A 72,089-nucleotide genomic window follows, 5' to 3' on the forward strand; every position below is an offset into this window, starting at 1 on the left:
AGAGAGAATAACTGCAACCAATTTCTAAGCTCCAACCTTTTCATAGCACATTCCAAGATATCCCTTTCTTAATGCGGATTCGCTAGGAAGATCTGCACACTTTTTAAAGAATTTTTTTTAAAAACAGAGTTCTGCACTTTGGCAAGTGGAATGTTGGCAGCTAAAAATGTTGGCCAGAGCTAAACATGAAAAACTCATCCTTATGTTTGGAAGGTTCTCCTACCGATACCACGTAGATTTTTGTCAGAACTTGCGTGTTTTTCTTGTCTTTTTCGTTTGGCATTTTTGTCGTAAACAATTGCTTTGTCCTGCTGCTTAAGCTGATGCATGCTACAAGAAATCTGTACAAGTGGTCAAATAAATTATTTAGCGTAACTCGAAACGGAATATCGATACTAAGGTCGCACAGTTTGCTTACCTTTTTCTCGTTTGTTTGGCAAAATACTACTATATTTTTTTCGATAGGTTGTCTACAGTACATACCTTTGTCGAAAGATTTTATCTATTCTCTTAATTTAGCAAAAATGATTTCGGTTTTTTTAGCATTTTGAAAGAAATAGGAGCAAACTGCAAAATCTCCCTGTTACACAAGCTGTTAATAAAATGCTAAGAAATTCGTATTGAAACCCGTTACACTGAAAAGTAACTAATTGAAATTCCTAATTAACTGTAAAAAATAATAACTACAGATTATCTGAAAAGTAATTTAATTAAATTATAAATCATTTGTTTAAAAAGTACTTTAATTAATACTTCAATTAATTGTACAACTTTTACCATCATTTTTCGTTTTGTTTGTAAATTGTTGTCGTTTTTATTTCTCCAAAAGTACTAGTCCAGATGAAAGCTTATTTTTGTCTCTCGCCTCTGTAAAATTACGTATAAATTCGAAGAAATAGTAAGGGAAACATTTCTACAATACTAATAATGTATCATAAAAAACTTCACCCGAAAAGTAAGATACTAAAAAATAAAAGAACAATATCTATATTGTTTTCAAGATCATCCTCAGTTGATTACATTTCTAAAAGTCATAGCATAAAATTTAAAATTTTGGAACGATTTAATCTTTAAACTCAAATTTGAAACTTTCCAGTCAATGAAATGCATATTTTTAAACTTCCACGCGTAAATTGCGTGGAAAATCCAACAAAATTATTTTAAAATTTTTAAGTTGGATATTTAAAAATTATTTTAAAATTTTTAAATTAACGTCCTTCTGTTATGTACTGAACGTAAATGTAATTTTAAAAGGAAAAAGCATATGAGCATATAGCGTGTAATTACATAAAAATTCGAGGATTACTGATTGTACGTTCAGTATCTACTGTATAACAGTTGTTCAAACAGCTTATAAATGTTAAGTTGATAGCTAATTCTTCGTACTGTACTGAAACTTATCTTGTAAACTGAGCTGAAAAAGAGTAATGAGCATATATAAACAAAGAAATTTTCTATATGATGATAGGTTTATAAAATAAAATGAAAGATGAAATTATGCTTTAATAATGAAGGTTAGTGCATTATAAATATATAAATAATATTTACAAGAATAATGCAGCTCTGTATAAAAATGCTATTTTATTATATATTTTTACGAATTAATCAACATGTAGAAAAATTTTTATTACTTTGAGATTTTTAGGTGATAGTCGAAGTTACGTGCTTCTATAAATCTTGAGTTAAATAGCTGAATTAAGAAATAGAGCACAATTTTAGTTTCAGTTAATTTTACTAGCAACATAATTAGTACTTTAATACCCCTCATTTTGTGATTTTGTCAATTTGATCATTTTGAAAGTCGATAGTTTGATATTTAAATTACAGAAAGCAAGTTAGAAACTGGAAATAAACTGCTAAAATAGGTAAATACAGATTTTTAACACGGGCCAATGAAAAGGAAAAGAAATTACACGACAGTTTTACATAAGAATCAAACTTTAAAAATTGACTTTATTATTATTTTTTTCAATTAAATCTACAGCGATATTAAATTAATATTGTTAATTTTGCTTAAGTATCAATTTCTCTTGAAAATTTTCTTTTTTTCAATAGATTAATTGATTTAACTTCACAGTTATTTTAATTGTAGTTATTTCGTCTGTACCGCATTTCATCAGAGACAAAGACTATTGGGTTTTATTCACATTATTCTTTATTTCACTATGCATTTCGGGTGCAATCTTTTCCGTTTATTTTGCGCCCCTCATCAGGTGTTACATTTCTACAATTGGTAGAGAATACATTTTGTTACATTAATTATTGTAGATGGGTTTCTTAATATATACAAGTTATAAAAGATTATTACAGTTTTTTTGGACTAGTCATAAAGAGTTATTACAATTATTATAATTATTACAATATTTAGATTGATTTAACACAAATTAATGTAAGGGATTATTTCAAATTTTATTATTGTTAGTATTATTCGGTACTAACCTTTTTTAAGACCATTCCGTTATGAGGTGTTTATGTCACCGTCCCCCGAGGCATTTCTAACTGTCCTTCGTTTAGTTTATTTGCGTTTCTTAAGCCCCTCCCCATTTCCTCCCACACTTCGTCTACCTCCATGCCGTTGTTTAGGTTTATTGTCTAATACTTATAGAAGATAATTGTTAATTTTTTTTTAACTTGAAGAATTTTAATTCACTGCATATAATCATTTGTTTTAAAAATGATTGAATCGTTAAAGTACAAAATTTAAAACGACAATGAAAGATAATTCTTTAAAAATAATGCATTCTACATCTTTATGCTACATAATAAAACATTTAAATATAATGTATTTTTCAAAGATGATGAAAAATAGTTTCAGCATTTGTCAAGGCACCAACAATCTATTTTTATCGTCGTTTTATCTTTTTAATTCTTTGTTTAAATGTTCCTTTGCAATTTACCGAATGCTTTAAAAAATAATAAGCTTTTAAACTTATAATTAAATTTTTTAAAACATTTCGATGAGATTGAAACTAAAACTAATTTTTTTTTAAATTTTCCAAAATTATATTTTTTAAAGGTCTGTTTCCATTTCTAAAAATATAAATATTTCTAGTTAAAAAATTCTATGAAAAAAAAACTTTCTTATGTGTTAGCTATAACACATAAATTATTAAAATATAAAATTTTTATATTTTAATAATTTAATAAAAAAGAATCTTTATTGCTCTATTAAATTCGAAAAAAGGAATGAAAAAATACATTAAGTATAATTAAAGTATAACAAACTTAAATTTAATAAGAGATGCTGCGATTATATAAATAGATTAGCACCATTATCAAACAAACCACGATTAAATTTCTAATTTAAAAAATTTTTCTACATTTTTATCGTCTTTATAAACTACATTCTTACACAGTTTAAATTTAAACTGATAATATATTTTAATTTTCTGTAAGATATTTTTCTGTTACTAGAATTAAGAATCGGCATGAAAATTTATTTTATACTTACAAAACAAGGGAGAAAACGTTAAACATTTAAATTATATTAATATTTCTATCCGAGTAGACTATAGAATACAGCTGTTCCTACATATAAACTAATCTATAAAAGAAAATGTCTAAAAAACAACAACAGAATTCATCTCTGAAATAAATATTTCTCGTGTTTTCAACCGTTATAAATAATATTTATGAATGGCTTTTGATAAATAATTAAAATTCTGATTGCAAATTAAAACTTAAATATTTATTTGCAAGAATGCACAATTATAAGATCTATTGAAGTTTGCTGCGATCCGGCGAGTGGCTTTATAAAACTCTAATCGTGTTAATCTATATATTTCGAAGCAATTAATATCGAATACATTCATAATTAAAGAAAATGTCCGATATTATTCTATCTGTAGTTGAGATATCGGATAAAATTATTAAACAACCATTAATGATTTATAGGATGAAATTTATCAATGAGAAAATAATTTTGTTGTAAACTCTTCACAGATAGGAGTTAACAGATAAATAACGAAATTATCATAACAAATTGCTAATGACATTTATTTTTTTTTAATATTTAATGCCCAATTTCAACTCTCAATTCTGTTAGAATAAGTACAACTCTTTCAGTAATTGCATGGGCAATAATTTAATAGACTTACTCTTAAAAGCAGAAATTTTTAAACGAAAATTATTATTATTTTTATTTACCTATTAGTTTATTGTACGAATAGAGTACAAGAAAAGCAATATTTCTATTAGGTACTGTACATTCAGATTTTTCATATTAATAAAATTGGTTTTTAATTTTCCAATTCTTTTATAATTATTCTCTTCTTTACCACAGCTTTTGTATTTTTATTAATATTGAGTTCTTTGAATCTTTCTATGACGTAATGATAAGAAGATTATAGTTATGGCAACGACGGAAAACATGTATATGTGCACGCATATATCAGTCTACGTTCCAAATTTTGTTCGTATTTATTTCGGATTTTTGGTTATGTATTAATATAAAAATTAAAATATAATTATCATTTGAAATGAATAATCATGTATCACCGTGAGCTCTTTTCTTCGTTGTATAATTGTTTTGTATGTGTGTATGATTATTTTCTTGTACGTGCAGTACGTATGTATGTGTGACTATTTTAATATTTAAATATGGAGCATATGTAGCTATGAAAATTACATTTATGAAGTCCATATTAGTAAATGATTTCATAATAATTTCACAGGATCCATTATTTATCAAAGATCTTTTTTTTAATTTTCTGTTATTATACTGTCTAAATTCCTTTTTTACTTTATATCTGTTATTTGATTAGCATTATGATTTATGTTATAATGGTCATAAAAACTGATTAAAATACACAATAAGAGGTATATTATTGGTGTTTAAACAATTCAATAGTAGGTTAGGAAAGTTATAAAAGCGCTTCTATTTTATAATTTATTACATATGTAACTAATTTAAGAAATTTAAATATATAGACTACCATTAGATTTTCTAATAAAAGACATTTATTTATTTATTTATTCTTAACTATAAATATTAAGTGTATATCTAAATCCTGAAACATCGTCTTATAGATTAAACGGTATTTCAAGTTTCACAGAATGTATATTATAATTTTAAATAAATAAATAAAAAGTTAAAATGTCTTTTATATACTTTAATGACTTATCTTCACCAGAACAAATAGGAGCACCAGACTCAAATCAATAACGAAGCAATTATAAATTTCTGCATGAACATGGCCAATTAATTAGCCAGTTTCTTCTTAATCAAATGAAACGGATTATGTACCTGACGATGCTTCTTTACTGAACAATTGAAATTCCTTTTGATCACACAACTTTGTAAAGATTTTCTTCGGTTTTTTGGTGCAGTTTGTATAAACTTATACTTAAAAAAAGAATTTAGAATAGCATTGTGCTGTATTATATTTTAATTAGCTTAAAGCTACAGACTTTTTGAAGTTAATTTTAAAGAATATTTTATAATTCAGTTTGAAAAACATGTCATTCAGTGAACAGTGCTGAGGACTCTAGTGTTTAGAGCTTAAGATTACTACCGTATGTGAAAAAACCCACTAACCAGGCAAATTTTAAAATTGTGTGTGGTGCTATTGTTATGATATTTTATTTTAAAACTTTTTATATTATTAATTATTGTAAAATGGTAAAAAGCTTAATTTTGAGGGTAGAGACTGGTTTTACTAATAACGAGTAAAATCTTTGGAATAAAGCACAAAATTGCTGTGTAGAACTTTTTGATGAACACAGAAACACTTTTCGATGAATAATGTAGACTTAAATTTTTATTTTTTACAAAAGGAAATGTATTTTTATCCATTTGCCCATCGTCACAAGTTCAACAATGCAATTTTGTGCTTTATTCCAAAGAACAAAAGAGAGAACAAGAAGCAATCAAGTACTAGAGTAAAATCTTCATTAAGTCTGACCTCACTCGAGATATGATAAGTGACCTCCCATCTATCTTCCCATCCCCTCGACCTTTAAACACCAAAATTTAATAATAGCAACAATCCCCTAACACACAAACCTCCTGCAAAATTTAAGAAATTTTCGATAAAATGCACAAAAGTTATTAAGCTTCAAAATGGGTGAAAAAATTATGCTCCCACACACACACACGCACTAATATCTATACATACAGAAAGCCTACTATACCAGATAACAGAAAAATCCACTACGTTTTTGCATTTTAAGGTCCCGAGTCCAAAAATTTAAAAATCTTAGGGGAGTCATTTTTTGACCGATCACTATAGGCCTACTTTCCCTCTGTTACATACTATATAACAGCCGAGAAAGTAAAAACTGAATCATACGTCATAAATAAACGGTATTATTATAACATACATGGTTTATTTTTTATGCAGCAAGGAATTAATCTTCGAATCTTCGACAATAAAATTACATATGTGCTATAGCCTACGTCCATTAAAATATTAATTGTATAAACATCAACTTATGTTTTAGAAATAATTCCTTCAAATCCGCAATGATAAATATTGAAATTCTATGTGTAGTTAATCTCGACTTTATTACAATTCTCTGAATCGACATATCTCAGCTATTTGTTTAGATATCACCGGTGGGATTGGCATATAATGTAGGTGGTACACTGAATTGTCAGTAATCATTTTCAAAAGAAATATGAGTAATTGAAAGCCATAAAAGTAAAAATTCGGTTTACGTCTAAAATACTTTTTTTCTTTTCTTAAAATATTAATAAGTATAACAACAACACCAGTGAATGTAAACAGCATATGTGTGCACTTATTAGAATTATTAATATAGTTTTATATAGTTACTGAAATCGAAGTTTTTTTGACCTATCTAAGTTAAAAATAATAGAGATTGGAGAGGTCATATATTCTATTACCGTAATAGATTTATGATAATTTTGTTTAACATTGACTGTTTTATGTGTTTTATTATAAATAAATACAGTTAATAAACAAGCGTTCAAGTGTTTTGGTTCCGGTAACCCATGTTATTCTGACTTTTTAGGACATTACATTTAAATACCAGGGATTTGAGCTCCCACTCATTTTTCAGTCTGGATTTTGGTTTCTTTCTTTGGGTGGATGTGTAGTTTATACTTTTGGGTGGTAGTTAATTTGAAATTTCGATCATTCATCTAATACACGAAAGTATACGTCTACTTTGTTTATAATTATTATAATCTTTAGTACAATTACTCTTATAGAAAAGCGCCACTATTATTCTACTGTATGGTATGTTAGAGTAAAAACAAAATCTAGTCTTTACTAGAGGTTAAAAATTATATTGATTGAGTTGATCGTATCAGGTGAAACATGTTGAATCGATTATCTATAAATCATCACCTGCCTGTAAAAAGAAAAAAATACAATTTCATTCAATTTTCTCTGAAAAATACTTGTTTTGTTTGTCACATAATAGGCATTATTTTCTACTCGTAATTGTTTATTTAATAGGTTTTGAAAATATTTTTAATAAATTATTTACCTTAACATAAAAGAATCGAATATATTGCAGTATAATAGCAACAATGTCAATGATTTTTATTTATTAAAATAAATACATATTTAAGTTATTACCAACCTAAATTATAAATAGAGCTATAAAATTAAACTCTATATTATCAAGAACTTGTTTTTCTATATCTGGATTTTAATGATCTCTTTTAAAGCTAACTTGTAAGATACAATTTTTATACAGAATATGTTTTTCAAGTCTATTGTCGATTAATATATACTTATTCGGAAAATATATTTTTGCTGAATTTAAATGTCAACTTAATTTCCCTTAAGAAAAAAGAAGACAACTTAGACATTTTCATGCATACCTGCATAAATTATTGATCGGCATCATTTATATCCAACTTTTTTATATAGAGAACGATAACCGCTCAAAACTACAATCGATATATTAAAAAAGTGAATAAAGCAATTTCTTGAAAAAATTATATTTGGTTGAAACATATTAAAAACGGTTATAAATGAAATTAAAGAAAATCGCTTAGTTTATTTATCGATAAATAATTAAACTGTCAATTAATTTAATATTTTAAAAATATTAGGCTTTATTTAAATCTTGTTATGCTCACAGATGTGTCTTGAAGAGTTAAAGGGCTTCAAGATTTCTATTTAAATTAAAACTAGTTTTAAATGTAGTATAGCCCACGTGTCCTTAATCTTCGGAGAATGACTCAACCTGCTATAACCCACTAGTTTGGTTCAACTCCCACATTACTTCTTTCAAGGTGAATCCGTATTTATCATTCTTATATGGTTATAAAATTTTTTTACAACCATTAATATTGCATGTTTAGTTACCACTTTATTAACTACAGATATTTTTAAAACCTTTTATTGTGTATATTTAAGACTTGACTTATTTCCTTTATTAACTACAAAATTCAATGTTTTCCATCATCATCATCTTCAAACTTTGTATTAGTTTTAGAATTAAACTGCAACTTAACACCCCAATGAATCCGAATACAGAAGAGGTCATTGTCCCCTAGTAGTTAGCCTGCTAGACAATGTCACCTGGAATCATATAGCCCTTAACCCGGAAAAAAACCGCATTCTTGTCTTATAACCCAACCACATGCTTCCTTTTGTTGATGAAGCGAAAACATTTCCAAAACAGACAAAACTCTTTTCTGTTATATCAAGTTCTGCATCGTTAATTTAACATCTGCCGAAAACTTGGATTGCTTCCCATGATTGTGATTTGATATGGACAGTTAACGTCCTCTAGTAAAAATATTTGTCTGGAATAATGAGTTATGTAACTTATTTAATGAAAGTAACTTTATAACAAGTTTTGTAGCAGTTAATTCGTGTTGAATTTTGATTAGATTACTGCTTCGGGTGAAGAAAACTCTTGTGAAATAGTGCGATGGATTCATCCTATTGTTAGTTCTGTGTTACAGTAGGTGTAATGAGAAAATGAAGTCACGAAGCATATTTTTTCTCATGCATACACTAACCATAGTCAGAGGCAGTTACATTGATCAAAGTAATTATTATTCATATAGACTTGTATATATTTTTCGATTAAAAGACCTGATAATATATAGATATATAAAGCTTTTATATATATATAATTATATATTATATATTTTCTAAAAGATGTAATGTAATCAATATTATGAAATCTTATCTAATTACAATTATTAATATTTAAGGGTTAAGTCAATATTCAGATTAGTCTATAATTAAATTTACATATCTATTAATGCTAACAGATTGTTACCTGAAACTACTTAAAGTTAAAATAAATTACAAAATATTACAGGTATAGACAACAGAGCTAATAACATCGATATATAATTACTTTTTACAGTAAGTAAAGTTAGAGAATTAAAGAATTTCCTAAACCAATGTAATTGAATATAAGGAGATTCTTAAAGCAAGAAAAATTTTAATAAAACCTGATAAATTTAATCATTATAATATATATAGATTATAATAATTAATTTCTTTATTATCTTTCATTAAAATTAAATTTAAATTTGCTAAGGTAAGGCGTATATAGTTGTATAACTTAGCAAATTTATTATACATTATACTACAAAATAAATGAAAATTATAGTTTTAATAGTCTAAAAATTGTTTTATTACGTAGTGTATAAAAAGGATCGAAATATTATTAAGTAACTTATGAATATCAGAAAAAAATTAGGATATTCTACAGTGGATTACATTCTCTAACTCTTAAATCTGAGAAGTTATCATTATCAATGGATATCAATACTACACCACAGTTGTAAACTTAAATTTATTGCTTATTATTTTTATTAATGTCTTTTATTATGTTGTTACTTAAAAATTCTTTATGGTTCATACTTTAAAAGTTCGAATAAATAAAAAATATAATAATAACAATTAATTGCATTGCTATATATCAGAAGCAGTGATAAATTGAGAATATTTAACTTAAAGTATTTCTAGCATCCAGATATTTCAGTCGATATTATCACACAGGAATTTCTCCCGGTTTAATGTTTGGAGGCTGAGTGTGACGATGCATAGAGTTTTTAGAAAATAAAAATAATAATATATTATATCATAACAAATAAAATAATGCAATAGAAAAACAAAAAACCAGTAGCGGAAAAATTCGGGACAAGAGCTACGATTGCCTAACCAGTCCATGATTCAATATCTGCCACACAAGATTTAAGTAGACTGCAATATAAAGATGTTTTTTTCTTACTCTTTAAAATTTTTTAGTGAACAGCAGAAGAAAACACTTTAAGAAGTAGTCAAGCTTGATTAGTAATTAAAAGTCACGTGATACTCAAATAATGCAAAGTCAATAACGAGATGTAAATATAAATTGCAGTACGTCGTGCTTATCCAAGTGCAATGTTTGGAGGGACAGGAAACATGGATAATGATTTTGTGTGTTATCATTTTATTTATATTTTAACGGAAGTTTTATGATTCTAATATTATCATTATAATGCAAGAATCTAATCAGTTTATTTTATTTTATCTCAATTTAGAGTGTTTTAAATTATTTGCGACTTTAATCGTGAATAATGCTAACATTAGTATAAATAATTTGTAAATTATCCTTTATAAAAGCTATTACAATTACTTTAATTAGACTAATGTTAATCAAAATATTTTTTTACGCTTAATTATACTGTATTACTAAAGTTCTTAAACTAAAAACTCCAATCCAAATTCTAATACCAGTTCCTAATCCAAAATTCGGAAAAGTCTACCATAAAAATTCAAGTATTTTATAAAAATTTAAGTCCTTTTAGAGAAAGGAATAAGAAGTTGACACAGCATAACCTATGTTTTCGAATGACAAAACAGTACATGTTCTAATGATCACATAGGCTTATTAAAAAAAAAAAAAAAAAAAAAAACAATTTCAATGATTCATAAGTAATTTTGATAATTACTTTTCTGCATTTCTATGCTTGTGTACTTCTGTTACAATGTTGAATATTTTATAAAATTAGGCTTTTACATTTATTAGAAATGTCTCCAAATTTGCTATAATCAAATTTAAAACAATTTATTGTTAATTTCAAAAGAAAATCGGAAGATTTTTATTTAATAATTTACACAACAAAATACTGCAAAGACAATGAAATATCAATTTCATACCCATAAAGACCGTACAGTTCATAAGCTAACTGGAACATAACTTCCTCGTATTCGATTTTTCGAGATGAGGTCAGTCTGGTGCGTGACTGTTAAGTGTAACCATCTGGCAGCTAGCCCGATCACACTCCCTAGCTGCATCTCATGACACTTTGGTGAGAAGTTTATAGCATAGACTATGTGATTTTCCATTCAATACCCGCATATCATTTTAAAATATTAAATCAAAGTATGAATTACCTAAACTGAATTAGTTAATGGCTTTATAAACATATCAATAAATATATATATTTTTTTAATTAGGAAACACTAATATCTTTAAATAACAATACACTTTTTTTTTCTAATAATTTAATGGATAATTTAACCTTCAGTTTATAATATACTTTTTTCTTATTAAGCAACCCACGATGGCGCCATTGAATTCAGGCTGAATTACTTCTTTTATAAGTAGGGCACAGGTTACATATGGAAATTCATAATTAAAGGTTATTATTAAAATCAACTATTTAATTTTCAATTTATTAGTACTAAAAAAATTAAATTAAAAATGCAGTAAGTATATCTGAAGTACAGATAACAAATTTCATAAATAGAAAAACTAACATGCACAATACACCTTTTATGTGTGTGTGTGTGTGTGTGTGTGTGTGCAATATTTAATTTAAATGAAACAATTAAGTGGTATAAAACATATTGATTGAAATATCTTAGATGTCCAATCAATGTGCAGACTTGAAATGGTGGTAAAACAACTTCAGTATTTATAGAAATGCTTAAATTAAATATATAAATAATTTAATTGTTTTTAATAATGTATATTTGGTTTTCTATTAAAAGGTAATTTGAATATAAAACCAAAAATATATTACATATACATTATTTAAATATTTAAAAAGCAAATATGATTACAGTAGTCTTATTTTCAAAAACTAAAATAATAGAAATTTATATTTATAGTTTAATATTTAATCTTATACCGAAATAAAAAATAAAAAAAAATAGAATAAAACCTAATATGAATTTTTGATAAGTGTAAGGAAATCTAATGAGAATCTTATAATATTTACAAATATATTATGCAATATATTTAAAACATCTACTCAAAGCTTTTATATATTTACTATAAAATAACTCATCACAGAATGCCAATAATCAATAATAATATTAAGATAAGTACTCATATCGATAAATGTCTATGTAATACAGCGTACAAACAGTAGTTTTACTCCCGTATATAATTAATTATTTTGCATTAGTTCAAAATATAGAATATAAAAAAAAGGAATAAATTTTTGTTTTATTGGTTTCTTTAAAAAAATCAAATAGTTTCACTAACTAAATCTTGGATAGACATTTCATTCAGATGTTTATACTGTGAATAACGTTTACGAAACATTTGGTTATAATGATTGAAGAACTTGACACAAACCCGATTAAATATATTTTTTCCTCAACATAATAAAGTGACCCCTTTTTTTTGTATTGTTAAGTGTTTACCTGTCTTCCTTAAAGACCACATTTGGACATGTTAACAATTAGGCGTGGTTATGTTGGAGTTGGTTCAGCTGCACTGCAGGATTAGACCATAATAAATTTCATCTGTTCGGATTAAAAAATTCGATTGCGGTCTAAAATTACGAATTTATTAAATCCTAGAAAACTGTCAGACTAAACGTACGTACGTAATAAAATAATTACAAAATCGATCAAGTTTGTAATATTATGTCCATGACGTCACACCCGCAACACGAAAGCAGGTGTCGACGACCGCGCATGCGTCTAGGGACGATGTCGCCCGATAGTCTGAAGGCTGGCTGAGTCGATATTTAGAATTCCAGTCTAGTCATAAAAATTAATCAATTTTAATTTAATTTAATTTGATAACGTTTAGTCACAAGAACACTCTGGTCAACTATTTTAAACGCAAATTCTTCTAAAAATAAGAGGAAATAAATACAATAAGTATAAAACGAACGAAGCCATTGGCTTAACGAGATTTCTAAAAGAGAGAGAAAGAAAAAAAAATGTCGCTCATCTTGTGATGCTTGCAGGATTTTACCCCGAGTGAGATTTTCGACAACTGGAATATTGATTACAGCTGAAGTTGAGTGCTTTATGGGAAGAGCCAGCGTCTCCTTGTCCGGATAGGTTCCACTTTTTAGGGGGAGATGGATTATTTGCTTAAAATTTACCATCCATCATTATTAAAGGTCGATATAACATTCAATAGCTGGTCATTCGCCTTTTAAGATAATGACTGAATTCATATATACATTATTACATTAATACGAAATATACGAAAGCCAGAGAATGAGTCATATCGACTCAAGGTTACATCACTTTTTGATAAGGCAGAGCGAAGTCTGGAAATATTTTTTTCGATTTATAACTTTCTTCGAATAATATAACCTTCAAATTTTATTAAAATTTTCTTTGGTGAATTTTTATATCACAGACGATATAAATGAGAATGATTTGTTTATAATAATCTTGGAAACGCTGAGTAATTAAACAATCAAAACATTAGCTGCAATTGTTGTTATAAATGGTCGTTTTTAAATGGTAAAATTTTCAATCTAGATAATAGATGCTGTCTGGAGTTAGCTACCTTGCTTCTGCTATATTGATTTGTAAGCATCGCCATAGCAACAGAGAACTGTGTCGAATATCTAGATTTTACGTTGATCAAAGCGCAAAAATAAAAATCCTCATACGTACTGTACAGTCGAATTGGAAAATATGAAAATTCCTTTTCTAACAGATTTCCTGTATTGAAAATATACATAAAAATATTTTTTATATATATTTATTTCTGTCCTTTCATGCTTTTTAGAATAGCTCTATTGCATACTAAAATGTTGCAAGTCTTGCAACATCAACTAGATTTAACACCTACTCAGTTGACTAGGTTAGAGATTTCATCAAGGAAACCCACATCCATCTAATAGATCATAGGGATTTTTTTTTCTCTACATAAATATCTGATATTTGCCGGTATTGTTTACAATAATATCTTTAAATAGGATCCTTTTTATTATGAAAACAATTAATAACCTGACCTCAATCACCACGTGTGAATCTCGACCTCTTACTTAACTACATACAATAGAGGGTTTAAGAGCGCATGTATTAATCGGGGTTGGCATGACTCATTTGGTGTTTGTCATCAATGATAATTTATTAAATATTAAAATTTGATGGCTGATGTTAAACATATTATCGATGCCTTTTAAATTTAGCCATTAATAATTCTTCACATCTTTTCCAAATGTTGGTGTGTCTACTGGGTGGAGGTTGACACGTAGAATCGGCCATTGTCCGTAAAAGGATGTTCTGTGCACAGAAACCGCAGCGTACGAAAAATCGACCAATAGGGATGGTAAAATTTGACGTCACGTCAGGGCGGACGTTACAGTACATGCGTATTGAAGACAACCGCATTCGCCTCCTTTAAAACCGAGCGTTTGCCGGCGTCGAGGAGATTTCAAAACTGGGTGTGGAGGAACAAAGGACGTTGCATTTAACTACTAGAAATATCCGAAAATGAGAGAGATCGTACATATTCAAGCTGGCCAATGTGGTAACCAAATCGGTGCCAAGGTAAGTTGCTTAATTTTTAATTTTAAATAGTGTAAGAATTTGAATTAGTATTATTAAATCTAATACGTATAATACGAACGTTTAAAGTAGTCTTTTAGTGTTTGCCTTCTCGTTCTAAATAACATCTTTAAGGACTTCGAGTCGATTCGTTTAGTTTCTTTGTTTAGTTCTAGGACCGGTCTACATATCTCATTTAATTCGTACGTACGCAGTTAATACGAACTATGATTTTAAACAGAGTAAATCTCACTTTAAAAGTGTATATTTTAATTTTTAATTTAACTAATCGTGACGTCGAGAAGGGAACTTTGATGATTTAGGTCTTTGTTCTCCACCCGCCAACTTGGCATTTCGACAAGCGCCAAGTCTCGCTTTGTTGGTTCGCCATATTTTCGGATGAACGTTTCATCTGAAATTCTATAAAAATGTAAATTCTATTGATCTCTATGACCTGAATATATGAAATTTTTTGGGTAAGACTAATTAGCAATATTTTTTAAGCTTATGATCTTCGGAATCGTAAAAAAAAAATTTTGATGGGGAGGGTGTGACAATACTTTCCGTTGATAATTTAAAACAGCGAATCATTTCTCTCCTTTCGCTTATCTATACTATTCAAGAATGTTCAAAATATGAAAAATCGGATGTTCGTTACTCTATCCGGATGTTAGAAAACAATTCTTTTTTAGATTTTTCGCTTTCAGTTATTTTTTTATCAAGACTTCTCCTTCCTGAAATATATCACGAATCCGGTTTTTTTCCTGTCTACCCTTGGTAGAATAATTGTTTGGTTTTATAACCAGGAAATGTAAATTGGCCGCCACGTCCTGTCTTCTTAACGTCTGATCCTCTACGCTATGACGTCATGAGTTTGAAATTTCAAATTGTGTCGCGTTGAAGCTGCCGTATCGATTTTGTTCTCTTGTTTATTTTCAAACAATTCGTTACTAAGGAAACGAACACTTTGAAATTGCATATTCGTGTTATTAGATTAAATTTTATATATATGTGTGTATATATTTTTTATTTATAGTTCTGGGAGGTGATCTCAGACGAGCACGGAATTGACCCAACAGGCACTTACCATGGCGACTCAGACTTACAACTTGAAAGAATCAACGTTTATTACAATGAAGCTTCTGGTAATTATATTTAATGATTTTCATAATATTCAACATTTTATCCTCTTTCACCTTGGACTAACTACTGGTGTTGGCATAGTTAAGAATTTGAACAATTATTTGCAAATGAGGTCAGTCTTCAGATATATAAAGCGACAATGGAACTCCTATATATGGTTGCCCTACTTATTTCATAAGGATTAAACTCATTGACTTAAAACTTTTAATTAAAAAAATAATGGAAAAAGGGTTGATTATTATTAAGGGCTTTGCTTTTCTAATAATGTTAATGGCTTTAGCACAACTAAAGTAATTTGTTTTATATAAATTTCAAGTTTGACACTAAAGTCTCCTTTTTATTTTACAGGTGGCAAGTATGTTCCCCGTGCTATTTTACTTGACTTGGAACCAGGGACCATGGACTCCGTTCGCTCTGGACCATTTGGGCAGTTATTCAGGCCAGATAACTTCATCTTTGGCCAAAGTGGTGCAGGAAATAACTGGGCCAAGGGTCACTACACAGAAGGAGCAGAATTAGTAGATACAGTTCTAGATGTAGTTAGGAAAGAATCTGAAAGCTGTGATTGTCTCCAAGGTTTCCAATTAGCACATTCCCTTGGTGGAGGTACCGGTTCTGGTATGGGCACATTACTCATCTCTAAAATCAGAGAAGAATATCCAGACAGAATCATGAATACTTTCAGTGTCATGCCTTCTCCTAAGGTTAGCTTATAACATGCAGTTTACATTTTAGTTTTATTACATAAATATATTTTTTAAGAAAGATGTACCTTTTTTTTTTTATTTTAGGTATCTGATACTGTTGTTGAACCATACAATGCCACTTTATCTGTACATCAATTGGTTGAAAACACTGACGAAACTTACTGCATTGACAATGAAGCTTTGTACGATATCTGTTTCAGAACCCTTAAGCTCACAACTCCAACTTATGGCGATCTCAATCATCTTGTATCTGTTACCATGTCCGGTGTCACAACATGTCTTAGATTCCCCGGTCAGCTGAATGCAGATTTAAGAAAACTTGCAGTCAACATGGTTCCATTCCCTCGTCTTCACTTCTTCATGCCCGGCTTTGCTCCACTCACATCTCGCGGAAGCCAACAATACCGTGCCCTTACAGTACCAGAACTTACCCAACAAATGTTCGACGCCAAGAACATGATGGCAGCATGTGATCCAAGACACGGTCGTTACCTTACAGTTGCAACAATTTTCAGAGGACGTATGAGTATGAAGGAAGTAGACGAACAAATGTTGAATGTCCAAAACAAAAACAGCAGCTACTTTGTGGAATGGATACCTAATAACGTGAAGACCGCTGTTTGTGATATTCCTCCACGTGGTTTGAAAATGTCTGCTACATTCATCGGTAACAGCACAGCTATCCAAGAATTATTCAAGAGAATTTCCGAACAGTTTACCGGTAAGTGGTTTTTACTTTCTAGTTAAAATAATTCCATTTCTTCTCTAACATATTACCGTTTTACAGCTATGTTCCGTAGAAAGGCTTTCTTGCATTGGTACACCGGAGAAGGTATGGATGAAATGGAATTTACTGAAGCAGAATCAAACATGAATGATTTGGTATCAGAATACCAACAATACCAAGAAGCTACAGCCGACGACGAGGGAGAATTTGACGAAGAGGAGCAACCTCTTGCAGAGGCATAATCTGTCAGATCAACTTTTGTTTTTGGTTTACTTTTTTTTAAAGCATTGTAAAAATTCAGAATTTGTACTAGTAATGTTTTGTGAAACAGTCTAACCTTTCCACATTCCTAGTGTTGTAGGTTTCTTCTGTCAAAAAAAAAACCCCTAATGTTCAGTAAATTGTCTTCCTATGTTGGCTCCATACAGAATGTGAAAGGTCACTTTCCCAACCTCTGCTTGATGTTTTAGGAAGAACTGTTTTTGTATGGAGATTCTGTAACTTGTTTATGCAACTCCCCAAATAAAAGAGGCAAACTGTCTTGCATATAGTTCTGTTTATATAAAAACTTTCTTTTGACAAGAATGTGTCAGATGAATGTTTAAGCCGAATTCAGCTTGGGGGGTCTGAATTTCATAAAATTTCGTTTTAATTATCGGAATATTTACTCTGCAGTTTCATATAGAGGGGAAACTATATAATGGTAACTATTTTACTGATAAATATTTAAGGTGAAATATAAATATTATAGGTGTTGATACAAATTACCAAAATTGCTGAATTAGGATTACATAAATTACCAAACCTTACTTTAAGATTTAAGCTGTATAGACGTAATTTCCATTAGAGTAATAATGAGTGCCTTTAAGAAGACAGGCTAATTCTTTAATCGCCTCCAAACACTCCAAAAGACTTAAGATTAAATCAATCCAGACGATCGAAAAACTAGGAATTTTTCGTAGATTTAAGTTCCGGATATGTCTGATCCTGTCCCCTCGCTTACATTCTGGGCTTAGCCCAACACGATGGCTATGGAAAAATAGCACTTTAATTAAAAAAAATGCATCACAATAGCCTCGATAATCTGCTTTTGTAACTAGCATAAATTTCGGTCTTAACTAATCGGTTATAATGTGACTCAGTTAAAATGAATGAATTCCATTGGCATCAAGTAATAAACAGTATCTGTTGTGTAAATGTATGGAGATTTTGTTTGTTTCATAGTTTTGCTAGAACGAAATTAATGTTTACGTTCTTAATTGATATAAATTTAGCTACGTGGGTTGCCTGCGCATTTTTGTGTGTCCCGCACTCTGACAGATTTAAGCGTTTACATTTTGCACAGGGCTCTGCAAAATATAGAAGCGGTTCTGGCGACAGAGCATGATTATGATATAGTTTGTGTTGAAATATTCATACTTTGTTTAAATTTAATTACACAGAACGATGTCTTCTATGCATTTTTACTTTCCCGGATTATATATAACAGGAAAGTATGGCAAAAATGACCCCCCACGATTTCTACATTTTTGGAATCGGGACCTTGAAACGTCGATAAAAGCAATGCATGGATGTTAGTGTGTGGGGGCCACGACTTTGTTCACCCTCTTTAAAATTTAATAACTTGCTTTTTGTCAAAAAGTTTGAAATTTTGCAGGGAGGTTATTAGGAAAATTAATGCTGTTCAATTTTGATGGTTAAAGGTCGAGGAGATAAAGGGAAGGTGTGTCGTATTTCGAATGGGGTCGGACTTAATGACGGTTTTACTCGTTATTAGCATTTATATTTTTATGAAACCCACCTCTACCCACAAAAAGCTTTTTACCATTTTATAATAATTAAAAATTGTTAATAAAATATAACAGGTGGCGCCACACGCAGTTTTAAACCAGAGTTTTTGTATCTATCGACTCTGGTGAAACATTGAAGGGAAAGTTAAGCAACTCGTTGCATGATTATTTTTAAAATAAGCTTGTCATCTCGAAAAGTTGATTCCGGGATTTTATTCTTCTAAGAGTAAAAAATTCCCTTCCTCGTCCTAATGAATTTTTGTGGCCAGACCCCCCCCCTAAATACACGGTCCATAAGTTCTAAGGAGCAGGGCCAGCCGGTGCGACCTCACAAGGCGTCCCAATCCTGTATGATCCAACTCTTGCGAAATTTAAAAATTGATCGTTAACTTAGCGAATAATCTATTTGACGGATAGTATGTATAACTTTAAAATATTATTTTGTTGTTCGAAACTGCTATTTTTTTTATTCAAAGGCCCAGTACGACAACCTTGCACCGGGTCCCGCTATTTCTCGGGCCGGCCCTGCTAAGGAGTATGACTGACTTTTTACGGCCCTACTAGTGGCGCTATGTAGTCAGTTTCTTCTGAACTATGTTCTCCTAACCATTGTCAAAGTGTACGAATAATTTGAATTGTCAATATTTTTTATCTGATCTCAAATATGCTACTGTTTTGTGAAACGTGAGTTTTCAGTGTATATGGATTCGAAAGTAACGTACTATGGTCAAATTTTATTTTAAAGCCGGTTATTTACTGCAGAAACTTTGGAAATGGCGGAAAAAGCTTATAACAAAGAGGCCCTAAGTCGAGCGAACACTTTTCATGGTATACCAGATTTCGTGATGAGACAGAATCCGTAAGTATGGTGATGCAGTGGTCGCCACAAAGTCGAATAGACAACGCCGCCGCAGAATTGGTTTTAAAAAAAATGTCCGACGAATCGCTTCTCGTATGAAAGCAAAAGAATTGAAAATATCAAAAATTATGGTTTTTCTCATCTTAAATGAGAATTTAAACAATTGTGGTCAATTGTACAGCAACTTTTGACTTTAAAACTGGACATAACATTAGATCATCAAGACTACTCACCTGGCTTGTCGTCCAGACTACTGTACTTTTTTATTTCCAAAATTAAAACTGCAGTTAAAAGACGAAAGATTCGACATTTCCGAAATTGATACCATTGTGATTAACCGAAAGTTTATTACAAAAGAAGCGTTTTCAATAGTAAAGTAACAATTGCAAAAGACAACTCAACAGTAATTATATGGAGCTTCTTTAATTAAAAAAAAAATTAAATTAAATTATTATTCTAGCGAATTTCTTGTTTTATACAAATCTCAAAACTTATCGACGAGAGCTGTGTACTTTTATTTATTTTGAAATTTAAACACAAGGTGGGAGAATAACGAAAGCTGTATGTAACTCCCCTGAACAAACAATGCTACTGCCATCCTTTATATCTATATAACACCTTTTCAACATAGCCTATAGTAGTCTATATTGCAAATCCGAGTAAATTCTTAAGAGGCTAGGCTACATGACCAGATCCAGACTCCACCTCCCACTATAGTAGTTAATCCGCGCACTAATCCTGATACGGTCGCGTAAACTGAGACGTTGTTGAAAGTGAGTTTACAGTATTTCGCTGGTCTTTTATATCGGCAATTAAAATGAGTGAGCTAGCGTAGAATTAACTTAGAAGCGCGAAGTTTGAGAATGCTATTCGTGAGGTAGGAATGGTCAAACGCGATGTTAATGAAACTACGCTTAGCGATCTCTGTAATAAAGGGCGTGTTTCTATTCTTTGCTGACAAATATCGTCGGAATGGAAAATCATGCGATGGACTTAATGGGGCGCGATGCCTATCTCACCACAGCAGTGGCGTGCCGTGACATTTGATGATAGGGAAGCTGTGTTTCTGTAAGAAGCCGACTTACAGGGGCAATCGATTAATTGCGCGTCAGGGCCCGTTCGTATTCGTTTGTTCGATAAGCCAGTAAAAACCGTATACTTCTTTAAATGTATTTTTAATAGATTATCTGACGTACTTAATAAATAAAAAAGTTCAATATAATTACCTCCGTTATTAGATTCAATAAATTCCCTATGGCCCCTAAATGCCAATTCTTGCTTTGAGAAAAAACATATAACATCTATTAATTTAGATATATCTATTAATCGTAATTATCTTGTTATAATTTTCAATATTTATTTTATATTGTCTACCAATGTTAAATTTTATTCCGCTTTGATTTCCAAATTGCTTCAGTTTTACGAAAGAATCGTCATTCGTCATAAATTTTATCGTCAAAATGTCGAAATTTTTTTGTCGAGGTATTTATATTTAATTTAGGCATTGGTCTTTCTCTTTTAATAATATTTTCTTTTTCATTACATGGTCTCGAGCCAAAACTTTTTTAAAATAAATTTTTGAGTCACTAGCCACGATATAAGGGCTAAAATTAAAATTATCAGAAAAACTTACTTGGTAAAACAAAATGTGTGATGAATATACATGCCTAGTACAAAAAATTCTTCAATTGTACGAATATACTTTTAAAGAAACTTATAATTAAATATAACTTTGTGAAAAAACGTACATAAAAATAACAAAATATTCTTTACTTTTTAAATCTTAAAAACAATCCACTTACAAGTTAGTGAAATAGCTCCCTACGAGTGGCTAATGAATGGAATCAGAGACGTCCTGGTAGGTGTGCGGCGCGTGCATGCACGCGGTTGCCAAATCCCGAGGGTGCCGATACCGGTCAATGTCAAATGCCTCTTTTGTCGCATCACTAGTATATATCAAACGGGGTTGTTGTAGATTTTAAACGTTTCTCACCATAGCTGTAAAAATCTAAATATGTTAAACTTAACAGATTGCCGGTCGTTCGTTTTCTACCTAATTCGTTTTAGGACCAAGTGTTCACGGAAATTTCCAAAATTTACAACTTCTCTGTCACTCTCGTTGAACTGGAAAAATTTCTGTCTTTATTACGTCTAATATTTACGAAGAGATCAGACCCCACTGTACTCGGCAAGAGATTGGTTCGGTTAAGCTTCTGTTTAAGTAAAATTTCGGCTCTTTCATCAGGGTTTTATTTATGTTTATAATTCCTAATCGCTTAACTATTTAACTACTACTTAAGTAGAAATAAGTTGAAACCGGTTACTTTGTACTCGAATATCTGTAGTCTTGGGAAAGAAGTGGAAAGAAATTTTTATGACAACCGATACATAAATCGTAAATTTAAGGAAAATAAATTCTAGAGCTTTTTTTCGTACCATTGTACGTCTCGTTCATTAAATTTGGTTGTAAATGATGCTGTCAAAGTAACAGTTAATTTTTTAACACTGTACTAGAATTGTACACGTTTTTTCTGCATCCCCTTACAGATGGGACATACTATAATCGTAATATCACTGGTTTAACATTGAAATCCGTAAGTAATATAAGATGGGAGAGCAGAATAAACGCAGAATAAATATATTAAATATTTTAATAAATTTTTTTTTAAAACTCCTGTCAACTATACAGAACTATCATAAAAACATGCCAGTAAACTCCTATCGGTTGGGTTAAGTTATAAATCTAGTCCAAGGGTGGCAACCTTTTTTATAACACGGGCCAGAATAAATTTTACGTTTTTACCGCGGGCCGTAGTAGTTAATTGACGCCTTCTTGTGGTTTGTAATTTTTTTAGTCTGCAAATACGAAATAAATAAATAAAAAGTTAATTACTACATTTATTTCTCTTATCGTTTTCGAAAATTACAAAGAATTGGAAAAATAACTATTAATTAGTTATTTTTCCAATTTAATAACCTATTAAAGATCTCGCGGGCCGGATAGAAACTTTTCGCGAGCCGTAGCTGGCCCGCGGGCCGGGGGTTGCCCACTGTTGATCTAGTCTACTCATGATTCACATAATCGGGCGAAGGCGGCCGAATATCTAGCAGGCAGGCGGCTAACAGCCAACAACCGGTCCGGGATATAAAATTAGAAGCTTTACGTGTGAAGCATCCACCAGCTACACCGGGTGATGTTGGTGCTCTGTAAAGCGCATGCGCTAATGCCTATAATCTGGCTGCTTGGAAGTTGACAGGCAGGCGGCTAACAGCTCAGAACCGGTCCGGGATATAAAATTAGATGCTTTATGCGTGTGTTGCTTCTGTGAGTTTGCCGACAGGGTGCCGACTATGTCAAGAAGGTCGAGCGGTCGCGAAGGGTCGTATGTGGGCGATCGGCACTGAGACAGACTCTACGGTTACAAGAAACCGTTTATTTGACACGAAAGAAGCTTACAAGATTTCCGCGATCTTGGAAGTTCTAGGTCGGCAGCAGCCTCTGGGTCTTCCTCTCCTTTCGAATATAGTCTCATTTTGAAGGAGGGTCTCTAGGTCGCGAATGGCCAGTTCCCTCGACGACTCCGCGACTTCAGGACGATGCGGTCGACTTCCGTTGATGGAAAGATGTCGATCCGAGGTCGGGAGACGGAAACGAAGATGGGCACCAGACACACACATAACAATAGATCCGTCACTTGGAACTTTCGGGAGAAGAAGCCCTCGCGTCCTTGAATTCTCAGGTTTTATCTGTTTTCCTCCGATTCCGCTTTCCGATTGGTCTCTTCTCGTCACCTGGTGACAATTCGAAACCTTTCGGGGGCGCGGGAGAGGTCAAAATCGAAGTTTAATTCGATTCCCACTCGGAGATAGACGATCTACGTTTCCCCATTGTTCTATTGTTTAAAAGTTCGCGTCGTTTTCTTTAAGAAAAACTATTTCTACCTTCTATTTTTTTTTCCTCTAAAAAAAATAATTTTTTTCTAAAAATAAATGATTTTAACGCGAATTTCAGTGAGGTTCGGACCTATCCAGAGCCTCACACTTCTACCAGCTAAACCGGGTGAGGTTTTTTTTTTTTTTTTAACTCTTTCCGCCCTGTGGGCACTAAGAGGGCCTCTTTTAGTAGGCCCATTATGGGTTCGGCCAGGCCCACAATGGGGCGACCGGGTGGTGAGGGAAGGGGCCCGACATATCCGAACAGACCACCCCCCGAAAAATTCCTGGGGATTATTCGACCCGTTCGGATTCGATCCCGGGTCCCCCAGAGCGGTAGGCTGCCACCTTTACCGCTCGGCCATCCGGCCGTCAACCGGGTGAGGTTGGTGCTCTGTAAACCGCATGTGCCAATGCCTATATAATCTGGCTGACTAAGCGGCCGGATGGCCGAGCGGTCAAGGTTAGCAGCCTGCCGCCCTGGGGGACCCGGGATCGAATCCGGACGGGTCGAAAAATCCCCAGGAATTTTTCGGGGGGTGGTCCGTCCAGATATGTCGGTCCCCGTCCCTCACCACCTGGCCGCCCCATTGTGGGCCTGGCCGAACCCATAATGGGCTTGCTATAAAAGGCCCTCTTAGTGCCCACTGGGCGGAAAGAGTTACAAAAAAAAAAAAAAAAATCTGGCTGATTGGAAACTGACCCGGTTTCGACATTCCTTCCGCCACTGAATTATTCGAATATACAATAGCAATCTTCTATACTACATGTGAAAAAAACGATAAATGTGTAAAAGATACATAATGCAGTTATAATAAAATATTAATTTTAATTAATGCAAAGTACGTTAAAATATGAAAATTTATATTTTATAAAATACAGGGGAAGGTCATTGGAAGGTGGAATCGGCGCTTCCATCGCTTCCAATGACGGCACGCCACTGCACCACAGAAGTACTCGATGCGATCGTATTTCTCGTGTCCTACGAGCTTTCGGTCATTAATGGATAAATGGAAAATAGGTAATTTTTAGCATTGCTTTGAGAAATAGTTAAAACATTAGAAGATACATTCACGCAAAATTTCGCACAATGCTCGCCAACATGCTGAAGCGCCAATTTACATGGAAAACGCGGGGTAAAGATGGCAATTTAAAACGTGTTCACGTATAGTTTATTGTAAACCTGAATATATAATGATAAATAGTTTAATTTAATTCATAAATATTAGTTGAATATACTATAATAAACATTGAAATAATTACTTGGTTGTTTTAAGTAAAATAAAAATAGAATGTTCTTAATGTAATATGGTTGCTGTTTATTCAATTTCTATATATAACGTCCCTTTAATCCAAAAACTTGTTTGGTAGACGGTCTTACAGCTATTTCTTACACAACAAACACAAATGTAGAAATAGAATTTTTAATTTCTGTTCTTATATATGATATGTATCTTGCATAGATATACAAACAATCCACTAAATTATATAAAAAATATAAATTATTAAAAAATTTAATGGTATAAAGCATATTAAATTCCATCTAAGAACTTCCTAAGAAACATTTATCCAGTATTTATGTACTGTATATATTTCCATTTTTACAATTAAAGTGGGCGGGCATCAGTTCTTCCAAGTGAAGTACCGTATAAGTGTTTTATATATAATAACAAATTGTAATTTGAAAATATTAAATTAGCAATTAAATTCTTAACATCAATAACTTATAATAAAAAAACAACATACCAACAAATGATGTTTTCCAGTATAAAAGCAATTTATCTAAAACAGTACAACAAATCTTAGACTGTGCTATTATTACAATGTTCAACGTGTTAAGGCGCCCTCTATTAATCTGTACAATCTGGAAGGTCGATTAACATGCCCTCTGAAATATTAACTAAATTATCTTTTGGACGTTATTTATATTTCTATATGTTCTTTTGTATGTGTTCTTTTCTAACTGTAAAACTTTTATATTTTTTCTATTGATTTGACAATTATTATTTATTATGTGGTTATACCAAAGGAAGTTATTATATCTAAGACGAATAGCGGCTTCTTTTATTCTTACTTTTAATAAACGGCCTGTTTTGCCAATATAAATTTTTGTGTTGTCAATTGGATATTCTATAAACCGCTGCTGCCATTTTAAGATTATATGTTTTATTATTATGATAATGTAATATAATATAATATACAGTAATATAATATTAAACACTTATACAGTACTGTACTGTACTTCACTTGGAAGAACTGGTGCCCGCCCACTTTAATTGTAAAAATGGAAATATTTCCATTAAATAATGGAAATAAATACTGGATAAATGTAAGTTTCTTAGGAAATTCTTAGATGGAATTTAATATCTTTTATACCATTAAATTTTATGGAATTTTTTATGTTTTAAACCACCATAATTTATATTTTTTTAAAATATAATATAGTGGATTGTTTGTATATCTATGCAAGATACATATCATATATAAGAACAGAAATTAAAAATTCTATTTCTACATTTGTGTTTGTTGTGTAAAAAATCTTTTCTCAATATTTGAGTAATGTCGTGTCCCTAATTATAATGTTGTTTTTTCAAACAGCACTGAAGAGGGGTTGTAAACTTACACCAACCCGAAATGCATTTGTATAATCTGATGTATAAGTTCAATTTATGAAATAAAGTCGTAATTTTCTAACCAGAAATAGCTGTGAGACCGTCTACCAAACAAGTTTTTGGATTAAAGGGACGTTATATGTAAAAAATAAAAATAGAATATTAATTCAATTTTTAATTTAAAAAGTTTTATGTAGAAGAAAGCCTTGCACGTGTTCTAATTAAATGGAAATTTATAAACTGTCAATACTAGTTACATTTACAGTAATTCAATTAGCATTTCCAAAGAAAATACCAGCAATTTGCTTACGTTGATAATTTCCTTTAAGAATTTGGAACATTCTTTTGCTACAGATGCAAATCTAATTTAACAATTGCAAATTTGTTGAGTCTTGATGTTTGGATCCTGAAAATGATTTCGAGCATCAAATGCTTATCTCTTGATAAAGTTTGTTAGTTTTTACATTATTTATTTTGTTATGTTCGGTTGGTTATTAGAAATGCGCGGCGAATTCGGAATGTGTGCGGATATTTGGGATTTTTCAGATGTTTTCGTCTCGGAAACATTGAGACTGTTAAAGGAAAAATTTTGGTGAGGTCTTCCCAAGCGAATGATCCAGTTTGATCTTTCTGTGTGGAAGAGACGAGCGAATGATACCGTAATTTCAATTGTGTGTTTAAAGTGAATGACATGCCGGCAGAGCTCTATACAATATATATTTTTTTACGAGCTTCGTAACCAAAGCGATAGAAGTGTCAGAGGGTTGTTTTAAAGGGCGTAAAGCCTGGACTCCACATTACCTGAAAACCGAAACTCAGAAACAGAACTGAAACATACAGAATTTTCGTTTTAACTTGCACCGAAATGAACGTTATAGAGTACCTAGATATCAGAGTAGCGACACACGAGTCATCGCCGCCATGTTCTGTCGAGTGTCATCACGTGGTCTATGGGTTTACATTAAGAAATGACGATTTTTTTTTAGTTTAATAAAGCATTTTTACGAATAAAATTCTTTATTAAACTAAAAAAGTCGTCATTTCTTAATGTAAACCCATAGACCACGTGATGACACTCGACAGAACATGGCGGCGATGACTCGTGTGTCGCTATTCTGATATCTAGGTACTCTAGAACAGGGGTGGCGAACCTATGGCACGCGTGCCCAAAGTGGCACGTAAGAGAAATCATCTGGCACGTGACGTATTGTATGATTTTTGTCTTTTTCAATCATCCTTTCTGTTTATCACCTGATCATCCTTTTTTCAATCAGATTTTTTACATTTATTCGAATTAAAGCGTATTCGTTTAATTTTTTTAAATATCATTTTTTTTAACTCTTTCCGCCCTGTGGGCACTAAGAGGGCCTCTTTTTGCAAGCCATTATGGGTTCGGCCAGGCCCACAATGGGGCGACCGGGTGGTGAGGGACGGGGCCCGACATATCCGAACGGACCACCCCCCGAAAAATTCCTGGGGATTTTTCGACCCGTTCGGATTCGATCCCGGGTCCCCCAGAGCGGTAGGCTGCCACCTTGACCGCTCGGCCATCCGGCCGCCTTTAAATATCATTATTCGAAGTCTAAGACTTTGGCACGCATTAACATCTTTAAAGCTAAGTATGCTTACAATGTGGCACGTGGACTCAAAAAGGTTCGCCATCCCTGCTCTAGAACGTTACGTGGAAATGCGCCATTTGTTGATCAGTTCTGTAATTGTCGTAAAGAGTCAAAGTTGGATAACGCTACGGATTTTGCCATGCTTTCTCTGCATTTATTAACAATTTCATTGTTAATAATCTTTGAATTATTTACATTTTTTGTCGTACAGATATCTGTATTTTCTAACTTCTTCAATGAATAAAGTCCAAATTTGTTTCCTCGTCCTTTTCGCTACACTTTCCGCCATTACGACAATCAAACTACACGTGACTAATGCACGTGACTACCGGTCACAAATCCTTGCGTTTTTATTGGTTTCAGTACGACAGAAGCGCGGAACGAAAACGGAAAATTTAAATAATTTTTAACTCCGCTTTCAATCTTGTTTCTGTCCAATTGAACGTTCCAAAACTGAAAGTTTCGTCAGTTTGGCTGTCAGTTTTACGATTGCGTCGCAGATTTCGGTAATGTGGAGTCTAGGCTTCACTAGTGGCGTAACTAGAAATTTTAATCCTTTAAAAAAAATATGAAAAAGAGCTCTGTAATGCTTAGAGCCCAGCCCATCCACATTGTGATGGTATAGGAATTTAAACAGAAGTTTAAAAATTGTTAGAACATGTTATAAATAGGTATATTAATATTTATTTTAAAAGTTCACATATTTATATACAGGGGGTCTCAAAAATGTACCGACAAACTTTAAGGGGAGGTAAATAACATCTAAAGGAATGAGGAACCCATAATGGAAAACGTCAGGGGAAAGTGGTAGTAGAAATAGAAGATCTGAAAAGACACAAGACAGTGATTAATGAGAAACATTTATTTGACATAATTAGTACAAATGGCGTACCAGTTCATAATGTTACAACAGATGCTCGAAGTTTCCACCATCAGACGCGATGCTTGACACCGACGGAGCATTGATTGCCGGACACGTTCGAACACACAGGGAGTTTCTTTGATTGTAGCAGCAGCGCAGACGAGTCTTGCTACGAGATCCAATTCGGACTCCACAGGACAGTCATACACCATAACCTTGAGTGGTGGATAGGTCCTCACAAAAGAAATTAACGGGACATTCCAATTTTCAACGCTGACTAAGCGCTGATCTCAACGTTTGGTAAAAGTCGTTCCTTTTTTCAACGTTGAAATGGCGCTGTTGTCAACGCTGACTCAACACACTCAGCACTCAACAGATATGTTGACCGCTACTTTCCAATGAATTGTGGGTAATTGCTGCGACATTTGAATGGAATTCATCTTGCTGAGAATGGAATTATGGGAACTAAGCACTTCGTACTCGAAGTTGGAACGTCAAGTTGTTGGTTTCAACACTCAACACTCGTGTTGAAAATTGGAATGTCCCGTAAGGCTTCATAAACCAGGTGAACGTGGGAGCCAAGGAACCGATTCACCACGGCCAATCCATCGACGTGGGAAAGACCTGTTCAAATGCGCATGAACATCCATTCCATAATGGGAATGTGCCCCATCATGTTGGAACCACACGTTGTGTCTCAAATTTGCTGGAACATCTTCAAGTAAGGCCGGTAGAACCTGTTCCAGAAAGATCAGATAGTTCGCGGCGGTCATGCGGGATGGTAAAAGGTACGGCCGCCTATTGACTTACGATGACGTTTCCGGTTATGGGTTCCTATACAATTCTCATTCCTTTAGATGTTATCTACCTCCCCTAAAAGTTTGTCAGTACATTTTTGAGACACCCTGTAGTTCTAGAGAAACAGTACCTAGGGTCTGATCTGGGTCCCCTCGTGACATGGAACCTTAAGCATCCCTTAACTGCGCTTAAGAATAGTTACGCCCCTGGGTAATTACCTAGAGAATAAATATAAATTGAAACTATGTAGCATATACACTTCCATCACTATTACAGTAGCAATTTTCACACCGGAACAAGCATGCACCACATGTACACATTTGTGCAATGCCGAAAAGAATCTCTTTTGCCGCTGGACGGATGTTTAATTAAGTGGACGCCCTGAATGCATTTTCTACATTTTTGCTATTTTATCGTTAACAAAATTAATTATTTTAAATAAATTTCGTAAATAAAGAAAGAAAATTGATTAATTAATTATGTTAAAACTACTTAATTATGTATTATTAATAACTACTTTTTATAAACAGTATATTATATTCATTTATGTTTAATTAAATTCCTCGATTCTTTCAAAAATAATTTAATAAACGGTTAAAGGTTTTTAAAATAACTTTTTCTTTAAAAATTTAATTATAATTCTGTATTTTAAAAGAAGAATATAACCTATTTATCAAAAAACAACATCAGTGTCATAAATTACGGAGATTCGACAGTAAAATTGTTGTCTTTCACGACAACTTCGATTTTTATATATTGTAGGTCTATTTATCAAATTTTAAAACGTTTCGGTCATTACATAACGGAAGATAATTTTTCTTTCTTTCCATATTCTTTTTAATTCAAGCAATTCTTCACAATTTTATTGAAAAACTTAATTATTATTCCTGACGTCGTAATGCATCAACTCGTAATTACGACCAATAAAAACGTAAGAAATAAGACGAATATCAATAAGTTTTTCTTAATTCTTTATTAAATTTGGTAAGAAAGACTGTTTATATAGATCTATAAATAAATTTTTCTGTATTTGATAGAAATCGGAGTGTTTCTGTCGTTTCATACAGTGAAATGAAACAATTTGAAATGATTGATACATCTTAAGAAGTAATACGGACATGCGGGATGTCAGCGATAAGATTGAATTAACTTCGAGAGATGATAGGGCATTAAAAATTAATTGTTATTAGGAAAAACGCCAGTATTTCAAAATTCTTAGTCTATGCTTCTCCATCACATCATGACATCACTGCAAACGAAGCCGACGATGTTAGGCTGCTGATGGCAGGACGCTTAGCGGTTACCACGCGTGCAAATTTATCTCTGCTAGTCTCCTGCCAATGGTATGGACCCACAGGGTGTTTATTTTAACTCTCTCTCTTGTACTCACTAAGGCCATTTTTAGCAATCCCATTACGGCTTTGGCCGGCGGGTGGTGAGGAAAAAGTTTCCTAGAGTTTTTTGACCCGTCCGTATTCGATTCCGGGTCCCCAGATGGTAGTCTGCTACCTTAACCGCTTGTCGAGAGCAAAAGACTCGTCCGCAAAATTGTTGTGGGCTTCCAGCTGTCTTTGGATGGTGGATAAAAACGCCGTTGCAGTTGTTGGTACTTGTCTCGCGATCGTCTTTCCCGTGGGCTATCTGGAACGTCTAGAGTCTGGCTGTTGTTTATGTGTTCCCTCGCGTATCCACTCCCCCGACACTGAGGTTGCAAGATGTCCCGGTTTTCGGGAGGGATCGTTTCGTGATTTTTTCGACTGCCATCTAGCGACAGGAGGACTTTATTCTAAAAACTGTTCCTACAATGAAGTGTCTTTTTCTTTTTCCACATTTTAAATGTATTTCTGTCACCAGCAGCGTAAAAATACACATATATTGCATGTCTTAGAATTGAAGCGCCCCAGTATCTTTCGGGAAGAACTCATTTTGTCCCAGATTTTATCCCAAAATAACTGGCAACACCTATCCAACACCTCCTCACAATCAGGTGAAAACTACGTATATGGCGGGAAATTTGGCAAAAACGGCCATCCTGCCCCCCTCGGTCCGATGATGTTTTATGTTTATTGGCTTAATATACATTTCAGCTCATGAAACTTGAGATTAAATTACTTTCTCATCGTGTTATAATGGAGTCAAGCTGTCTATGTACTGTAGTTGACTTAAAATCTCTGAATAGTTTTTTTTTTCTATAGTTTAGACGACTATATCGGATTATCCGTGTTTTCCGGTTTTCCGTGCCTTAATAAGGACGGATAACACTATTCCGCATCAAAATCTTTCCGTGAAAAAAAAAAAATGTAATTTTTAAATGTATTTTAGTGTGTTGAATATGAATCTGTAGTCCAAAATCTTCTATTACTCACAGTATTGTTAAAAAATACGACTATTTTCAGAAAACTATTTCTTTTAGACAGACTTTCTGTTGCTGTTGTTTGAATAAAACATAAAGCCGGAGAAATCATATTTACTTAATGTCGGGAATTATTTTAAAAGGATACTCTTGAGTCGGGTGCTACATCTTAGTAGACACAGGTGTCAGCTGTCAGGTGCCAGGTGGAGCTTCAGCTGCCACAGAATTCTTTTTATTGACTTATCAAAGTTCAGCTTTAACGGAGTTTCGCTGCACAATGACAGGAAACATCAGTCCGTTCCGGTCGCTCATGCGATTCACACGAAAGAAACTTACGATAACATGAAGTAAGTAATGCTGAAGAAGATCAAATACAATGAGCATAAGTGGAATGTGTGCGCTGACCTCAAAGTTGTTGCAATGCTAACGGTCTTCAAGAGGGTACACTAAATTCTGCTGTTATATATATATATATATATGGGACAGTCGAGCAAAAGCCAGTCACTACTTGATGATAAAATAAGTGGCCCGATCGCGCTGCAAACTTATAAGGTCTGAAGAAGATTGCTTTTCCTGTTCTGGTGAAGAAAACTAAAATCCTCTTACTACTTCCTCTTCTTATCAAGCTTAGTTTGACGAAAAACTTTGTGAAAGGTACGGGCAGAGGAGGAGGCATTGTTTACCTGAAGCAAAAGTATTTTCATCTGAGCGATGCGAAAGTATAGGAGAAATTTGTGTTGGTTCCCAAGTAAGGCAGCTTTTGAAGGATTCTAGTTTCAAGGAAAAACTTAACCAAACGGAAAGAACGACGTGAGACGCATTCGAAAACGGATCAAGTATTTTGGAGGGAATGTACGAGCTTACAACTATGAGGAAATCGTGGAGAAGATTGTAACGTCCTACCAAACACAGGGTTGCAATAGACTATGTTACTCGAGATTCATTTCATACACTCTCATTTAGATTTTTTCCCGCCATCCTAGCAGTTATTTCTGATGAACATGGAGAAAAGTTCTATCAGACTCTTTCTCAAATGGAAAAGTGGTATAGCAGATGAAATGAAAACATGTTAGTAGATTCCTGTTGGACTCTAAGCGAGAAACTTCAGAATATAAAAGGAAGAAAACATGTTTCATTTTTTAAATGTATAGAATTATGAAAAAGTAGTAATTAACATAAATTTATTTGTATTTAATTAGCCAATTAGAAATGTGGGTTTGTTATAACCAGTTTGTTATAGCCGTTTGTTATAACCAAATATTTTCCTTCAAAAATCTCATTTCTCTCAAAAGTGATAGGTGTTAAGCAATTCTTTTGCCAGATTCGAATTCAGCACCATTGAAACTATAAATATCAGTGAAAATGTTTGACGGGAGCGGAAATAATTGCAAAATAATGTAATCGATAGTTCGATGTGGCAACTTTTTAAGTGTAACTTACGTAACCAAGTAGCCACGTCTCTAAACAAATATTTTGATTCCTTATCAAAAAATGGCAGTCAGATGGAATATTTGGAGTTATGAATTAAATTTTTTTAAATCTCTGTCTAGTTTCAATAGTTAATTAAAGAAATATGACAACTTTTAAAATTTAATTTAATTATTCAAAATAATAAATTAAACACTTATACAATAAAAATAACGTAAGTAGTTAATCATATTACAACATTAAATACTGTATAGGCCTATTTGTTATATAAAACTGAATTTTTAAAACAAATCAATCTGATTCTTCTGACTTATTTTGTTAATTGTATAACAAAGTTACATTTTAAGATAATAAATCAATTAAATCAAAAATAAATACAAATCTACCAGATGTTTATTTATGATAAACCTTTATATTTGCACTTATTTTTACTTTCCCGGCTCTGTTATATATAACAGAGGGAAAATGGAGATCGGTTAAAAAATGACCCCATGATTTTTACATTTTTGTACTCGGGACCTTAAAATGTCGAGAAATGCAAAAAAAAAAAAAAAAAAAAAAAAAATTCGGAGGTTTTCTGTACGTATGGATGTTAGTAACTTATGTGTATGGGGGGCACGATTTTGTTCACTCTGAAGTTTAATAACTCCTGTGTTTTTTGTCGAAAATTTCTGAAATTTTGCGAGGAAATTTAGTTATTAGGAGGATTGATGATATTAAATTTTTGTGGTTAAAGGTTGACGGGTTGGAGAGATAAAGGGAGGGTCGTGTGTCATATCTGGAATAGGCTCGGACTTAATGACGATTTTACTGGTTATTAGCATTTAGTTTTTTTATGCTTTTATTAAAAAAAACTGTAAAACCCATCCCTACTCTCAAAATTAAGCTTTTTGCCAATTTATAATAATTAAAAATATAAAAAGTTTTTAAAATAAAATATCATAACAGATGGCGTCACCAAAATTTTAAATGTTGCCGGGAAAGTTAAGCAACTCATTTTGCTGGGTTTTTAATTTAATTAACTGAATATATATGTGTGTGTATTTTATATATTGTATATATAAAACAAATTTCCAAAGCTAAATGTTGGATTTATAATACTGATAAAAATATCAGTATTATAAATCCAACATCCGGTAAGTCGTTTATCGTTTTAATGGAATGTTTTATTTTTAACTTGTAAATAGATGAATAACGGAATAATAATTTCAGGAATTTAATATTGTTATTCGGACAATAAATTAATTTTATCATAAAAATAATAGTCTCGACCGATGAATCATCAAAAGTTTTAGTCGTATATTGCAAATGTATGTGTAAAATTTAATGTAATGGTTAAGACAAGTCGGACAAATTCGGACAAGGGAAGGGAAAGACGTTACTGAAGCTCAATCCCCCCTCCTCCTCATCCGACTTGTCTTGACCTCCTCCCTCCCTTACAGCGTGGACGTCGTTTATGGACAGCCCCTTAGATTTAACTGTAAAATATAAATCTTTTTCTTTATGATGAATGCTTATCAAAATGGTAATATTTCTAGATATTAATAAATATAAGATGACTGGAACGACAACAATACATCGAAATATTCAATAAAATAGTATAAACAATAAATATCTTCATAATACACGCATCTGGAACATGGTGGAAACGACCTTTTATTGGAAAATTTATTATTTATTCTGTTTAAATGAATATTTATATGTATTATTGTCTTCCCAGCCTTCTTATTAATTAATATATTTTTTATAATTGTGCCATCGCCCTAGAATTTTTACAGTAACCACCGATAATAGCTCAACTCTCTCCCAGAAACACAATAGTTTCTACCTGTTACGTGTAGAAAGGAAGAATTATGAAGACATTTATTATTTATTCTATTTCATTAAATATTTCTATGTATTTTTAGAATATACGTTCTGGAAATCTTTTTCTGTAAGCTGATTTGCAGGTCGATTACACGTGGATAAATGTAATCTACTTATTACTTGAATTAAGTAATAATATACAGTACTGTGTTATATAAACACGAACAGTGACGCTGATCTCGGCGCCATCTGTTATTCGCTTTTTAATCCATTTTTTTAAATGTCTGTAAGTACAATATAAATTTAACTCTCTCCCTGCTTACATTTAAAGTCAGAACGTTGTCTTTCTGCCTTCTAAATATAAAAGCGCTTTAGCCAATAATGGATAGATAGGCTATATCGGTTATATCGCTCCATCTGATATATATGCGCGATATAACGAGGAGCTACTGTATTATAGACGAGACGTCCCATTCCATCGCACGGGAGAAATTGCAGACGACCAGAGGAGAGAACATTGTAATTTGATCTTCGAATTTCAATGTGGTGGAATAGTGTGATGTGGTGTGCTTCATTTTTGGGTTCTAAACTTTGTTCGTTTTTTCTTCTTCATGTTCAATAATTGAAATAACAATACAAAACAAACACTTTCACACGCATAGAAAAATCTTTTATTAAAAATCCCTGTTGAAATTCGATGGTCCAATGTGCTAGTTGTTAGAAAAATACAGTACATCTGCTTACCGCAAAATCGCTATTCGGGTACCGAAGAATTTGATATCTCTACCTTTGATTAAAATTTATTAAGGTAATTAAAAAGCATTTTATTTCAGCAATGATCAAACCTTCGGCAATTATTTATTGTGACTTCATCACAATGCCAGACTGAAATTTTTAATCATATTTTTAATTTATTTAATTTAAAATATATGCTCTCCACCTCAAATTAGTACTGTAGTATCTAGCACTTGTACTGTACATCACGCTTTTCCTTTAACAGTAGAGTCGTGCCAGTCATTTATCTTTCAGGAGAAAGTTTTTCAATTGAAATAACGTGATCTCCGGTTTACATCGGAAGTTCTTCTATAGTTAATCGGGGTCTCCTGTCTCTACGCTTTCATATCTGTTCTCGTCTTTCATCCATCTAACTTCGTTCTCGATATTAAGGAAAGACAGACAATGGAAAATTTATGGTCTACAATTTTTTCAGATTGGGTTTCAATCAAGGAATTTTTAGGTTGCAATTTGAAGACTTATAGATTGTGGACCTATAAATCCCCATTATGTTTCCGTCTGTCCATCTTTAGTAACTTACCGACTACGGTAACATAATGCACGGTATTTCGAAGATTTCCGGATATCGAAAACATTCGTTAATTATAATTACTCTTTAATTATTATTTTTTATTGTTAAGAAATTTTAAATTACTGTATAATTTTTCGAAAAAATTTGTCCGAGTTAGCGGGAACTTACTTCTTTAACGGTAAATGAGGGTTGTCAGATGGTGAACACGTAATTGCTTGAAAAACTAAAAAGTAGCTGCCTTGTATTATTGTATTGTGGTAGTCGAAAGCCATGTTTGTTGTGTGCTGTTGCTGTAAAAATTGAAGAAAATCAAATGTTTCTATTTCTGACTTGCAGAACGTTTTACCCGTGCGGATTAGCGGACGACTTTTGTTTCTTGTATATAACACTATAGAAGCTTGAATAATGAATTTAACTTGTAATCAGTGAAAAATAACATAGTAGACTCGGGTAGAGGGTTTTTCAACGTACCGTTTGCCAACTAATCCACACCTGTAAGGGTTGGATGATAAATTATATTTTGTTTTTTCGAATCTGTTTTTCGAAAAACACTATTATTTTGCTGGTTATTGTGTTGTTTAGTATGATAAGAAAACGCCAGTTCAGTCAGTTTTTTTAAATAAAATTTATTTTTACGATCACAGCTTGCAGAACTTTTCACACATTCTCACTTCATTTAACCTATAGGACTATATACTTCTACGACATCGCATATTATGTTTGTGCACACCATTGCAGTTGTATCTCAAATTGGAATAAAATTGATATTCGAATTTTTCAGACAATCGGGTTATAAACTAGTCTACTATGTATTGAAAGCGTCGTTGTGTCATCTTAATTTATAAAATTTCGGCTCTTTATTACACCAGGATTCAATTTATTACCGAAGTTATGTCTCAACCTTGCATCTTATTACGTATAGACACCTTTTTTGTATGTTTTTTAAGAAAACTTTTACTCGTTACTCATTTACTTTTCCTGTATTTTACTTGCGAGTCATAAAATATCATAATTCAGCAGAAAAATGATTTCTTCTCGTTTTGAAGTACGGTACGTTGAAACAAAAATCTGCTTCTGTTCTACTTATCTCTCTTATTCTCTCAGATTGTTGTAGTTTTTGTATTAAATATATTATGAAATCAATAATAAAACTTAAATTAAGATATATTTTACACAGTAAAGTTACATTTTGAATTCGTGAACCTTGATTACTCCATTATAAAACATTTGTTCTCTTGACTTGATGTCAATTGTTCTTTTAATTTTTCATTTAAACGATTTTTCAAATCTTGTAGTTTTTCTTTGTGCCTATAGGCTAATAAACACTTGACAACTCCAGGACCGCATTATATTATAATAAATAAAGTTGAAGACAAACACAGAAATAAGTGTCTTACAAGTCTATCGAACATACATAAAACGAGCAATTATTTATTTACATCGTCACGATGCCGGATTACAATTTTTAATCATATTTTTAATTTATTTAATTTAAAATATAGGTCTTGATTTTAGTAGTGTCTTGCCCCTGTACATCATACATTTCCTGTTAACAATAGAGTCATGCCAGTCATCTGTCTAACTCCTTAGGGAAAAATTTTTGAACTGAAATAACGTAACTTCCACTGCAAACCGGAAGTTCATATAACGTTAATCAAGACTTCCTGTTCCTAAGCTTTCCATATCTGGTTTTGTCTTTCGTTTATCTAACACCGTTCTTGAGATTAAGGAAGGACAGACAGACAGATGAATTTATAAGTCTACAATTGTTTTCAAATTGCAGCCTAATCATGTAAAAACACTAAGATACTTGGAAGAATTGTAGATTATTCGGCTAAAATATAACCCTAAATTTTAACTAAAATGAGGTAAAAAAAAACCTAGAATTTAAGTTTAGTTCTTAGTTTATCTACTTGTTTTTGAATAATATCAGCTTTATCTTCTTAGTAAAGTTCCCGAATAACGTTCCAAATGAATAGAGGACTGTTACTTGTTTTATCCAAAGACTTGAATAAAGTTATAATTAGTCGTTTAATCCTAGCTTTATCCGTAACATATATAGCATGTTTCCTCGAGTCTACAACGTATTTTTCCCATTTTTACTTGTCTGGAATAATCATCATTCATTGCGAGTAGACCACGTGGTGCATTTGCACTAATAATAGATTTTTTCTCTGTACTGATCGACGTTTTATCAAACGAGTTTCGATAGTAGCCAGCATTTAATTTAAAGCTTTCTAATATTCAAAGTGTTTTCGAGACGGCATTATGATGCAGCATTACAACGTAAAATTATTGTAACTTGTATGCAGAAGAGCACGGAAATAGAACTGCCGAGCATTACCTGTTTCGTGGCTTTATCTATTATTCAACAAGACAATAAAATTCATTATATTAAAACATTTCCTCCATTAAAAAATCTTAAAATTCGATTTAAAAATTACAATTTGTCTTACAATCGAATAAACAGGATATGTAGACCTATATTGCTTGTGTGTGTTTAAGTATATTATATAAACGAGAAATATTATAGAATCAATATTACATGAGAGATAATAAGCAATTTCATTAGTTAACATCTTTAAAAAAATGAATAATAATAATAATAATAAATGGTAAACTACTAGACCTATATATTAAACTGCTTGTTTAAAAAAGATTGTGGCTGCTAAATAATGGTTTATCTTTCGTTGTTGCGCACCTTCGAGGAGTAATAAGTAAACTAAAGCTTTTTTTTATTTTTATTTCTTCTTCCATTGCTTGAATCGTGTATGTGATGGATTGTGCTCACGTATCCGAATCGCCGTACACGAACTGTTTGTATTCACCAACGGAAGAAGATTGCGAAATTTGATGGTGAAAATACTATAATTAGTCCGATTTATCGTCTTCGTAATACTACTACTGTATTTTTTAACCTCTAAGAAGATTTAAGGCATATTAAATCTTGTTTTCAGCAGGACTTTATAATTATTTTTGATGATAAATATCATCAAACAGGCATTCTGTCTTTCTTCCTATTCCTTTGTTTTTCTTTTCGTTTTGTATTTTGCTCAATTTTTTTAAAAGTGAGTATCAATATTTATAAATTTTAAAAGAATTTTAAAAATTACGTATATCTGTTTTCACTTTAAACTACTTGATGTGGAGTGGAATACAGTAAACACCTGACCCTGGCACACCCTGAAATTGCCAGGTGTTCCCTCAGATAAATTCCTGGCTTCGGGATTGATTCGTTTTACTGTATTTTTGTATCTAAATATTCATTTATTCTGCTATTTTTTTCTTATATTTATTATTATTTTTTCTATTTCTAGTATTAGTTTAGTTAAATTCCGCAATTATTTAAATTATTAATATAAAGGTAATTCGATTATACTAATACACTAATATAGTTTTGATTTCTCCTAACAGATGGAGCCACACTAACTAGATAAACTATTTTATAATCGTCAAGACAAGTTCGAATTTATTTATTAAAAAAGAAAATACAAAATTAATTTTAAAAATTAGTAAACAATTAAATATTTTAAAAAATATATTTAATTTATAATGGAATATAAAGTATAATAAAATGAAATTAAAGAAAAATATATTTATAATTAATACAAAATTTATTTTTCTTGCCTATTGTTAATGTAAAAAATCTATTAAAAAAAAACTATAAATAAAATGAAATTTAATTTTTTAATGTTAAAATTATATTTAAAAAATAAGAGAATTAAAGCATATTTTTTCTCATTTTGTAATGTACCATTTTCTTATGGAAATTATTATTATCGAGATAATAATAAATAAAAATATTTGATTCAATAAAAACGAGGGTACGTTGTAATTTCTTGTGTTTAATTTTCTTGATTGTGTCGGATTATTGGCAAAAATATGGAGTTAATTAAGAACGGGATTAGATTTTTTCCAGTGGAGAAAATGAATAAAATAAAATACTAACTGTTTGAAAAATAAGGTCGCATTTATGTTTGAACGTATATATTTTACAAATGGAACACAATATGACGTTTCATTTCCTTCAAGTAGAAGATTTTCTTTCTCTAAATATAATAAAAGATGTCTTTATTACAAAATTTGTGAAATAAATTTTTAATTTTTTATAAATTATTAAATCCCAAAAATGCATTTTATATCTGTTAAATGTTGATACTAAAAAAATATTGACTACAGTTACATGGATATTAAAGGCCATTAACCGATATTGTTACCGACAGATGGCGGTACTTACTATAATAATTCTTTTAAAAAATATATACAAAATAATAATTTAAGGTAGATTTTTATTATTTTTTTTAAATTTTTTTAAAAAATAAATAAAGAATTCTTGATTAATTGTTAAACATTAAAGAAATATATTATTTTTATATCTATTAAATTTTATTTAAAACGAATTTTATATGGATTTTATCAAATGACGATAATACTTTAATATAACAATTCTAATTTAAAATAAAAATGTAAGAATATATTCTTAAATAATTATAATTTAGAAAAAAAAATATTTAAATCGATTTATTATTATTTTTTCTTTATTTTAAAATTGCATTTTTAAAGTTATTTTTATCGTTAATTTTGAATAAATGAAGTGTCGCCATCTGTCGTGCAAATTAAACATATTTGATAATATATTTTTAAGTTAGATTAACAATATTAATGTCGAATGCAGCAATCATTATCAAGATTAATGACAAGTCAAACTTATCATTTCGGCACGTCTGGCTTCTTAACATCATTGCTTTCGTCACGAAATAGTCTTTTCTAGAAGAAAAAATGAAATAAAATATAACAATATCGACCGTGTTAATGCATTACACATTAGTAAAGATCGAAATTTAATGTAAATAAAATATTAAAAATTTATTTTAATTATTATTATTTTTTATTATATATTTTACACGTTGTTTCGTAGTAACAAATAAGAGAAGAACGCCATTGTCTTAAAACCATGACGTTTTTATGCCGTATTGTTGGTTTTTTTTTTCGTTTTTAATTGCAGTTTTTGTAATTAATCGAAAATTATTTTAATTAAATTTATTTTTAAATGGGAAAATATTTAAAGATTTCTTATAAAATTAAACTTTGTAGCAAGGAGAACTTCATCAAAAGACACCTAGTGGCAAAATTCCGAACGAATATTGTTAATCGGAAGATTGTCGAGTGTGTAAAATCGAGTAAGTATTATTCGTTTTTTTCTTAAATTTTAATTCCCGTATCTTAATAATAATTAGTGTATTAGTTAGCTAAGTGACAATTTAGACGTAGTGACGTAATAGAAAAATTGTTTTCGTTCGTGATGTCATGCAAGAGTATTTTGCGTTGTTGCCGTGCGTGAGAAAATATACGTAAAAAATAAAAAACGTTTCTTTCGTATTAAAAATAATATTTTAATAATTATATTAAACTACGACGTTTTAAATATTAATTACGGTTGCAGAAGTGAAGGCGCGTTATTGCAGCCACGCTATGTAATCCGATTGGAAGAATATAAGAAATAGGATGTTTTTATTACACAGAAGAAACCAGCGAGAAAGAAACTGGTGTAGAGTGAAAGAAGAGCGTATGACAGCATGATTGACAACGACCTAGCTTGGTTCGACTATCGCCATGACGACGGTTGTGAGGCAAAGAGGGACGAGAGTGGGGATATCCAGCACCGATTGAACTGACAGAGGGGATGTCTAAGGAAGTGAAGAATGACAGACATCCAGTCGTTAGAGCAGCGAACAACAGCTGCAGTACTGGGGACAGTCTTTACGTCCAGGACGTGAATCCATCACGCCCGGGGGATTAAGCCTAACCCGTGGCCTAATGGCCCTTGTGACCAATACTGACCGTCCATTCGGAGCAATGACGATCCTTCCTTCCCTCCGCTTTGCTATTGCAACCCAGTCTACACGTCTTGCCTCTAACACCTCTCTCGGGACCTACTTCTTTGGGTGGTTTGGAAGAAAGAGGAAAGAAAAGAATTCCGCTTTATTCCAAGACAACTTCTTTCTGTCTAGTGTGGGAAAATAACTCGATACATATTTCGAACTTCGACTCAAACAACTTCCCAGTACACGCTCTTGATTAAAATTTTTATTCTTTTTGCAGAACCTATTTACTTTTACGGCTAGAAATTTGCCTGAAGAGTCAGTCATTTTATTGCCTATTCTGTTTTTATTTATTCTTTCTGTTTTCCTTTGAATAATGCATTTTTATTGCATATTTTTCAACACTTAATCAGCCCGTTACAATTGCGGAAATTATAATTTGCAAATGAGAATTTTACATTCTGCCAATTATAATTGTTTCTCGCAGACTTATAAAGCAATTATTATCGATAAGCGAATTGTCGCCCGTGTTTTCCTAGTGTTTGTTGATTAATTTATCATAGAGGCCACGTAGGAAAAAAAAATCTAGCCCGTTTCGTGACGTAAAGCGTGAAGGAAGTGTAGTAATTTTTTAGCAAGTGGAAAAGTTGCCGTTCCAGTTAAGTATCTGCATACGGATAGTTAAAATTATCTTTTACTAATTCTATAAATAAAGATGAGATAGAAGAGAAACAAAGTAGTATAGAATGCCTAGAAAATGAGACCCAACTAGCAAAAATGTGACAGCGAGAAAGATGTCAAATGCTGGCTTGCTAGAAACGTCAGCTGTTTTTGATATTCACCCTCTATGTGATTAACGACTTAGGGATAGATAGAGTTAAAATCATTAGGAGCTAGACAAAAAGACGGTGAGGAAGAGGGGGAGGGTTTTGAGGGACGATGGAGATAAAAAAAATCCTCCAGCCATAAACACACTGCTTCAGAATAGGGCAATAAACGCGACACTGTTTCATTAGTGGGGTTGCTACAGAGAGGGGAGAAAGAATGGTACCGTTAAATCTGTTTTTTCGTCCGCTTTCTTTTCTCGTTTGAGGGGTCGTCACAAACAGGGGCTGTTTACTAATTGATATACGCCAGCTACGGTTATAATGTCGACCTTTTTAGTCTAAAATATTCAGCGTCCGCCGGCTTCACATTAAGGCCTTCCGTAAGACTCAAGTTTAATGGAGTCTCCAAAGTAACAGATGGTTAGGATATATAGTAAAAATCTTATTTGTTTTTTATATCTTCCAGTTATGTTAAACTTCTGTCTTCGCTCTAGACAATTGCAGGATGCTCGAAATTTTCAAACTAGTCTGAAGTTGACACGTAAGGAATTACTCGGATAATATTGTTTCAAACAGTTGATAGTCTCGAATGCAAATCTGTAATTACTATCCTCCGACTGTTTCTTCTAAATGACAGGATTTATTTTCATTTTTTCCGAAAAGTTTATAAAGTCAAATTCCAAAATCCAAAGTATAAATTATGATAATATATTTGTCACGGCGGTCGTACGGTAATTCTATTAGTTACACAATAACGTAAATGCTGTACGTCGATGACATTTAGATAATGAAGGTTTAATCTTGTTGGCAAAAGTACTCGGAGAATCATACTCGTCCTTCGTACAGTGTAGTATTGCAAAGAACCCACCCATCTATTATCTTCGGGGTAATAATACCGTAATTCTTCAACGTAAACTGAGTTACGACTCTGACATTATAAAAAACTTCATATCTATCAACAATCATCATTTCTGTCCATTAAAGTTTGTCTCAATGGGGAAACAAAACCCTCTCCTGACCCGGACGGTACCCCCAGTTCTTCCTTCTCTATCCTCCCCTTGAGAGTGACATATCCAGCAATCCTTCACACGGGGGTTTGCGAAAATTAAAAGACAGTCAGCTGGCGAAGACAGGGCGCTAGGTTCTCAGTTCTCTTCTCTTAATCTCAACTGTCAGAAACTGATGAGAAAGGAAACGGCGGCGTTCATGCGTCATGTCACAAACTAACGGGATTCCTTACCATGTGAAGAGACAACGGGGGATGTTAGAAGGTAGAAACCTACAATTCAATTAAGCGAAAACGAAAAGAATACTTTTGACAGGAATGGGCTGGGTTTATGTCCGTCATGATACCGAGACACCGTTGATTATTTTAATCTTGGCTTGACATTGAAATGACGGCACTGTCTTGGCTACCCCCTTTTCTCCTCTTCTGCAGAATTCTGCTAGCAGTCAGTGTTAATTAAGTATTCGCATAGGGGGATGAGAGAAGATATGCGTCAAGTCAGACCAGGTCGAGGCGCAGTTTTCTTTGTCTGGTGTCTTCAACCGATAAGCTTCCAACTCCTGTCTAACCATTGTGAGCTCCAGTTGTAATTAACACTGTTTGGAACGTGATTTATTTTTTCTTAGCGTTACACTGTCTCTCTCTCCTACACTTCGCTAGTTCAATTCCCGTTCTGTAAGAAAGACAACCAAAAGGACAGTCGAATAACACTTTTGTCTTTCTTTTTGTTACATTTTTTAATCGAGTATGTATATTGTGACAAGAAGTACGCTACCTGTTAACCTTGTCTCTTCTTATTATCGTCTGAAATGCTTCCTTAACTTTTCAATAGCCTAACTTTATATTTAAAATTTCCATTTTTTAAAAATATTTATCCAATTCTAAATACTTTTCTCAATTTTAAACCAATTCTGTTGTTGTTTACCCCCTCGAATTGCGGACAATCCAGGTGATGGTCGAACATTGATCAGACATTGTCACCTTCCATAAGTCCGCATGACGGGTCGCGTCATATTCACGGCTTCACTCGCTCTGACATCCGGCCAGCGCTTGATTGCCCCGCATCCAGGGGTAACTCCCTACGGATCTATAAGGTACCAAAACGGACGTTACTGGCAGGACCCTGCGAGCCAGGTTGTCAGTCTCGTGGGGAAAGTTCACTCTTTCGGTGCATTCATCTATCTTCGTTGTTTCACGTCGAGGGAGCCGTGCATGTTGTACAGTTCTGTACAAGTTCTGTACACAGACCTGTCATCTATAATCCATCACCGCTGTTGACGCAAGCTTGAGTATGGAATGCGCGAGACAGACGGGAGCACTCACTTCTCGGAAACTTAAGAATTCTTTAGGTTAAATTTAATAAGGAAATTCTAAGAATTAATCCCAAAGACGATTTAAAAAAAGAAAAAAAAAATTGTTAAAATCCGTTCCTATATATCTTTGCTGTAATTGCGTGGTTTCGTGAATAAATATTAACCGCTGCACTCCAGTAAATAAGATATCTTTCACTCGGAAATCATTATTTGTTTATATAATTAAATTATCAATTTTCCTCCTTATTTAGTTTGGTCGGGTGACACTTCCTCACGAAACCTCTCAACCCGAAATCTAAATAATAATCAATTTATCAGCTCTGTTTTTTTTTCTCCGTAGCATATATCAAAGACGCTAGGTGCCAACATTAAATATTCATCATCGTATCCCCCCGAGTGATATAAGACAGAAATTAAATAATTAAAAGTAATTTGCGAATATAACGCGCGTTGACAAATTCCAAGCGAAAATCGTGGTTATTTTAAAATTGGGAAAAAAGTTTAACACCAACAATTGCCTTAAAAGTATTTAATTATATGCAAAATTTCTATTTATATCGTTGATATTAGCGAATAGGCGATGTGAAATTATAAGGGTGATGGTCAATTAACCGCGACATCGGTCGAATGATTCAATTTACAGCACATTCGCTCACCAGATGGCGTAACGGATATTTATAAATCCTAATTATTGTTATTAAATATATCGGTTTACAATAAACTTTTATGTTATCAATCACTTTATAATAATTATTATTATAAATACCCTACAAAGATTAGCTTCTTTTAAATCTGCATTCTTCCCATTATATTGCGACTGTAATTCCCTTTTATTATTTATAAGAAGAAAACTTTAAAGAGAAAAAATAAATATTTCCTCTATTTTTTTTAGGTCCCATCCATCGATATAGCGTATCTCGATACAAAGCAGAACCTTTTTGTAATTCATTCATTACGCTAGAATTAATTACGCCGCTTTGTATAGAGAAATCTTATTGAAAAAAGTAACACTTCAGCCGCAGATTTTGACGTAAAAAAGTCATAAATGTGAAAAATGTAAAGCTTTGGAATGTTCTCAAACGTCTTTTTGACTTGTTTTGTGAGAACGGTGCAACAACCTCTATAACGAAATAACCAGGTTCAATAGCTGCTTATATAATACATCACAGCAAAGACAGCAGTTATCACGATTTCAGACTTTGCCACAGGCCACACGTGGATAAGTCAGGATGGATTCTCAGGCATGGCTAGAGATAAATAGAATGAATTAATTATGGAGAGACGAACACATCCAGCATACACGATGCTTTTATGACTGTTTGCATAAAGGTTAAGAGGCTAGTTGACCTGGCAGTGACATAGCTGCCATCCGATCATTTGCTTCAATTGACTCATTCCATTCACTCCGACGACGTTTAAGCTTGATTGAATACCGATAAATAAAAAACAAATTGCATAAAATTATATCGAAACTGGATTTCTTTTTTATTTTTTCTCTGTCTTGGCCCGGTGTTTAAATTTTCTTACGTTTAATTAATGTATCGTTTATATATATGTTAACCTACTTTCATATTAAGGATAAATTTAATTAAAATATTCTAATGACTTACTAAAGAAATCCTTATATATAAATATGATATATTTAGGCTATACTATATATGTACAGTGTTTATTGTGTTGGAATTTTAACGAGTATGCCAACGAATGACCCGCTTTAGATATAGGCTCTTCTTACGCACTATTGACTTTTAGAAAAGAAAAATTAAATGCAAAGATTGTTCTTTAGTTAAAATAGGTTTTTATAAAGATAATAGTACGGGATATTACGACGTAAATATACAGGTAACGACATTGTATGAATTTCAGTTCACCCACTTGTAGATGACGTCATGTTTCCTTGCCAACCAGGATTTCGTGATTGATTACTTGTCACCGAGTAGAGCCGTGTTTTTCCTTGTGTATCGTTGTTAGTAAAAGATAATAGCGAAGGGGGTAGAGATAGTTGTTTAATTGTATATTACCTTGCTTGGACGAGTTAAAATGACGACTCTTTTTTTCCGTGATAGAAAACCTGGCACAAACCGAGTCGTGCCATTATTTGTCATTTTTATTTAGTAGCAAGGACGTAGCGAAGAACAAATATTGCACGCTAGGTTGAAAAATATAGTAATAATTAATTTCCTCTTAATCAAATATATAATTAACCCGAGTAAGAATAATATCATATAAACTGCGTAACTTGTTTTGATTTACGTCCGAATATTTCTGTGTTAACAATTAATATTCCGGCGTTACTTTTAAAGAAATTTGCATTATGCAAATGGTGGTAATCAAATTATAAAGTTTTTTTTTACTTTTTAAACGGTTTACAACTATAAATAATTCTCCTTTTTGTCACAAGAGGGCGGGATATGGCAGAAGTTTTATGTCCTTTCTGATAAGTTACCCTTAATGGGCTAGCCCGATTCTATAAAACCAAGTTGTTTCAGAAATTTAATTAAAGACGATTGTATTTAAAATTATAAATAATTTAATCTAATATAAAATAATTGTAAGATTTTTATCAATTGTAATTTTTCTAAAGGGGGAAAAACCGTACTTGTGTAACACAATGTAATCAATAGATCGTCACACCGTGATGTATAAGTCGAAGGATATGTAGGTCAGAGAAGTGACGCCGTCACCAGCGCTATGATATCTCTCACTTCATTTCCTCTGTCTGTGTGTCATTTCTTTTTCACCCCTTTACTACCCTCTCTACTTTTTCTCTCTCTATGACTAGAAGGAAGTGTACCATCATCGGTCTTTAGTGCGCGAGCAACAATGATGTATAACACATGTATGATGTCATATCATCTTCCATTATTACATTAGATAAAAGATGTCCCACGAGTGAATTGATATAATAATTCTTTTAAAAAATATACTTTGTATCTATTACCCAATCGATTTAATTTGATGGCAGCCTTTTTTTATATTTTTTATTTATTTTTTATCATTTCTCCGTATAAAAGTAAGGAAATTAAGAGCCCATTGGGAAGTTTTTTGAGACTTGCCGAGCCAATAAACAGCATAGAGAATAATGTTTGGTGTGCTTATAGCAAAATGAACATTATGAGATCGTAACGTCGGTTCGTACCTGGATTTAAATGCTTACCGAAGGCATTAAATATTTAGCAAAAGGATATAATCCGTCGCAAACTGTTGAGTACTGGAAGTGTTAGTGTTCAATGACATTACGCAGCTTTATAAGGAAGAGAAACAAGGAGTTTTTCAACGCTGACCGCCAGGCACTATTTCGACCATAAGACTGATTTATTGGTTGGTTAATGTCGCCAGATAACGTAGTGTTTTAATGGATCTAAGGCCGAACATACAAATGCATTCGGCCGTGTTGATTTATGCTGAAGTTTACAGCTGGGCCAGAAAAGGCATAAAAGTTTAGCTTGCTAGAATACAGTACCTCAGACGCCATTTTTCGTCGGGTAGGTCGAATGAGAAATGATGAGCAAGGTCTCGGACTTTAGCAAGAAACTTTTCTGATTCATTGTCTAACTCTAGTCCACGTGACCGAGCTTAGAATTATTACAAGCAGAGACAGTTCGGTCCATTAGCATGTGTCTTCCCCCTCAGACATAAAAGTGGCGATATTTACAGATAAAGGAACGATAAATTACGTGCGCCAGTAATAAATGACACAAGACGATATAAATATACAGCGTGAAACGTCTACGTTTTTGCTTGGCGTGCGGTTTCTCTGACAAAGACTTTTTGAATTGTAGGATCAGAAGAACCATCATTTCTGGTTTTAGAGATTTCGGATTGAATGCAGTCTACTTAAGTCCCAAAATTAGTAATTTAGTTTTTCTTGATAAAAGTACTCTGATTTATTTTATGCAATTCTATATGTCTGCTAAACGTATTTTCATAATTTATCATCTTACAGTCGGTAAATATAAGCTTATAAATCACGAGAAAGTGGTACCTGTTTCCCATATGGGCCGTTGATCTTCAAACTGTAAGATCCTAATAAAATAATTTTTTTTTTTTAAATATAAGCCGTTCGACATGCGTTTTGGGGTTTAAATAAATAAATTCGAATTTTAATTGGCATTTTATAATTAAAATATATTGCACGAGCGTAATAATTTCAATTTAAAATTTATGTATAATTTATTCTTTTCTGATTTAGTTCTTTTAAACCTTAAAATTTTCACAAGAAAGTTCTTTTTTTTTATTTTTAACGGAGCAATCCTGGTCCTCTATCAAGTACACCGACCGAAGAAGAGATTTGGCACAAGATTTCACAACTGTCGAAGATGATGTCTTCTGCTTGGCTGATTCTTTTCTATCCAACTCACATATATCTCTCCTTCCATTTAATACGCATGAAATATATCAAAAGTGGAGTGAATGGAGTTTTTCGTACACCAAATTCTTGTATTCGTGACGGATAGTACAGAAACTTACGTGACATTGATGGGGAACAGAGAACCACTGCTTCTATCTATACCTTGTGTCAACACACTTCCGGAATTTTAAATTCCCGTATCCGTTCAATAAAAATATTTCTTCTTCATTCACCTTATATCGGTATGTAAGAATTTGCAGCTTGGTGCATTCAGAACTGTTTTTAAAATGAAGAGAGAAAATTAAATTTATTCTGACACTTATGCCAGCTACAGGTAGATTTTAGATAATATTTAAAACAAAAATATTTCATTTACTGCAAATTATAAGTATTGTGTTATCTATGCTTATAGTCATCATTTTAACAGTAAATTCATTCTAACGCCTGCGAAATTTAATAAGTATTTCAAATGTATTTATCTTTATAATCTTAAGAATTATACTTCTATGAATTATATTGATAGATAGCTCTAGACCCTTAGATAAAATTTACGGGGTGATAAAAGAAAGTTTTATTTAAAAAAAAATAAATATATATATATGTGTGTTTGTGTGTATGTGTGTGTGTAATAATAAACGACAAATGGCCGGAATTCTTAACTAAAGTGTGTGTGGATTTCTTATCTTTAAAAATTACGTGAAAGGACAATCGTCTGTTTATAACTATTATTACTTACCACATGGCTCAAGTTCACATATCAACTATAAACATGGCATTTGGCACAAGTTATTATAGATAGCTGTCTAAAGATGACTCTCATAAAGTTTTCGCTGTGTACAAAGGTCGCTGGGAGGCGGTGTGAAATATAGGGCCTGGATGACGTGGTATTTCCTGTCCCACTATGTACATTCATCAGGTCACGTTTAAACTAAAACGTGTCTTAGATTAGCTTTACGAGCTTACCTATAATATTTTTCAAGGTAAAGTCCATCCACGCGAAGACGGAGACAATATTAAAATGGTGCATCTATTAGATTAATATTAAGAAATATTTCCTGTAGGGAAAGATAGCTTTCCGAGTCGAGATAATCGACTAAAAACAAACATAATTTACGATGTCTGGACGCCATTAAAAATCATATCATAGGTAGGTTCTCAGACAAAGAGCTAATTAAAAGCGTGAAAAATAAAAGATTTAACAGAGGTCAAGAGAAAGATGGTGCCAATGATGGCGAAGAAGGGCAGCGAAGGGGTAGAACGTGATGGCAGCCCGAGGCTACGACAGCTGATGGAAGAGACAGTGAAACGTATAAACATATTAATCATGGTGTCTATGTTGTTTATGTATGACAGCCGCCATCACCTCAATAACTAACAACTGGATGGAATTGATCAGAAACCTGTTTTCTGTTTAGATATAGTGGGGCGTCAGGCTATTTCAACATTTTAAAAAATAAGTTAGGGAGTCGTATTACTTTCAATGAAGTACGCATCATTGTCCTTTTGTCAATGAAGTGCTAATGAAATGTCCTAAATTGGAGATTACGTCCAACTGGTTGGTTTGCAGTCATTAGTAGCAAGGAGCAGTCGTAGTCATTATGTCGTCCATTAGTCCCACAGTGCTATGTCGCGAGCCTTTCCATGCCCATCTACATACCTCCAGTTTGTAATCTTCAACCGCAAATCGTCCGTGTCGCCTCCTGATTGGCTACTTAAAGATGATGGCGTCATGCGATCTGTGAAATTAAACTATATACTTCATTGTTTCTCAAGATTGACGCAGTCCATTTAACGTATCTTGCTCGATTAGCGACTTAGTCACCTTCCCAAAGAAGACATTTGGTCCACTTCTCTCCCCCCTTTATTTGCTTCGACAATAGACCAATCGATTTTAATGACGATTCAATCCTCCTCTACTATTTAGATATATGAATAATTCAATATTGCAACTCTTAAATTTCTTCAATTTCTTCTCCCGGATTATTTCAATAGCAATATTATTATAAGTACTTTGTATTATGTCTCGCGTACGGCCTATATTTAAGAAGCTTAAAGATTCAAATTTTCCTAAAAAATAAAAAAAACTAAATAAAATAAAATTAATTCCGCCGAAATTTAGTTAGACGAGTAAAGATATCGCCTTTTTATTATTAAATAAAAAAAATACATCCAATGTTTTTATGTTTAAAGATTATTTTTCTCAAGCTCCCAATGAAATTTCGGATGCGATTCTCTCCTATAATCTTGCATTATAAGATAAATAGGATCATTCTGAATTGCAAAGAATCCACATAAGAATTTCACTTTCTTTCTCTCTCTTATGTACACATATTTGTCATTTTTCCAATAAATTGCCATCAAAATGCTCTTCTTACACAATAATTCAAATTATCCGCTTCTTTTACAAATGGCAGATTCATACTAGCCACGGCGGATTGCACCCTTCTCGCTCGGATAAATAATAATTAAGCCCTTAAATATTATGTTAAATAAATTGTTAAAAATTGCAAAATTTTCGTTTCTATTCTATAATTAAAATTTTTTTGAAATCTTTAACTGTTTCGGTTGTAAAAAAACAATGAATTAACGGTAATCGTACCGCCATCTAGGGACAAAAAAGCAAGTTATTCATTTTTTTTAATTTTAAAATAACCGTATTGTTGTTTTTAATTAATTTTTTGCTTCCTTTCTCTACTCAAAACGTCGAAAATTATCAATTATTAAATTTCTTAAGTTATTTTTTTTTTTATTTGAGGATATTTTCTTTCATTTTTCTTCATCTCTGTTACGAGGGAATACAGATTATCATTCTCTCTACGATAATAGTTATTTAAAATATATAAATTTTAAATTAGGTTTTATTTATATAATAAAATAAATAGTCATGCCACTTAAATATTATTATAGTTTGGTGTAATTTATTTGAAAATTTGAAGCAATTTTCTCAGTACCTTTGCAACAAGGATTCTCTTTTAAAAAAAAATCCTCGGGACATCCCATCTGGCATTTGAGTTGATCTCATTACTCGTGTGACGATGACGGGGGAGAAGTAAAGTTGGAAGATAAAATTAACAAAATGTAGGTAGTGCAGTTTGCAGCAAGTTGGAGAAAGAAGACCGAAGGTATCATCAACAATATGGCTACAGATAACAATGCCTGGGAGACAGAACTGCTGGACCATTTATCACGTGAAACACCGTAGCCAATGACCAGAGGCAAAGGAATAAAAGTACTCATTTTAAAAACACCGGGGTACCGCTTATTGTTCGTGCGTTGGACTCTTGCATCAATTGATTGATTGCTGACATTGATAGATAGGTAGTCTGCTCTGTCAGGTGGAGCCCACTCTGTGCCGCCTCCTAATCTAGTGGGAATCTCCCCGAAGTTTTTGCATACGTCGGCCCTCTCAATCATGAGCTTTGAAAACCCTCCTTCTATCGGGCCATTCTTCGTGAGTAGAGTTCGGTTTTAAAGTCGAACAAGGTCGGCTTAGATGCCTCTCGAGTTTTTCTCTTATGAAAGTGAAAATTGCTTTGATTCTACCTAGTTTGTTTTCCACTGCTCCAGGGTCTTTGCTGCCAATTCCGGTTTCTCCCCTTCACAAGTTAAATCTTAACGAGATGATTAAGTTGTCTTAGAAATTATTAAAATTACGGAAGTGAAATTATTACCGAAACACTACAGTGACTTTAATTTCGGAATAACGTTTTTCGATTTTTTTTCTTTTATTGCAATCAGTACGTGTTTAATTTCTTTACTCTGTTTTTTCCGTCTATGACTATTAATCAGTCCTTGCATTGGTATTAATTTATGTTGAAAACAGGCTGTTCTTTTTAATGACTCTTATTTATCGCCCAGTCATATAACGAGTATAAAATAGGATTTTACCTTCTGGAATTTGTTGTTCGGCAAAATAGTTCCTTCGACTAAAGTCAGAGGTGTATGTGACGCATCCTTTTAATTAGAAGCAAGTCGAGGAAAGGCTGCTACCGCCATCTGTCCTCAGTCATATATCACAGACGGATAGAAGACCAGAGGATCAAGTCAAGGCGATGGAAAGGGTTTGACGGCGGGTGGGATGAGAAGTAGAGGAAACACACACAACCCTAGTGCCCGGTAATGATCATTTTGGTCCGGTTTTCATTTCGCTGTTTGACAGGATGCCATTTGTTTCGTTGAGTTGTTGCGGACGCATAATTTATCACAGCCCGTGCCACCCATGCATCAAGTCAGATCCGACAATAGAGGCGACCCTGCAGTTCTCCCTTTCCCATCACACATCCGTTCCATCTGGACTGGTGGACAACTGATGGTTGCAGATATAATAGCCTTCTAACTAATCTCCATGGGATCCGTTGTCCACTTGGCATTGTTGTCCTACCAACACTTAGACTAAATAACATTCATTTATTCTGCTCTGCGTCAATAGAGTAACTATCGTTACTTGTACATGTCTGATGACTTTCCATTCATTTTCCGCGCTTCATTTTCTCGGTGGAATTTTTAAATTAGAAAAAAGTAAGGACGTTGTAGGGGAAGTACTTATAACAATAAATCTATAGACAATTAAAAGAGAGAGAGTAGTCTTGACTAAAAACCCCCCATATTGTTTTGATTCAGAATGGCAGAGCGAAACGGTCTAAGAGGGGGGAAATTCCAAACAGCAAAAAAGAAAACATGCAAAGTTCTACATAATTTGTTTTTTTCCTTAAAATGCATTTTGGAAAATTCTTTCTTTGGTTTTGGCCAGGAATATTCGAACTGCGATTAAAAATGATTAGGGAAAAAAATAAATTATGGAAAAATGAATTTACTACTTGGTGAATATTGAATTTTCAAAAACTTACCAAAAGTGAAATTAGCGAAAAACTGAAAATGTTCTCCATTGGGGAAGAAATGTTAATTTAAAATTTTTAAGGGAGGGAAAAAAAATAATTATGAGACGGCCGTTGACTGTTGGCCAATTGAACGATTCAAAGAAGCCAATGAGTTCTTCGCTTCCATTACGCAAGCGCTTTGCTAAAATAGCCTCATGCCCAGTAACTGATTGTAATTAGCGAGGTGAAAAATACTCGGCCGTCAGCATAAAGTAATAATTTTACCTTAATTAGCAAGTCAATGATGCTGTGGGGTTTGGAATTCGACACCTTAGAATTACAAACTAAATCTTAAGAAACGATCTTTTGCTCCCCCCTCTCATAATTTTTTTTTCTTTTCCCTCCTTAACTCCGACGAACGTCCATCTTGCGTGGAAACTGTCTACCATTAGTCTCGGAAATGTGGAATTTTAAAAACCTTTTGCCTGACTGGTCTTGTCGCTTCGATAAATGGCTCTCTATTGATTGGTTGTTATATTTAGCCGTCTTGATTACTTTAATCACTGCTCTCTACATCTCGTCTTCTATGTTCTTCTCTGTGTTTCGTGGTGTAGCTAACAAAAACTACTAATTATTTTCAACGTTCGGCTCCATTACCCACACTGCCTTATAGAAGTTCTGTAGTTTAATGATTGAAATTCCCAACCGTTCTTAAAACTCCAACTTTGATGTAATTACTTAGTTTGAACAAAATTAGACATTCCTTGCCATCTGAATTGGTAAATTCGGCACCGATTTAACAAATTTAGTTTAAATTTTGACTTATTTGTTCAGCAAAGATTGCATCAGACAGACAGAAAAGGAAATTAGACAGTTTGGCGAATTCCTCTTTTCGGCGCTCTTTCACCATTCATTCCGATTAATCGGGAGTAATGAATATATTGTTTAGAAAAATTTTAACCGTGTATTTTCCACATCGAATTCCATTTTAAACAGGCGTAATTATAGAGGAAAATGTTATTCTTGATAATTCAATTAAGAAAATTATGACAATAATGGAACGAATGCTATTTTTAAACTATTTTATATAATTTTTTTTATATTAATTTCATTTGATTTTACAATAAAAAAATCTTCCGTCATAATCTCTTATTGGAATTTTATTAAATTAGTTCGCTTTAAGAGTAATTGAATGCTTACTTTCTTTAATTTTGGTTTCTATTTTGAAACACTTTGTCAGATGAGAAATAATGATTCAGTTGAACTTCTATCGAAATTTCATTAAAAATGAATTTTTTCTCTGATATCAACATTATCTGATGATCATTTTCAGAGCTTTTTTTCTTGATTATTTCTAGATAAATTTAGATAATTTTCTGAAAAACGAAACCCTGGTTTTCCCGAAGATTGTGCCAAAAAATTTTTTCCTCCCGTAATCCCAATTGTTATACAGAAATCCTCTCTAAAAATAATCCTAGTCGAACTAATGAACTAAACGATTTAAATCTTATTGAAAAGTCTTAAAAACTTAATTTAATTTTTTTAATTAAAACACATCTTAAGCTTTTTTTTAACGAAAAACTTTAATGCTTAAATTTTAAATGCATTTTTCGAATATTAAAGTGCATTAATATGTTTTGTATAATTATTTATTTCATTTAAAATTCAAGGTTTTTTTCTTCGAATTGTCGAAATTGTTTCGTATTTTTACATATAGATGGCATAAGTTATTTTGGAAGTTTATATCTGTTCTGCAATATTAATGGTCTATATAATAGGTACATTGATAGTGTACATAAAGATGGAAAAGAGGAATTGTTGCCTGTAAAGGGAAATCCATTTTGAAAGGTAGCGATAAGTGCAAGTCCATTTCGACTCCATTTATTAATGTTTCTCTTGACGGGCAGAAGAAAGTCGGACAGTAAAATACGAATTGTCTTCCTGTGCGATTAACCATCCTCAATTAAGCTAGAAGAGACGACCCGTTAGAAGAAGAGATTGTGTTTCTCATCAACTACATGACAGATAGAGATCTTCGCAGAGAACAATACTCCATCAGCTCACTCCCATTGCAAGTGTAGGTGAACCTGCTTTTTTCAATCTATCCGGTCATTATTCAAGCCTCATAAAGGCTCGGTATCCACTAACATCCCAAAGTACTTAAGAATTTTCAATTGGGCTTTATATAACGTCATATAAATTAAGAAAAGGTTTTTCAACACCCCTAAAGGAGTTGCTAATTAAATTTTATCACGACTCCAAAATTTAAAATTATATACTCGCTAATTTGGTTATTTTCGACAAACTGTCAGAGAGTGTGTTTAATAGGATTTAAGTAGATTTAGCATCAAAAACGTACCTGGTATCTACTTCCATGTATTCCCATGACAGATATTGTCTGCAAGGGGGGATGTTAGTGCCTGTGTGTCAAACACGTCCGTTATGATGGATAGTTGCAGAACGTCACAAAGGAACATGGACTCATTACTATAGCACTGTGGCACTGCCAGAAATTACAAGCTTAACATTGGAACACATTCAGATGCGTACTGCCATCCGACAGTGACTGATGGGTGGTGTGCCTCCCGCTCTACCCATCATGCAGATGTCGGCTATTTCCCATCTGTGGTTGAAGTTCATCTCTAACCCAGCACGATATCGACAACAACACTAATTGTGACGTTCAACTATATAATTGCAATAGCGGTAGTTCGATTAGATTGACGCAGGCGATGATGTGATTCTTTTATAATATCAACTATTCGAGGATACTTTTGCCAAGATTTCTTTTCAAAAAAATCCATAATTAAAGCTAAATAAATCAATAAAAAAGCTAATAACGACATTTTATGCACGCAATTTTTCAAAAGACTGCATTTTTCCTTATTTTAGAACAGCTTATTTGCGTTTACACTTAAGAAATTTTAAAAATTCATACAATTAGCCAAACAAAAAATACGGCGAAGGCAGGATTTCCGATTTTCAATATCAATTTAATTTTTTTTATGAAAAGGAATGAAATGCGGCAAAGTCCAATGTGCAAATTCAGACTAATTTCAGATAAATGTCTTATTCTAGGAAATTTTAGTAGTGATAAGTATTGCATTTCAAACGATTCTCGGAACATGACTTGATTTCAGTAAATGGGAAAGAAAACGAAAGAAAAAAAAAGCCTACATGTGGTTTAGTAAATTAACGGGAATATTTCCATCACGTTCAAATATGATCGTCCAATGAAGGCATAAAAAAATCATCTGTAATCACTTTTATTTCTCATAATTAGCTATACTTACTAAATTTGGCACTTGTTCCTAAACTGTTTATCTTCATTAATGGATAGTAAATTTTCTTGTCACCAGGTGGCGGTGGGCAATCCGTCATATAGCACGTGCTGAAAGTTTTTCTGGACTAATTAAGTGAAAAAGTTCTTGCAGCAAATCGTGCATCATAGAGTATTAAAATAAACATGAAGGTCTGCTCCGATACGTGATGTTCGACTTAAATGATAATGTATTTAATCCTTTCATGGGCATTTGGTGCCTCTTTATGTTCATATAATTAAATTTGCATACGAGGCCAGCACTTGTTTATAAAACATGTAATGTATATTGGTAAATATTTCCTTTTATACGATAAATAATTGCTATTCTCAATCCGTTTGTGAGATGGATTCTGTGAAATAACCAGTTGAAATGCCAGTTTAAAACTCGCTGATTATACTTGGTATAGAGAAAAATATAGTTAAATCGGTCGTAATTCTCGCCATCTCGCGGCGATTTTCTTGAAAAATTTGTAAATAAAATAGTGAACGTCGTTTTGTGAAGCATTATTTTATTCGAGTTTCATGAGATATAAAGAGTATTAAGTCTATGGAAATAAAAGGTAAGCAGCTTAGAAATTCGTATAGATTCGATTTTATTTTTTTATTAAATTTCATTAAATCGTTGAAAATATATGTGAAGATATCGCGCACCAGCAATATTAAGCGCAATATTTCATTTGCAAGTTGTGTCAGCTTTCTTTTTTCCTTCTTTAAAGAAAGACTGACGGTGGCATAGATCGCCGGAAACTGGTTATTGGATAAAATGGACTTATATCGGATCTTAACTTCATATCTTCATAACATTGATTAAACAAATATGAAAAGAGTTAGGGCAAATTTTCTTCTCATTCCGATGATCATTTCTACGAACGAAGAGATGGAGCAGAGGAAAATCATTACTGTACTTCTTCATCATCAACCAAGGGCTAGTTAAGAACAGGACGAGAAATTCGGTCACGCCTCAGGAAAAAGCGATTTCTTCAACAAACTTTCCGGCCGACTGGCTGTACCAGCTGCTTCTTGCATTAACGTGCTTTCTAATGGCCGCAGGTTAGAAGTGGGAGGCTAGTAAAAAGAAAGAAAAAAAGAAAAAAATCTGTGTGACTTCCTCTGATGTTATTACATACATCACGATACGTGTTGAGTTGTTAATTCGCTACATTTCAAAATTACGTCGTCTAAAGACTTTCCAACGTTTCGCCCCATGCATCATCGAGGTTACAGTTTTTTCCTCTCTCTCTTAAGATCTTGCGGTCTCAGTAATTTCTGTGACGCGCTATCATTTCTGTAAAGACATTAAATATGACACGTAGCAACGTCATTAACATTTTACACCACACTTTTATCATGGCTTTCTAGCTCTTGCAGGGCTTGGCCTCTTTTTGACTGAGTTCCTTCTTAATACACTGCATCAATCACCATTTGATCATAAGTGAATAATGATTGGTATAATGGCATCACGTGCTTATTTAACACCCTCGGTAAATCTCGCAAATTCTAAATAAGGCGAGGGGATGAAAATTGTGGTCTGTCAAATCTCGTCATCACCCTATTAATGGCTGTTATTGGTTGAGTTTTTTATAGCGTGTAAATATTTAATAAAAATAACTTTTTTGCAGTTGTTAACTTATTCTTTGTTAGGGTTTATTACCTATTTTAAGGACTGATAAAATTGGGAGCGGTATCGACATCATCTCAGTACTTGTTGAAAGAGACAAACCGGAGAGGGGAAGATTTCGCACTTTCATTTATAGTTGACACCAATGAACAAAATATCCTTAGTTGAGTCTAGGAGACATGCAAACAATACGAGCAGCGGTGTGGGAAACGCGATCACCTATGCTAAGGTCAGGAGTTACTTTTTTCTCCTATCACAATTCTACTTGTGTTCCCAACTGACAGATTTCTAGTTATTTATTGACTATCCCCGGATGTTGTACAGAAATTCAATCCACCCTACAGTCTGATTACGCATTGTAAGACTTCCTTCGCGACATGCGCAATCAGTTCCCACATATCTCCATCCTAAACTCAAACGTAGAAGACAAGCGACAGACGAACACGTGACAGTGTCGTGAATTACTACGTAACATAAATCACGTCACGTATGCCAAAACGCACGTGTGCAAGCGGTTCTATACAAAGGATAGTCTTGTCTACTTGACTGACTTACGATCGAGGGATGGTGAGTGAAAGAAAGAGTCTTGAAATGACAGTCTTGATGCATGCAGATGGACAGCTATAAACAGATGGAACATCTGTCCTCTATTTCGAGTTTAAGATTTTAATTGCAATTCTCTATCTTTAAACTTCTCAGAAAGGCTAAGTACCGGTTATATTAAGATCGGCGACCAGATTTACACTCGACATTCATTTCCTATTATGAAAAATCACCACTGATTGATTAGTTACATCACGTCGAACCAAGCCTTTATCTTCCGCTTTTGTCACGTGATCTGGGATTATGTCGTATGACGTGATCACCATACCCAGTAGGGTTAATACTTGTCATAACTATAGTCTCATCAGTAATCTTGTGATAGAAGTAATATTAATTCCCCTTTGCCATTACGCCCTCGGTGGCAACTTCCGGAAACTTTCGTTCGGGTGAAGAAAGTTGATTACAGTATTTCTGTTAATCATATATCTTTCGAACATTTACAAAATAGCATCTTCAGAGTTACATCGAATATATGATATGTCAGGGTTTACGTTATCTAGTTAGGTTAGATGATGTTTTAATTATCGAACAACACCTTACATTTCAGGATTACATTCATATTTTTTACAATTCTTTATAATTTAAGTAGCTGTTGTACTACGTTTAAGTATTATATCAAATCGTTTCTCGTGATTCTTAAAATCCTGATTGAAAATGTAGAACATTTCAAGATTGATGATGAACTTGTTAGAAACGCAGTTGTTGAAGATGGAGAGAGACCATCCTGCTCCACTGGCTAGCCACGATGAAAAGTTGGTGACACAATGCAGTGACACATTCATTTCTGAACGACATGTCAATACACAGGAGGGCCGATGGGTAAGCAAACCATTTATGACAGAAGAAAACGTCTTCAGAGCAAAGAGTTAGAGGAAAAAAATTATCTAAAGTTAGAGCTATGACTTCTCTCTTTGTATCTCCCAATTTATTTAAAGTATATTGGATATATATATATATATATTTCAATAACTAGGAAACGAAAGGACTTTTATAGATTTATTACAACTCTAATAAACTATAATCCATTGTTTTTATCCTACTATGCGGATAAGCACTAAATTTGTGTTGATATCAATACAAAGACATTAAATAATGGATTAAATAACACTTAATATTTTCATCAGAATTACATCTTAGCAGTTTCCGAGTTAAATAAACCTAATATTTGATCTTGAAAAAAATATTTTAGTAATAATAATTGAGTACTATAGTGGTATATCTTTTTAATAGCCTTATTCTTCTTAGAATTTATCCCATAAATTTATTATAATTTGTTATCTGACTCTTACAATAAAATATAGTAACTGGTAGATCATAAAAATAGTTAAATATTTTACTGCCTGCAGGCACAAATCATATGTCTTTTAGAAAAGTCTTCGTATGAAAGGTCTTCTTCCTCATCGATAACAATTCTATTTCTTCGAAGGCTATAGGCCTACGGCTGATAAATATTTTACTTTTAGATATGGATAGATTCGTATATAAAATAATGAAGGTGTTTTTTTGTAATATGTAACCAATTACGGTTTTATTTTCCATCTTTTAAATAAACTTATTCATATTTAACGCCTCTATCCAAAATCAGCAACAGGTTTGTCCTAGATAAAAATCTATTCGTCAATAAAATATAGATTAGCGATCGGCAGTATTAGATATTGAAATTAAAGAAATCCCCATATGCTTTTATATAGAATATTTATTTATTTGTATACGAATAAAGATAAGATTCCAAGTCGTCATACAAAAATTATGAAATGAAAATTAATAATAGAATTATTTCTAAATTATTTAATTGACTTATTATTTTCAGAAAAATAAAATAAAAATATACATTTTAAATTGATTATTTTGTATATTTAAATTTATATTTTTATTCTAAAATAAGCGCTTTTCTTCAATGTCGCTTCGATGTAAAATTAGCATACGCTAGTCTATTCCGGAAAACTATACAGCATTGTATTACCCCTATAATATTTTCCGGAAGTGATTCTATCAGCTTGAGGGACCACCGCCAATTGGAGAGTGCAAGAACAGCGCGTCTATGAATACCCCACACAACAGATAGACAGCTGATGAAAGATGATTCCATCTGATAAAGTAGAATTATCTTTCTATTTTCTGCATCATTCTGCCCTTTTCTTTGAGTTATTTTGTCGATTGTTATTAAATTGTTATTTTAAAAAATCATTTATAAATAGGCTTATAATAGCCTGTACTTAGAATAGAAAGATGCACAGACGGATTTATTTTAATTTTTTCGTGTGCACTCTTCTCATTTTCAATAAATCCGGTATAGTCTATGGTTGAATTAACTCTCACGTCTACATTTTATATATTAGGCCTATAGTTAAAAGAATTTGTCTAGGGTAAAATAGAATTAAATTGAATTTTTCTTTTATTAACGATATGAAAATTTAGACAGGTACATAATTTATTATCTGTGATTTTTTCCAAGTGGCTCATTTTTCTTAGTATTTTTAATAAATCCTTTAATCGTAAATCTTTAAAAGCACCCAATAGTCAATATGCTAAAACTATGTATAAATTCTTCTTTGCCTTATAAATTTAAAATAGAGTAAGTTTGTAAACATTGCAATTTATCATTTACTGGAGAGATTTCTTTTTAAAAGGACTAGACGAATTAAAATGTGATATATTCTAAAATAGATCAGTACGCCAAGTCTTCAAGTCTGATTGATCAGAAATGAATAATTTCCCGTTCTTCATCATACTTCTATCGAATTCCGGCCGACTTATTTGTGTTAAGTTAAAATTTGCAGATAGATTTGCATTTCGTATGCAAATGACACTTGATATTTAAAAGAAAGGAGGGAAAATAGTAATTAAGTCGGAGCTTTTAAAAAGAAATTGATAACCTAAGAATTCAGACCTATAGATCTATCGATAGAAATGAATCCAAGCAAGGAAATTAGTATTTGAAGTGATAATAAGTTATATAATTTGGACGAAAACCTTTTTTAAAATGCTGGCAAACATTCCTGGAGAGAATTGATGTTCGAAACATTTCTAATCCACACTCAACAAATGCTTTTGAAAAATCAAAATGAGCAGTCAATTAAATAACTTTAAAGTTCAAATTCTGTTTTACAAATACGTCACCATTTTAATTAACACTTAAGCCTTGCCTTCCGTACACCAGAGACGATATCCAAACATCATACACGTAACTTAGACCTAATTAGGCTTAGTATCACGGAGTATTTTTATTCCCAGCACGTCACTAGGACCAAGATCCCCCCGGGGGGTCTGTCTTTATATCCTTCTCTTCATTCGACCATTTTCTGTTTGGCCTTCTCACGGGACAAAACAGTAACACCGAGTCAATCAAGCAAGCTAGGTCATAAAACAGGTAGCAATTAATCAAGGCCCCGGGTCATGGCTACTCCTATATAGATGTCACCGTTGTTATAGGGGCGAGATTATTCTCTTCAGTTTCTTTATGACGTAGCTAGAAAAATCAATAACTCGTGAAACGTCAAACTTCAGACATAAGCTGACGATTTCTTTTGTAACCAGTCTTAAAATACAGTGGCTTCCTGAATGATTCTCCATTTTTACAACTTACCCTATCCACTTGGGTATCGTGTTTTGTTACGGAATATGCAGCATTAAGTCTCGACTGCAAATTGCATTAGGAAGGAGCTGTAATCGGCCTGAAAACGTATCTGTTGTTTAATTGTTGGAATTCAATAATTCTCCACTATTTAAGCAGAAAGTATTCTAACCTACGTTTGGAATTTGTAATTTAATCAAGGTGTTATCCTAACATTACGCAATGTATTACAGGCGTAGCTGTTAGCACTTAGAGGTATATTAAATGCATTTATATTTTAAAAAATGTCAATGGATTGATCTGTAAAATTAAAACGTATTGGATTAAGTTTTCCATTACGTTTCTCGCAAGATATGACGATAAAAATATGAAGTACGCGCGAAACTATTCATCTGTGAAATTCTCTTTCAATATGAGGCGGGTCAGAGGTCAAGGGGATTGGATTTCCACTATGAAATAATGGGGAACGAAAGTCGCTACTACGTCATCAATCTTGTTGTAATGAAATGACTGACCGGTTCTAAAATCTATAATAGAGTATTGTTTTATTTTAAAGAATTATTTTTCTTTACAACAAAGGAATACTCTAGTGAATTTTATGAGAAGAATAAAATTAAATGAGTTATGAAAGTAAGAAATCTTGAAAACCGGGTCAATCATTCATGATTAAAAAAGTGTTTAAAAAACACTTTACAAAACTTGGAGCGATTCTTTCTTTAGTGGTTTTGATCAGGTTCAAGACAACAATTACACATTTTTCTTTGAGGGTGTTTTGGAAGAGTAAATTAGATTGTTCTTTGGGGGAACTTCTTAGTTTAAGTTCAACAATCTTCAATGAGCAACTTAATAAAGCAAGTATATTCCCAAAGGAGACATAATTATTTGCCACCAGTTTTCTCCACTTGTTAATGTTTTATTAACATCGCAGAAGTCTCCGGTGAATATAAATTCACCGAAAAATTTTGTTCTTATAATGCCTCGGGATGGAACACCGGTCCTTCCTCCGAGTTCTGCAAAAAACCATCTGGGACATCATTAGTGGCTTTGAGGACTTTGAGAAATTATGCATTGACCACAGCGAGACAAAAATATACCAAAAATGCTTGAATAAATTCTGTATAATCAAACATTTTTTTCCACGAGTCTACCCGAGTGCTGCTGCTTGAGAGCAAAGAATGAATTCGAATTCGCCCGGAGGCGCATTTAATAAATGATGATATCTCATAAATTGTGGGGCCTTACTACGGCCGTAATTTAGCAAATATTTAGTGGGAATCAGCCGTAAACAATTATTAACCTACACTTATCGTGGATTGGCATGAATCCAAAAATTGACCAATTCCATCTGTGAATTAATAAAGTCGGAGAAATTAAATCTGCTTTGTTTTATCGGAAGCCAAGGCACTTCTTCGTCTACAAATAATTATCGGCAGGTGAAAATCCCTTGTTCGGTTCTTTCCAGAGAAAACGGCAACTGCTACTACGATCCCTGAGGAGCCGTCGGTAAATGCCTATCATTATGAATGGGGTAATAGGGGGTGGTAGATTCAGAAAATTATAGGGGAGACACACAAATCCCCTAGAAAGAATGACTCTAAGTGCGTCCTGATAAATCTACCGTCTATCTATCCAGCAACAGAGGCTATCAAAGTCTAATCCCAAGTATCTATCCATTTTACAGAAGTCAGTCGACAATCTATTTTATTCTTTTCTTTATTGATTTTTTCATCGCCAATTTAAACCTGGAGTACGATTAAGTGTATTTAATCTCCATACAACAGCAATACCGGCGATACAGGAAAGGATGTGCCATCCCGTCTAAGGGGACTGGAGACAACATGCCTTTCTTCCCCTCCTGTAAAACTTACTCGCTGACATTTATCCTTCTATTCACAGCAAGTGTACAATCGCCTAGACGACTGGCGCATGCGCATTTGCGATTTCATTCTATTCCAAGTCACGAGCGCTTCATTCATTCCACGATTCGAGGCGATATATGACCCACTATAAAAACGGTTAGGTGCGGTGTCACAGTCAAATTGCTTCTCCCCCTCTGCGCTGTGCGCTCCGATAGGGACTCAAGGGGGGAAGAAACAAAAAGGAGTGTTATCGATAGAAGCCTCATGGTCCAGTCGCTCGGCAGCCGGTCGTTTAGAAGGGTTTGTAATATATAAGAATCTTTAAGACTGGACTGGGAAAGTTAGGTCAACCAATAGAAAAACACCCTTATATATTTAACAAGTTCTTTTTCTTTCCTCGCGGGATATAAATTTAGGTACAAGTCTCTAACTCTAACATTGAATGTGACATTCTCATAGTCGGTCTGGTTCTCGACATGATTACCCTCCGTTCGTCATTTCAAGCCTGGTATAGCTTGACTGCTCCAATTGAAACAATCGTAAGAAATAAGTTTAAAAATATGCTCAGAATTAAAGTCATCTAACTGTGGTTTATTAAATTTAAAAATTTATGCTTTTAATCCTGACATAACCTTTCTATTAATTTGATTATTTAAGTTAACTAACTCTTGAAGTTGGCAAATTTTTACCGAGCAACTATATAACTCGATTAGACCACAAGTGTCAACCAAGTTTTAATTGTATTTGATCAAATATTTATTAGTAATGAAAAACTTTTTATCCGTTCCAGCCTATAACATACACGCTTCATTTTAACTAATTTGTAAGACTTTATATGCCATTGGAAAATTTGCTTAAGTGAGATTAAACTAATCAATTATAATTAAAGGCCCTCTATTGTAACCCTTTCGCTATTACGTCTAATTAATTATTCGTTCATATTAATTATAAGCTTATATTATGGGGTCTATATGGATAAATGAAGCCAGTTATGCTAATAGGCTCTTTACTATTAAACAGTGGCCGTTAATCCTCCGTTTTCGCTATTGATTTCTACAAATTAAGCGATCTGATTTGCTTCTTAAACTATTATTAGTTTATATAATTATTTAAATTTCAAAATGAGTGGGTGTAGAAAATACAGTTTTTTTTATTTAAAAAAAAATCTCAATTTTTATACCTAATTAACCACTGGTGAATGATAGACACGAATTGTTTTAACGCTGTTTTGCCTTTTATGATAGTTTAGTGACGATAAACCATCTTCTTAAGAAAATAGCAACAGGCCACCCAACCATTAATCGTACTTCAGCCCCATTTCCTTATTGAGATCAGAAGAAAGCAAAAACTACGAAAGAAAAGAGGAGGGAAGGAGGGGGAAAAAGAAAAGAAAAACACAACAGTAACGGTATAAGATGGAAGAGCGAAATGTGTAGGAGATAATAACTTCGTCTCCCCATCTCATTTTATCCCCCTTCGACGTACCACGCACAGTTTTTCTTCAACCACCTTAGTGGATTTCTGATGGATTTCATGAGTTTGGTAGTGACAGCTGCTCTCCAAGCCGAACCGGTCACGCATTTCCAGAAATGGAAAAATATATGAAATTAATCTTCATTTCTGCAACCATTTAATTAGGTCTTGTCGGCGCGTATAAAGCTGTGGATGTGACGGGTGGGTTGCAGCACACCGACAACTGTCACTATCATCCGGCCATGCAAGCGTTGCCGTCGGCGGCCGACGATGTCATCGTAATCGGCAAATGTCCCCGCCAGTCGTCACAGTGAAGGATTACGGGCGGATGGTGGTTGACAGCAGCTCTGAGAACCTCATCGATACAACAGAGATTCGATAAAGTGCCACCGGCATAAAAGTGATTCCGACGATCTTCAGAGTCACATGTCTGCACTTCGGTGTCATCCCACTCTTGGGCAGGGCTCGAGTGCCGTTTTCGGTTCGAAGAGGTGGAAACAACACCACCCCGCAACCATCTCTATGCAGTTCTTATAAAGGCCGTTCTGCACAACTGCCGGTCCGTTAGAAGTGGAAGTTTTACTTTTTTTTTTCCTTTCACTTCGCTCGTAGTGAAGGTCGTTTCGCTTCCGTTTCCGGGTTTGTTGGTTCTGCGGGGATTGTGAGGCTCTGTAACAAATCGCTTTATCATATACTAAGTCCACTATGCATATTTCACCGTTTAGTAAACCCGTTTCTGGAATAGAATCTGTTGCTAAAAAGCTTTAAAATATAATTTCGAAGAATTTTATGGCTTTAACGTTGGCCGATATACGCATTTAAACTTTTACCATCAAATTTTCATTATACGGATATGTATTTAGCTTTATAGAATGATATAAATTACAGTAAACTAATAGAGAATTACAATAAGTTTAACCTATCAATGATGGAGTTAGATGGATAGATGCCAAATGTGCTCATTTTCAAATTATTATATTGGCATTATTAATTATTCTCTTCATTATTCTGCGTCATAGAATGAGAATAATAATTCTGTAAAATAAATGGTTTCTGGTATACGCGAGCAGCGTTATAAATTACAGTTATTAGTTATATCATAATGATGTGATAACTTTTACAAACTGATAGTCAAAATTGTAGACCCGAACTATTCCGTTTTCTTTTTTCTGCCGCCAATTACCTTATTGAAAACGAAAACTAATTTATTCATCTCGAGAATTTTAAAGTTCGGGGATGGTAATAATATAAAAGCTTATTCTACACTACTCGGGACATACAGTAGTTTGCTTTCGGTGAATTGCTTCGAGAAATTTTGTTTAAAACACTTATCTCCGAAAAAAAATATTCATAGGCGACTATTTTTTGTTGGAGAGTCGAATTCGAGATGCTTCTAAATAATATTCTTAAAGAAAACAATTGAATCTTCTTTAAAAGGAGGGGGAAAAGAACCCTTCATAGCCACTCAATGTGTTTGAAGAAAGTTCCGTAAGTTGACCATTAAGAAAGTTTACCGAATATTTATGTAAAATAATCCACTAAAGTAAGCCATAGTGGATATTTTTACCACCTTTTCTTCTCAGCAGAACTTAATTGCCAGCTAACCGTTCAGCTGGAACATATAAAGTGGCATCTTCAATACGACCAAGACCATTAAAAGCTGCAAAGACAAACACGTCACAGAACATAAAGGATAAAATGTCTCCAATTGCTACAACTTATCGCTAGAGTTTTGCCTCTTTTATTGAAACATCCTATCATGTCTTAAGCAGGAGACATTGAACATTTTTAATCAGGTAAACGTTGACTGCCTAATTTTTCCTTCAAGTGAATTAATGAATGTTTGTAAAGCCAGAACGAAACTATCTCGCAGGCTATCAATACCAAGATGTCGATAGCAGGAGGGTTTGTTCAAATCACCTATTTTCATTCTGGTGAGAGGCAAATTTTCCATTAATCTTTCCTTTTTTTTTTAATTTTCTCTTAAATCAAAATAGAAATTATATGTAAAATTTAAATTCTTTTGGTCATTTTTATTCTGTAGAGTCTAACTGAATGAAGCAGATATCTTTACGCAAAAGATTTATTGTCTTCAGACAAGATTACCAGATAAATAAATGTTTAAAACTGAGTATTAAACTGATAAAAATTTCATTTCGTAACGTTACAATTTTAAACGTTTTATAATAATTCTTTTCTTTTTTTTTTATTTTCTGCAACTTCAATTTCTATTATTTGCACGTGTCACGCATCACGATCTCGTCGTATCCTCCCAAAGAAACAGATTTGATTTTTAAAAGATATAAACGAGCGTTATTAATTCACAATTAAATTTCGAAGTTTTTTAATTTCTTATTTTATAGGGAGAAAAGATATAATTTATCAGAAGAGCGTTATAGAAGAAAGTACTCATACCAAACCTACCTGATATCTTTTAATTTCTGGAAAAGAAACTATCATATATACAATTGTACTTGCTTACTACTCTCATTCTTCCGTTTGACTAAGTATACGATTGTGAAACGATTCAATAGAAGTTTGTTGAATAAACACCAGGGGACATTGTGTAAGAGAAGTAAAGCGTAACACTCAGTCAAAACTCATAGAAGTCTATAGCGAAAATCCAATACAATCGTTCTCTCAAACACGTCCTCGGGGATAGGCGGTCTCATGTAGTCAAATAGTTTTCTGTCAAACTAGATAAATAAGTGTTAGGTGAAAACCTTCAGCCTCAGATAAGTCTTCTTTTCTTTTTTCCCCCTTCTTTTAGCAGAATTGAATAAACCCATATTTCTTTGTACAATGTTAGAAAGAAAATCAATGATTAAGTCTGAAACATATTTAATTTTTATAAAATATTTATGATTAACGTATGAAGAGGTTTCTAAAAAAAAAACTCGATTCGGTTAAATCAATGAACCTGAGGGCGAATATAAATTTAATAAAGCATATTTGATAAAAATTGCTATTAAAATGTGTTCGCATATACAAAATTTATATAAATCTTGACCACTAGTTTTTAAAATTATAAAAATGAATTTGTCAGAAAAGATTTCGATCGAAATATTTGAAAAAAAAAGTAAATATCTTTTAAGTAATCTTCGCTTAAATCTGCAATTCTTTAGAGTTTAAAAGTAAGCCTTGCTACATAAAAAGAAGGCCTAATGTATGTTTTTTACAATGTAGATTTAATTGAATCGATGGTTAGGATCATTCCTGCATATCGTATTGGCCTATTTTGAGTGCACGGGCCAATTACAGTATGTGAATATGTTTTCCGGCGGAGAATTCATGAGTGCCTCTCTGATTGATGAGGGGCGAGGTCTTCTTTCTTTGTGCTGAAGTAATCCGAATACGGTGTCATCTTTTATATTGCAGCTGTACTCTTTATGATTAGTTTGATTACTTCATAATTTGACCATTTACTGGTTCTTAAAGCTAATTATGAAGTGACTGAAGAGTCTAACACAGAATCTGGTTTCGTAGTTTATATTGACATTCATAAATAGACTAAATCACAGAAAGAAGATTGATGTACGTGTCCAAACATTGGATTAACATACAGTTTATTTACAAAATTATGGATTTTTCCCCCCTATCTTGCTAAATATTTCGTATCTCGACTTATTTTTATGAAATCTTCAATTAATAGTCTATCAGATTACATATCCTTCACTCGTGGATCCTTTGAAGATTTAATTATATGCTAGATCTATAAAAATATTAAACGATAAGTAATTTGACTCTTTATATTTTCGTTTTCCGCGTTTATTTAGTCAATAAAAATTAGATTAATGCTTTTATAATTCAGTTTTTTCCTAAATCCTTAAAGCCCATTGTTAAGTCATATTAATCATTTTGGGCGGAAAATATTAAAAATAAACGTATTTGATAATTAATAATCGAATATTAAGTTTAAGAATGCACAATAACCATTAAAATGTAGATATTAACTTGGTAGAACAGGACGTAAAACCTGATACGACTGATATAAAATCCAGAAATGATAGAGTGGCCAAGCCACATTGTCAGAGTGCAATGAATAAATCATTTATTGGTTATACTCAGTGCCAAATATGGTGATATCCAAGGACATGTAATATATTTACCATCTTTATTATGCGGATCTACATGATCACTTTTATTGCAATTCCAGAGCTTCTTAACTTCTGAAATTCACTCTATTCGATTCGCGGAATTGCAATATCACTAAAAAAAATCCACATAATTCTAGTAATCATTCGGCTATATCAACCTAATCAATAGAATGAAGAAGAAAAGCGCGTCAGATAACTTTAAGAGTATTGTTACCTCTAACGGACTCTGTACCGTTACGTATTCGAATTTATTAAATAACATAAATTAACAACAGTGACATTGAAATTAAGTATTGTCATAGCGTGAAATAAGTTGGGTAACGTAGAAGTGTATCACGTTACGACTTTCCTAATGTTAAAATCTGGTTCCAGATGGTTGGTGAAGTTCTTGGGCTGATAATTGACTAAGTTACTTTTTTCGTCTATAAAGGGATAATGATTTTAATTCGATGTTAAAACGTGAAGTTCAAGAGATCATCGTATTATTTCTCAAAAAACAATCCGCTTCTGAGAAATATTAAATGCTTGTAAATGTATCTAATACTCGCAAAAATATATAAAATCGGTTTTAGATAAAATAAAAAGTAGGTAGAAAAATTTAAATAAATTTCGCGATACAAATTAGTGAATGAAAAAGAGTTAGTAAGTATGAATGTAATAATTTGTGAGCATTACTAATTATACTTTGGATGTGTATTATTAGGGGTAACATATTTCCTTAATTAAAGTAGTTATTAAACAAGTTACGCGTTGAAGTTTGTTATATTACATTATATCCTT

The 72,089-nt window shown here is 32.8% G+C and overlaps 1 protein-coding gene and 2 long non-coding RNA genes across 3 annotated transcripts; 1 reads left to right on the top strand and 2 right to left on the bottom strand.

Moving 5' to 3' along the window:
- Nucleotides 1-2,137: 2,137 nt before the first annotated feature.
- Nucleotides 2,138-25,640, bottom strand: LOC136978922 (uncharacterized). Its single transcript, XR_010881308.1, has 3 exons — nucleotides 25,590-25,640; nucleotides 2,440-2,598; nucleotides 2,138-2,224 (listed from the first exon to the last, which is right to left on the bottom strand). It is a non-coding gene; the product is annotated as an uncharacterized lncRNA (long non-coding RNA).
- On the top strand, nucleotides 14,521-17,807 carry LOC136978944 (tubulin beta chain-like). The gene is made up of 5 exons (XM_067274783.1): nucleotides 14,521-14,687; nucleotides 15,721-15,829; nucleotides 16,176-16,531; nucleotides 16,619-17,255; nucleotides 17,322-17,807. Exons 1-5 carry the CDS (start codon nucleotides 14,631-14,633, stop codon nucleotides 17,501-17,503), a joined length of 1,341 nt encoding a protein of 446 aa, XP_067130884.1. The 5' UTR covers nucleotides 14,521-14,630; the 3' UTR covers nucleotides 17,504-17,807.
- A 3,095-nt stretch (nucleotides 25,641-28,735) lies between the features above and the next one.
- Nucleotides 28,736-29,293, bottom strand: LOC136978957 (uncharacterized). The gene is made up of 2 exons (XR_010881311.1): nucleotides 28,967-29,293; nucleotides 28,736-28,899 (listed from the first exon to the last, which is right to left on the bottom strand). It is a non-coding gene; the product is annotated as an uncharacterized lncRNA (long non-coding RNA).
- Between the last annotated feature and the right edge of the window lie 42,796 nt (nucleotides 29,294-72,089).

The sequence above is a fragment of the Centruroides vittatus genome, unplaced genomic scaffold, assembly GCF_030686945.1.
Source record: "Centruroides vittatus isolate TY-2023 unplaced genomic scaffold, ASM3068694v2 contig_564, whole genome shotgun sequence".
Classification (NCBI taxonomy): domain Eukaryota; kingdom Metazoa; phylum Arthropoda; class Arachnida; order Scorpiones; family Buthidae; genus Centruroides; species Centruroides vittatus.

Bases quoted from the DNA above. Each gene is read 5' to 3' on its own strand.
- LOC136978944 (XM_067274783.1), top strand. From the start codon at position 14,631: ATGAGAGAGATCGTACATATTCAAGCTGGCCAATGTGGTAACCAAATC. The intron at 16,532-16,618 runs GTTAGCTTATAA...TTTTTATTTTAG, and splicing joins GTGTCATGCCTTCTCCTAAG to GTATCTGATACTGTTGTTGA. The intron at 17,256-17,321 runs GTAAGTGGTTTT...ACCGTTTTACAG, and splicing joins AATTTCCGAACAGTTTACCG to CTATGTTCCGTAGAAAGGCT.